The sequence below is a fragment of the Haliaeetus leucocephalus genome, unplaced genomic scaffold (assembly GCF_000737465.1).
Source record: "Haliaeetus leucocephalus isolate CR32 unplaced genomic scaffold, Haliaeetus_leucocephalus-4.0 Scaffold933, whole genome shotgun sequence".
Taxonomy (NCBI): Eukaryota; Metazoa; Chordata; class Aves; order Accipitriformes; family Accipitridae; genus Haliaeetus; species Haliaeetus leucocephalus.
In genome coordinates this window covers 4477326-4547893 of record NW_010973369.1, presented here as the reverse complement: position 1 = coordinate 4547893, position 70568 = coordinate 4477326, and the positions used below count along the sequence as shown (strand labels likewise).

Below are 70568 nucleotides of genomic sequence, written 5' to 3'. Positions count from 1 at the left end.
GTCTTTGCAGTGAGACATATTTATTGCCATTCATTGTACATGTACCATACCCCTGTGCACCAAGGTCTTCTCAGGTTGCATATTATTATTCATCCCGGAAAAAAATTAGTAATAACTGCTTTCATTTTTCAGCCCTTACTGGAAACGTGGCCCTCCTCACTCCCTCTCCATAAACTACGTTTCACTTTCTTGATACCAGTAACACATCTCACTCAAATTCCGTTTCTTTTGTCAGAAGCTTTCAAAACACTTTCCCAAGGTGAGGATTAGTAGCAGTGTTTGGATTCTGATGGGAAACGAAGTCACAGAAAATACGCAGACCAACACCCAGCCTGCCCTGATAGGAAAGGGGTGTCACTGGGGTAGTCACTAGAGCCCTCTGCGCAGAGGGTCGGGGCTCACAGACCCTCTCCTACACTGCCTCTCCATCCCAGAGTATGAAGGTCTCAGTGCTTCCAAAAATTAGGAGTAGGGTCCTCAAGTGAGGCACCGGCACCCAAGAACTGGCAGCCGAAGGACCTTTGTAAGCCTGGTCACTGCGAGTCGGTGGCAGGGCTAGGACTGAAGCCCTGTTCACCGATTCTGCTGTAACGTGCTGTGTAACCTTCTAGCCAAGGCTCCTTTCCAAACTGAAATGAGAGTGGTAAGACCAAAGACGAACTCCTTAATTACTGAGATTCACTGCTGGCATCCAAGCTCTGTCTGCCGGGGTTGGAAGAGGCAGGAGATGGTATTCAGAGCCAGAAATTCAGGAACCAGTAACTCTCAAGCCTACAGCTGAGTGTAACATGCTGACATCTGGCTGAAGCTCTTGGCAGTTCACTTGGGTGATGCTGAAACGCTCCAGCAGCTCTGCTAGGAAATAAACAGAGCCAGACAGGTATGGACTCTATAAATGGATCTCACCCACAGAGCTCATCAGGCCTCCTGACAGATACACATCTTGCAGGCTGATGCCATTTGTTCTATTGTAGTCTCAGTGATACGTTAATGTCTGAAGATTAAGTAGGCTTTTCAAGCAGGCTTTTAACACTATGAGACAGTCCTTTCTGATAGCACTTCTTGCACATTTTGAATTACTGATTTGTCTATTTTTAATCTGATCCCTTGCTTCAGACTCATTCTCATAGTGCAAACTGTGCTCTCATCCAGAGGGAGTCCTTCCCTGAGATTATTTTGATAAATGTTTGTATTCAGTTTCCTACCAATCTGAGTTCCTCAAGGGAAAATTCTCCTTGGGAAATCTATTGATGTTCAAAGGATTGAGTCTGGAGGATATTCAGCTCCAAATTCCAGCACTTTATCCTTCCAAGTTGGAGAAACCAAGTCTTGTATGATTTTCTAATGGCAAGTCCCACCACACCTGCTGGGTTTAAGTTTTGGGCCCTCTGCTTCTTCCTTAGAAGAAACTGGCAACATGGGCCAAATCTCATCTTTCTCATCTCATTTTTATTTGCTTGCCTTCCACAGCAGTGATTGCATTTTTGCAAAGAACTTAGGAGTGAAAGTTACTGTGTATGTACCAGTAATGCACAATGTAATTAAATGATTCATGATCAGCTTACTTACAATGTATGTCCTGCCACTTGGAATAAGACATTTGAACCAAAATGTGTCCCATACTACCTCTAAGATGGCAAACCTAGGCAAAAATTATAACTTTTAATCTTAGGCAGTTCTGTTCAATTTACCATTAGGGCATTTGTGATGAGTTAGTCACCACCACACCTCTCAAGTAAAAGAAAACCAGAGAGAACAGTTGTGTGGGGCTCTCTCAGGGGTGGTGGAGATTGGAGAAGCTGGGGACCAACAGCCACCGTCTGTGCCATTTTGGAGAAGTGCAGAAAAGCTTTTGACAGCTGAGAATATAGGGCCTTTTTTTGACATTTGATGAGTTACTTCTTACTGTCATTAGTTTCAACCTCACAAGGTGAGCAGGACCATTTCACATGCTGCTCAGCTTATCTGAAGCTATATGTTGTGCACCTGGAATAGACAGGGGTGATTTTTTAAAGCATGGCATGGAGACCGGCGGAGGTAAAGCTAAGAGGAAATCAATACCTAGGAAATTGCTGCAGAATCCTAACACCGTGTCCTTTGTCAGCGAAGGATTGGCACTGAAATAAAACTAGCTGGCATGTGCTTCACCAAAGGACCCTAGGGAGGTTAGGTCTGCATGGATGTGACTCCGAAATCCAGCAGTTCCAGCTGCAGAAGGTACCTGTGGCAGCTTGTACCTGGCTGTAGACACCATTCCTCATGTTTTGGGAGCCAGTGGACACTAACAACACTACGTGCGGTAGGGAGGAGAGGTGGGGAGAAACTGAGAAGGTTCTAGGGACAAAGCAAGAGATATTGTAAAGAGAGAAAGCTGTTCATTTTGCAGAACAAGTTTGTCATCTGCTGTGCCAAATTATTATTGATACTACCCCTAAAATGAAGTTCCCATGAAGAATGCTGTCACGCAACTAGTACATTTAGACTTTGAATGCCACTGATACACACAGAGCAGCTCTCAGGCTGTGAGAAGTGCAGAACTGCAGCCAGAGCCACCCTCCTGCGTGTGCAGGGGGTACCAGCTCTACCTGCGTGACTACCCTACTACAAAAATGCCATGAGAACAAAGGCCATAGTTACCAGCTCAAATATACACTGCAACACAGATGGATGCAAAACTGGCTCCAAACAACACTGGATCCTACCACAGTCTGTACAGCATCTTCATCCAGAGATGTTAGCAGCCAGAGCACCCATAATAGGACTCAAGCCGAGGCTGAACTCAAGCGAAGGCTGAACTGCTGGCAGCAGTGGGGATCACAGCCATTTCTGCTGCAGCAGAAGTAGCCTCACTAGCCAGAGGGAGAGCTGGTGGAAGAGCTCCACAAATGAGCCTTCTGGGTCCTGGAAAGATATGAAGATTTTGACTAAAGCTGGGATGGGAAATCCCAGGGACAGAAAAGCTGCTCTATTTATGCTATTTCAGAACTCCTAAGCTGGATACACCCAACAGAGCCTGGAGGGGTTTTAGAAATTTCTGCTGCCTCCTGCAACTAATCTGAAGTCATAAAAAGAGCTTGTTGTTGTGCGAGACTTGCTGGGTCCAGCTGCGTATGACAGGAACCCAACCCAGGCAGTGCAAGGAAACCCCTAGGATGATGGAGCTTTATATAGCCTTCTTTGAAAGCAGCTCACTTGAGATATGAATGCAGATCACAGCCCTCCTAATCCAAGCTAGGCAGCAGGCAGATACAAACGAGTCAATTACAGACTGATTCTCCTTGATCTGAGAGATATTGCCCGGAATCTTACAGCAGCAGTGTGTAAGGCAATGGGCCTGACGGATAGAGAATTAGCTCAAAACCATGCTATAGGATAATACTTTGAAATAGTGTTGGCTCTCGACTGGTTTAACAACATGGTCTGATTCATCTGTTCAGCCAGTGTAGCACCAAGACAGTGGAAGAAAAATAAGTCATGCTGAAAAATTGGTGCAACTGGCCTCACACATGAGAGAACATGAACAGATTGTTTCAAAAAAGCAAACAAAAATTCCTTTCCAGTTTGCAGAGACAGCACACAGCTGTGTGTGCCAGTACAGGGATTTTGGAAAACCTGCTCAGTGCTACCCAGCAATCCCCTTCTCCAGTGTTCACGAGTAGATGATACAAATGATATGGTTGCCTGATTTGCACAGCAGATCCTCTCCCCATGAACAGGCTGTTGCCATTTCTTTTTACAACTGGAAGAAGGCAGTAGTTCTTGCTTCTCTTCACATTTCTGTGCTGTTTCTGGATTCCACTATAAGGGCCTTGGTAAGCTGCTCAGTTCAGGGTCAGCTCGAGCTCCTGCTTTGGTCTGTTCAATCATTTTTCATGATTTCTCTGCAAAGTGGCCTGGTCCTGATTTGATATCAAAGGGAACATAAGCCATTGGAGTACTCAAAGCAGGGAGAGCCCAAAGGCATCAGTACACATCTGTCTAGGTATAGAGGCAACTGTTATTTGACACCAGAGTCATTTGGCATGCTGAGCTCACTCAAGCCTTTCTGACAGTTGGGTTACTGCTTACTGAGAGCCCACCATTTGGAAGCAGGATATTGCTTCACTAAGAAGTGAGCCATAATCACAGTGCTGATTTCTCACCTTGGCAAGAAGCAAAGGGGCAATGGCAGAGTTAGACCAGCACTGAATGCTTTTGAGCCCCTGCACACACAGGCACCCACATGCACACCAAATGCACCATCCTTTCCTACGATCCATCTCTGCCACCGATAGCTGCAATGAGTGCTCTGGTGCAAGGTAAAGGTATTCAGCAGCAGGCAGAAATGAGTCATCTCACCTGCTGAAACTTCTTCCCAGCATCGAGTCATACAAGCCCCAAGACAGGAAGGTCTGGGTCCCCATCAATTCTGGGCATTATAAAGTCAATACGAAAAATCTGGCAGGTGGAGCTCATGCTGGCACCTCATTTTTAACTCCTCTGAACTGTCCTGGTCTTCCTGGCACCAAGGCTATGTGTTCTTTTTAATGGGGCTTTCATAAACCTTGTTCCAGGAATGAAAACAGCTGCCAGCGCATGCAGCACCCCAGGGAAGACCCTTGCCTTTTTCCAGAGCACATGAACGGAGCAGGGGTCTCCACCTGCTTTGTGTGCTTGATGTGAAGCTGTGATGTTTGCGAGGGACTGAAGCATGAACTGCCCTGCTAACGCTAGCAGGTGTGAGTAACAAAGGAGAAGGAGGAAAAGGCTGATAATCAAAGAAAAAGAGAAGAGCAAAAAGATAAACCCTCCTGAGAAGTCAGTGTGAGAAAGTATTAATGGTTAACTCACTCTCATTGTGGAGTAGAAGGAAAAAATGCAATTGCAAAGGGAAAGAGAAGTTAACCTTGCAAAGCAAATTTGTCATTCACTCTGCCAGATTATTGTTGTTATTATTTGCTCTTCTCTCTTTGAACGATAAAGAGAAAGCATAAAAATGACCCTCGACAATGGGCATAACACTCTCCCTGCAACCTCCCTGCCTGCGTCCTTGCACACACAAAAAAAGAGGATGCTAAACACAGCCTTTGAAATTCAGGAGGATAATTGATTCTCTGACGCGTAGAAGCCCACAGGACTCCTGAGGGAGCACAGGTATAAAAAGAGGAGATGCACCTCCCTGGCAGCCAGAGGACAGCTGGGGGGAGATCCGAGAGTGCCCTCCTTGCTCAGCACGCATCCCGAGTCCTGCCCAGGCACCGTGCGGAGGGGACAGACCCAGCAAGGCTCACAGAAGCAGCTCTAGAGAAGAAGTATTTGCAACAGGGGAAGTAAACATCTGGGCAGGAGCCAATCTAGGAAGCACTTGTTTTCTAAGGGAACGGTAAGTTTAAGTCTCTATATGTGCATTTAACAAGGTAACGTGTATTCAGAAATTGGAGACAATTAAATTACACTGAAATGCAATCAAAGCTGGCATCAGCAATTAGCTTTGCCAGGTACAATATCCTTTGTACCATACAAGATTTTTTTGTACCAAGTTATAGAATGAAACAATAGTTGAACTATAGGATAAATGCAAATCAACAGAATTATAATATAGATGAGCCTTGTAAAAACATGTTAGACATTTACTAGCTGTAGCACAGTTTTCCTCTTTTGCGATACTGATGTGAGTTCCTTTTTTACCCTGGAAAATGAACACTGTTTTACTCACCCATCAATAAAACTGTGTTTGAGCCAAACCAAAGTGCGAGGAGAAACGCAATGGTGTGTTACAGGTAACGTAAAACCAGCTACAATGAGGCAGAGTAAGGCACTTAAAAGGATTTCTGCTTTTCTAATGTAGTATAAAAGTCTGAACTTTATAAAACAGCAGGCATGGTGAAAGCTTCGTTTCATCTACATAGTGGTATTTTTAAGACTGATCAGGTTAAGGTTTCAGAAACAGTAAGACTGTTATCCCATCTCTCCAACATCATTTTCACAATGCTGCTGTTAGCGTTGCACAGGATGGAAAGAAGCTATTATGCTTTATCTGCTGGAATGGTGCTAAAAGCTCTTCATCTTAAGGGGAATTTATTTATTAATCATTTTTTCACATGCTGCCAGAATGGAAAGTAAGGTGTCCCTCACCTCAGGAGAATTTTGAAGGCGACAAGGTTTTGCAGAGCTGTCAAGCTGCCTGTATGCAGGGTGACACTTCAATTCCCCAGCTTCTCCTCTGAAATAACAGACACTTCTGGGAAGGGGCATAGGACTTTCATTTCAGACTCCTTCCCGAGGGAGAAAGGGAGTCAGAAATACCCAAAAAGCTGGGATGAGAAGCAGACTGTAATTAAGGGAGAGAAGACAAAGAAAGACAGGGGAAGAAAGTAAAAGCCAGAAACAAGCAAAAAAAAAACAGTGCAAAGAAACTAATAGTAGAGAAAGAAAAAAAATATCTTAAAGGGACAAAATGTGATTCTGGAGAAAACCCCAGCATTCAAAGAAGAGAAACCAGATACAGAAAGAAAGTGGAAATCAAGGCTGTATCCTAGGAAGAAAAAATGGAAGCAAACAGCATTGGGCTAGGTTTTCATTTACACTGGTACTTCTCAGCTCACATAGCAGATTTCCTGGTACTGATTAAATCGCCTGGCTGGCACTTTCTGTAGATGCTGGTGCCACAGTCTCCTGGTACCCTCCTGACAGATGCTTTAGATCATTTCCTCTATCTAAAAAGATCTGATCTGGGATTTGTCTTGGAGATATTTAAGGGAGAGGCACAAAAGAGGCATGCTTTTTCAAGTTCAAATGAAAAAAGAAAAAAAAAAAGGCAAGCAGGAAATTTGCTCCAATACCAGAAGCGCTGTAAGTCTCTCAAAGTCACTTTTTTTGCTTCTTCTGAGCATTCCTCAGCTCTCTGAGGGGCCAAAGCGATTCCATAAGAGACCAGGTATCAGAGGTAGGGGAAGCCACCCATGAGTTCACAAGAAGCTCTGCTGGAGCCAGGAGCAACAGCACTGCTCCCAGGGGAACAGATGGGGAAGCTGCTGGTCCCCTGGCTGGGAGCAGGAGCAGCTGGAAACAGGGACCGGGCTGAGAATGAGTTTGTGATAGGAAACCCCATTTCTTAGTGCACTACCTTTTCCCATGTCCGTCCATGCACTTCTGGCACTGCCACTAATTCTGTTAACTTCCACGGTATCAAGATTGGACCCACTTGCAAGACCACCGGTCCTTAATTAGCTCTCCCCTCACTTATGTTGATCTACAATCAGGAGAGCGGGCAGCTACATCCGAGCAGTAAAAGAGAGCTCAGTGCTGACGCTTTCCATCAGAAAGGGCCCTATCCTACCACCACCGTCAGTAAAACCCACTGCTGGGAAAGTGCGTTTGGGCAATTAGAAGCCCAGCCAAACCCTTTCCATTTGGAACTGCTCCTTTTGCGAGAAAGTATTGTTATACATTTGGAAGGTTTTTTTTCCTCTTACGGAGATCAAACATCTTTCTGCTCTTTTCTTGTGTAAAATAAGACAGGGAACAGGGAAATTTTAAAGATTTCTATCCACATTCTTAAAGAATCTTTTTTGAGCAAAAGATCAATCACTTTCAATCAAAACTCAGGAAGAGCATTCACTGAAATACCTTTCTACTGTCCCTCGCTTCCAATGACAAAAGCATCGCATTCAGCTCTGGAGGGTGTGCGACCTCAGACAACTCTGTCCTGAGTCATTTGCAGCACTTCAGCCAGCCCCAGGACTCGGACGCAAAGCACCGCAGCTGTCTGTTGGAGGGCAGACACACGTGGCTCAAGCCCATCTCACCTTCCACCAAAGCCGGTGCTCAGAGCTGCGTAGGCGCCTCACTGAGCAGCGTGGGGGGCTCCTCTTGACACAGCAGCAGTTCAGCTCTACCAAAGGGACGTATTTTGGTCCAGCCCCCATTCTCGCCAAGCATGACAACTGAAGGAACAGTGCATTTTGGTTGCCTAACCAAGCTCAGCGCTGTTGCCTTCAATAAATGGGTTTGCCAGGGTTACCTCCAGGCCAGTATTACCCCTCTGCCCAGGAATTTTATTTGGACTTCCCTGTTTCTCCCTGATCTCTGGACAGCCAGCGAGGCAGCCCACTCAGTTGTTATGCACGGACCTGTGCTGTACAGCCATGCGAGCAGACACACATGCCCGGGAAAGCGTAGGGCAGGAGGGGTCCCAGGGGCTGGTCGCAGATGGTCCTGTGCAGGCAGTGAGGTTGCTTTTGGCAGCCCCTGCTAACTACTGCCTTCCAGCATCTAGGTGCTTTTACAGCCCGTGCAGTGGTCCCTGGGGCTCACCCCAGCCTGCGAGCTTTCCTTCAACCACAGTAGCAGGACAGGTCAATAAGGGGGTCCCACAGGGTGAAACCCTGCTGATCAGCCCTGCCTCCCGACCCAAGGGAGACGCCAGCTCCCCGAGGGGTCACACACAGCCACTGCCTCCAGGAATTGCACTCCCCGGGGAAGACTTTGCCACATCCAAGACATTTCTGCATTGGGAAACACCATAACCACAAACACAGAGGCGCGTTTCCAGTCCCTTCATGCCGATAAGTGAGCAGGGGGACTGAGAACACAAAGGTGGCACTTGGCCTCCCCTCCTGGCCCTGAGCATCTCACTGCTGCTGACTCAGACTGCTCTGCATTTCAGGTGACTCCAAAGGGTGGAAGATGCTGGATAAGGCCACCCTGCTCCTGTTCATGCATTTAGTTGCATGCTCCATCTCCTCTCCTCTATACCCAGCTCTCAGGTAAGCTGCTGAATGTTTTATCCACGTTGTCACTCCCTGTCTCATCTCTGACCTTGTGCAAAATAAGCACATGCGAAATTAAGGTTGCCAGCACTTTGGAAAGCCAGATGAACTGTATGTGCGTTGGTAAGCCTATTTCTTTGCTCTGGCTTAATTTTTTGGGGTACACTGCTAGCCTAGGGGTGGTTTCCAAAGAAGGCAGACACCTGACAGAATATTTCAGCCCAAACAGTTGGTTTTAGAATTGAATGCTGGGTTCTATAAATGGAAATCTGGCAATCTCCAGAGCAGGCAGCACCTCCAGCTCCATCACTGAGTAAAACTTGTGCCTGCAGGCCACCTGCATTGAAGTCAGAACTGCAGATATTCTAGTACGTGAACTCAACAGCTGCCTATTAATATTTCAAGTCGACTGTTAGAAGTTCTAATATTACTTCCCACCATTACAAATCGATGGAAGCACAAAATTGAGCACTGGGTTCTACAATGTGAATTTGCAACATCCCATAGAAAATGCTTTAGCCTTGTGCCAAAGCCATGGTATAACGATACCGGAATCGCTGGAATTTTGCTCGAGAATGTTGGAAGCTCAGTGAGGGGGAATTGTGTTTGAGGCAGCTCTATCAACCATCTTTTCACTGCTGAAATAGCTTCAGGGCAGCTTCTAGCTGGGGACAGTGACGGACAACACTTGCGTTACTGATGAGATGGGTATGGCAAAAGGAGAAAAAAAAAAGCAGGAGAACAGGGAGCAGTGGTCAAGAAGACTGATCCCTGACTGGCAATTGAGCACGTCTCGCAGTATGCCTTGGGTTTGTCTTGCAGGTACAATCCAGGGCCAGTTGCTGGGAAGGCCGTGAACTTCCAGCTACAGCACAGCAGACCATTGCAGAGCCATAGTCCCTTAGCAGAGGAACAGAAGGAGGAGGGTTTGTTAACAGACCCCACTGAGAAAAGGTTTGTACCTCACCTCTCAGCCCTGCTGCAGCAAGAGTACGCTGGTTATGATCTTCCCCCAGCCCAGGAGCAGACCAGCAGGTCGCTTAGTCCCACCAGCACCACAAAATCCAGGCTCCAGGGGGAGAACCCAGCTGAGCCCTGCAACCAGACCAGAAGGCTGGGACTGTGCCAGCTCTCACCACTACCCATGTTTACAGCCATGTCCTGCTGTCTCCCAGCAGCAGGGATGTATTGATAGAGGCAGTGTCACAGGCCCAGGGCTCCTGCAGGGAACATAATTTCCCACCAAGCTCTGCGAATCCCTCTGCATGATTGTTAGAGCCTTTCCTTTCCAACCCTGCCAGGAGATGGAGGATGGTTATTTCTGTCTGAAGCACAGAGGACTCATCCTTACAACAGTGGGAGCAGCCAAGTGGCTCGTGCTTCCTTTACCTGTGGATTTTCGGGAGCCTGGGTCTAACCACAAGCTAAAGACCTGGAGGCTCCTGTCACCCTGTCCCAGACACAGCCCTCCCAGGAGGTGACAGTGTTGCTGCAGAGCACAGGAATGTCCCAGCCCCAGCTCTGCCCTCTCCCAGCCTGTGGCTCTCCTCCTCCTTCCCACTGGTTCTCTGACGTCACCTTTGGTTTGCAGGTACTCTTCCTTACTTGTTTTGCTGTGGATACTGATTAATGGACATTTTATTTTGCCTCCTGCCTCCACATCAGGACTGAGCTCCCTCAAATCCTTTTACCCTCCAACACTAATGCAGTCCAATGCCAAAAGGCATTTGCTATAGTTACCTGCCCCTGATACCAGCAGTGTTACATCTGGTGTATTTTGTCATCTGAAACACCCATTTCTCAGCTAGATGGTTCATTGCTACCTCAGAGAGCACACCTTATGCTTGTCTTTCACCCTAGGATGCAGCGCCATGCTGATGCTATATTCACTGACAACTACCGGAAATTCCTGGGGCAGATTTCCGCCCGCAAATTCTTACAGACCATCATTGGCAAGCGGCTTGGGTAAGCTACAGTGTTTTGCTGTCCTAGGGCTGTTTTGCTTATTACACTGGGCAGTTTTTCACGCACATAGCGGATGTAGCTGCTTTCCACTGCAACAGAAGCAATCTCTCCTGCTGTTCCACATCCCAAAGGGCATCCTGCATCCCTATGTCTCGGATCCTCCTAATCAGAACTATCATTAAGCAGCCTAATTAACCCTTTCCTCCAAGGCTACAAGTGTCAGATCAGCTGAGAGCAATACCATAATATCAACAAGCAATAGTATTTGCATATAGTAGTTGCAATGATCATTCACTGGTAGGGAACAGTTTTCCCCATCCTGGTTTGAATACTGAAACAGCCTCTCCACTACCACCCAGGTAGCTTTGGCTAGATAGATCAGTGACTGCCACTAAATAAGACCAACTAGTTGGATGCGAGCTGGCTCCTATCCCTCTTCTAACACAGAAGCAAATACAGCTGACCAATTTTCTTACTGGAATTAAGCAGAATGGCCCTAGGCTCAGACCCAGCAGGTTCCCTTACTGTGCTGCTCAGCCTGAGCCAAACTTTGAGCAAGGGACTAAAAAGCATCTCTGAAACAAAGATGTTTCTCATCTTTGCGTAACAGAAGCAGTGAGAGCAGCCCAGGAGAAGGGGTGCACGAATTTCTGACAAGGCGCCAGTCTGACAGCATTCTGATGGACAGCCGCTACCACCAACAGATGGTACTAAGGGACTTCCTGGGAGCCATTCTGCAGAATCAAAGGTAGGTGGGAATCAGTTCGTTATCTGCTCACTGCAGAAGGACATTGCTGCCTGGCTTCCAGATGTGAAGCTACTGGATTAAGCATCATCTTTCAGGTACACTCGGGGGAAGAATGAAGCTCTTACCTGACCTCATAACCCAGCCCTTCCCTTATGTGGGCAAGTAGGGTGCAGATAAGGAACAGCCTGTCCTGAGGCAGCCCACACCACACACAGTAGTAAAAGAGTAGTGGAAAAAAAAGAATTTCTGTCTCAATCCCAATTATGCCACCACTACCCTATTCTGTTCTTTCACAGGCCTCAGGACATCACCAGCAGTCGGTTAGAAGGCTTTCCCAGCACCTTGGCTAAACTCATGTAAATACTTCTCCCTTTTTCATCTCCCCATGCTCTGGTAAGTACCATTCCCTGCTCAATTCTGTACATAATACACTGCTTCTGCACTGCTCAAGCGGTTTGAAGGCTCTTCTTCAGTGAAGCCAACTCCCACTGCTGTCCATGAAAAAGGGTGCTTGCTGCAATTTAAGGCGAAAAAACTCCCAGTCAATTTTGTCAAGTACCTAAAGTCCTGTTAGTCTGAACACATAGACCATGAGTGTTGTGAAGCTGCATGCAAATGTCTGGGAACAGGCTTGCAGCAGCCAAAAGCAGCCTTGTAAAGCTATCTGAGACGGTGTGCCCAAGTATCTAAGCTAGGCTAAAGGCAGACAAAAGTCTTTCCCCAGGAGCAGATCCTGCCTCTAGATCCCTGGGACATTTCAGGTTTTCCCTGCGCTGAATAGGAGAGAAAGTCCTACTATTTTCCATACACCTCACTCCTGAAATTAGTCACCTGGAACTTGAATTACGCTCTAAATCTTGCCAGCCCTGGGGGACTGAGAGCCAGCAAACAGTCCACCCTTGGGAATACCTTTACTCGTACAAACATCAGTTGTCCTGTTTGAAGCAGCCTTATCTACTCCTCTGTTGCACAGAAATTAGGCCTGTCCAACCCTAGCCAGCACAATATAAAGGGGTGTGGAGAGACCTGTGTACATAGTAAACAAAAAGGGGGCTGGGGGGGGACGGGGGGAAGATCAGAATGTTACATAAATCGTGCCTATGGATTCAGCTGGGAGAGCATGGCATTTCAGCAACTCTCTTGTCATGCTTGACTTGGTTACCTTTCCACAAATAAGGTCATCCAGGAAAAGCCTCGAAAGAATGAAAAAACTTCTGTATGCACTCACAAAGTTTTCTCATAATTCTCTTTTCCTCCCACTTATGTCTAGAATAATTCAGAGTTCACGAATCTAACTGTACAGTAAGCCCTTCACAGCAATGAAGACATTCCTGGATGTGACCAGCTGGAAACTGATGCATACACTCCACAGATCTGTTCAAAGTAACACAGTTCTGATGCACTACTTAATTTACTTCAGTCTTTACAGTTTAACTCCCCTCTCTAAATACTGGTCTGTGTATTGAAGCAGAAAAAAAATACCTCCGTGGTTTAACCTCAGGCTGCTTTACATACAAAGACTAAAACAACCAGTACACTTGTAATCCTGGGGACATACTGCCTACTAATTAAGACTTTCAAATCATGAAGCATAGCAAAATTTCTGCCAAGTCATCATTCTGTTTGAGGGCCTGATTAATAAACATGAGGCCACCAAAAGGCACCTTTAGGCAACTTAGTAAATTGATTACAGCCTCCTCTAAATAGATGCTGATGGCACAACCACACAAGCAGCTCTGATCAGGGTGAGGCAAGACATGAATCCACACATCTACCACCCATAAGAAATGCTGCTGTCGGCTGCTGCTGTCTAGCTCCTTGATACAGAGCCCTGGCAGAAAACTGAACTCCAAAAAGCTCAACTACAGTTACTGCTCAGCCTTGAGGTGTTCAAACCGAAGCTACACCTCTGCAAGAGCTAAAGGAGATCTCTGTGCATCAGATTAGGCTGTCACTATGTTTTAATTTAACATGCCATCATCCAGTGGCTCTGAACTCCACCGTGGCTAGACTTAAAACTGTAAATGTTTTCAAAGAAGTAAGTTATTAACCCAGTGATCTCATACAGCTACTTCCTTCTCTGTCACCCCAATTCTCCTATTGTTTGTGTAATAATTATGTCTTCAGAAATGTAAATAACATCAGGATGGGGTCTGCTTTCCCATCATTAGCAGGAAATAAAAGTTGTTCTAAATAAACCTGTCCAACAGCAGGTCAAGATGGCTTTTTGTCTGTTGAGAAGTTAGTTTCTTGATTCTGGGCCCAGAATGGAAGATGTCACTCAAAGACAGCAGTCAAGTGCACGGAGGATGATTCAGAGCTGTGCTAACGAAGGCACGAGGTCCAGTACCAATAACTCAATACCAGGCTGGAAATACAGTGGCATACAAACACCTATTAAAGCCTCTGAAATCATCCCTCCTTGCACCCAAACAATTCCTTGATAGTCTGCAGTAGATACCATCTCATTTTTCCTCAGGTGACCATGTTTAGGACAGTAGGCTTCAGTATGCATGGAAATTAGTTCATACTTGCCCTGAATCCCTACAGCCTGTTCAGGTTTTACAATTCCAGCACTATGAAAATATTATGAACTGCCCAGCAGGATGGGAAGCAATGAGGGGATGTTGAGGGAGATCAGTGAACCTGTGACAGCAGCAAGCACACTAATGGGTATCTGTTACCCTTCTGCAGGCAGGCAGCTGTCACAGTGAGACATAAGGCATCCTTCTGCTTCACAGTACAGCTGGACGGAGAACCCGCAAAAGAAAAAAATAACCTGAGCAGGCCTGGTTCAAAATCTGTTTGTAAACCTGTTCTATAACAACAAACACACTTGAAGCTGTTAGGAATTACACGCTCCAAGGAAAAGGAATTACAAAAAATGAAGCAGCTTCCTAAAGTAGTAAGTAAACATGGTAGCAAAAAAAAATTACAAATCTGTTAGGTGGCATAAAAGCTATATGCAAGCACCAGATTGGATACTCCCAATAAAATCAAAAGACCTATCAAAAACACTTCGGAAAGACATAAGTCTGCATGATTAAACAGCTGGGCAAGTAGAGCTATTTGGAATAAAAGGGACTCCTTTGAATGTTCAGTTTACATCAACATGGGAAAACAAATGCTCAAACTCTGGGAGATTAACTATAAAACCAAATAAATCAAACCAGAAAACATCTGAGGAATAAAAGGCCAAAAGAATAAAAACAATCTTTCCTAACGCATAGCTAAGGAGGTAGAAAATCAATAGCAACATGCACAGCTTAGATAAGATACATCACAGTAGCACTCCATGGTTTTCTTTTTGCATCTGTGCTCTCGTTGGATAACATGCCAGAGCTCTAGAGGCACAGGGAAAGTACTATCCTAACATGAAGTATCAGTAGAAAAAAATTAGTTATAAAACAAAGCTGATAAGCAAGTAGTAACAAAATGTCAGGCTCAAAAAGAACTCAATAGGGTGAAAAGGACTTCCAGGGTAAACTACTACAAATAGTAGCTTAACTATTTCTTGCTTAAAACTCCTGTAGTCTCAGGGGACTTGAATGCAGCATGAGATCAGGTTTTTGAAGGAGTGCAGAGGAGGTCAAAGGAATAGTTCATTAAACCTCTATGGTGTCCAGTATAATGTCCACAATGAACAAATGGGTAGGAACTATTACAAAGAACAGAAACAGTGAGCTAAGTGTGAACAACTGCAGTGGGCAAGAGGCAAGATGGCTTTTATAAGGTGGAGTCATGTCTCACACATGTGAAGTTCTTTGGAGGATTTGGCTCCACAACCTTTATCCACATACTTGCTGGTTGATATAATTTTCTTGGATCTCCAAAAGAGATTTGATAAAGTTCCTTTGCCAAAAGGCCTTTAAAGAAACTAGTCTGACATCGGACAAACAGGAGCCAACACATAGGTGCAGGGGAGGGAGCAACTGTTAAGTCTCCCACGTGAAAGTTGCTCATCAGGAGATTTTGGCCTTTGGTTATTACTATCAACATGTCTGCTGCCTCAACATTGCTTAGTGGTCTTGAAGGTAGTAATTAATTGAGAAGTTAGAGCTCAAGTAACTCAAACATGGCCACACAGCAACCAGCAGATTCCTGGCATTCAGTTTCATAGAAGAACAGAGGCAATAACCTCAAACTTGTATTTGGAGTGAAAAGGTTACTTCCAGAGGCTGGAAAGAAAGTGAACCCACTCCAGGGACCCAGCAAACCTGTCAGGGTCAGACACAGCCAGGCACACCAGCACCACAGCTGGCTCCTTGCAAGGGGGCCAGGCTCCGAGGACTCCTCCTGCCTGAGCCCTGAGGGCACACAGCAACTCAGCACAGCCCAGCCTAGCACCATCCTGGAGTCCCAGAGAACAGCCATTAGCAGAGAAATGCAGACGACAGTGTCACACAAGGGACAGGCAGGAACAGGAAGCTCCCCCCAATAAACATGTCCCTCTGGGAAAGGACATGAAAGAACAGGAACCTTCACACAGCAATGACTCATACACAAAATTACCCACCAGAAAAAGCTCTTTTCATTCTCATGTGAGCCCAACTTCCAATCACAGTCTCCAAGACAGCCAAAAAACAAAATTCAGGACCATTCTTTCCTCTTTATTCACAAATCATTTAGGATGAGGGAAAAGGCAGATTTTTCTTCCTTTTTTTCTAAAGGAAATTCAAATGTCCTGGGAGAAAAAGGGGGGAGGATCCAGGGAAAAAAGGGTTTTCCAGGTTCATATGAAAAGCACTCAAGTAGCATGAACACAACGATGAAAATCAAACTTTTAAAAAAGTATAACTGGCACCCTTTTGACTTAATATATATAAAAAAAATCTGCTTCTGCCTTCCTTCTTCTGGTCTTTCAGTTATTTATTCACTTCTGTTCTGAAGGCATTTGCTTTGTTTTTCCCCATTTCTTCCATTCTTCTGGTACTAGTGTGTCCTGGAAAGAAAAATCAAAAAAATTAACTCTTCCAGGCAACAAAGCACTTCCTTGCACAGTAAAAGTGTCCCAAGACCCCTCATTCTCTCTCAAAGGAAGCTTATCAGAGTCATAAAACCAGTACTGCAATGGAACGGAGGACTGAATTCGAGGAGGATGGAAACGGTCAGACAAAATGAAGGTTAGTTTCTGGTGCAAAAGGGATGAATGAGCCTTGTAAATTACAGAACTGAACAAAAAAGCAGGGCTGAATACAAAGTCTGCAGGTACCTTAACCGCTCTTCTACTTTAGAAAGGGCCAATCCACCCGTTTGGAATCAGCTGGCCCATGTAAACACAAAGAAAAGATCTTCATGTCCCCAAGAAGATGAAGTGGTCTAATGTGGGCACAGCAGACCCATCTTTTTGGGGTCCTTTTCCTTTTGAAGATGCCAGGCACAGGCATAACGATGAATGCTGAGCACCTGACAGTCCAGCCCTAGAAGCTGGTAACAATACAGTCTTAACTGATGTATCTGGGGCATTAGAAAACCCAGCAGTAAGGACAAATGCTTGTGACTGCACATGGCAGCAAAACCTAACTTATGGTTTGTGGATAATAAGTTATTTGCAGGATCTTCCAGGATTACTCACAGCCCATGGGGAATTAAGCAGTTAAAATACCAGGCTGAGAAACAGAAAACATGCAAGCTATTGAGAACACACTCGTGAGGCATTTGGTAACAGGCCACTAAAAACATGAAAACCACTGGCCCAAAGCTATGGTAAAAAGAAGTGTCCAGGGACCAGAACAGCACCAGCAAACACAGCCAGGATGCAGCCAGCATTCATCTACTAGAACAAGTGACAGCCATCTCCCATTCCTCTCCAGTTACTTGTCATGGCTTGTTCTGTGCTCAAATACCTCAAAACACTCCAGGGAGAGAAGAGATAGTAACAGGGTGTTTTTCTATGGGACATGATGCCAAATTCTCCATAGGTAATTTTCATGAAACCATCCACCATACTATCTGATCTGCAGACAGAGGCTTATACCACAGCGCACATTGTTTCTGTGACACAGCCACCCACGCTGGTTTTGTATTGCACCACACTGAGCTCCGTTCAACGCATTGTCTGTGTGTGTGCCTGGAGCACTGACTATGAACATGAGAGAAAGCAGACTCAAGAGATGTACTAGTACAGCATGTTGTACAGCGATTTCTCTCATCACAGAACTTGTCCCAGATGCTCTCTCCCTTCCCCAAAACAAAACAGTGCACTCAATGAGAAATGAAGCCACACACACATTCAGAGTTGGGCAGCATGCAGAACGACAGGCAGTCCTGCCTCCTCTGCCACTGTGGATATAGCAAACTGGGACCTTACCTGCTCAGAATGAAAGGAAACAAAGGGCTTTGCACTAGTAAATTATAATGGAGACCTATCAGATGACTGTATTGAATGGAGGGGGCTGGCTACTGCTGCTGCCTGAGCCATCATAACCAGTTCAGTCTAACAGGAGGGTGAACCCTGGATTGGGTCATGTTACCAGCTGAAGGAGGTGGTGCTGACCTGGCTCTGGGGCACACAGAGCTCTCGCCACCCCAAGTGAGGACATAGTTCAGCAGTCAGAGTGCCTGGCAGCTGAATAACCAGAATACTGCAGATGGGGATAGGGAGTACCAACAGCAGGATGGGAACAGCCCAGATATCAGCCATTTTCATCATGTTCTCTTCCAGCCGACATAACTAATAATTTATTTACAGGAACAATACTGCTTAAACTAGGTTTATTTTGTCACCTGATAGCTGCTTGGTGTCCCAGACAGCATATTCACATGTGCACATATTACCATACAGACTTCAGATGATTAAGGAAATCACACAAAGGCAATTTAGTCTCAGAGGACATGTACTGCTAATATGCAAACCCAGCTGTAGCCAAGTACACACAAGGACTGATTTAAAGCCCAGTAAGTGATGTCGGAAGGAAGCAGCTTCAGCTCAGTATCTTTTTGTACAAGGAGTGAGTGATGAAGTGAAATGAAACAGGCAGCATGCCCAGGAAAGGCCAATTCCAAAAAGGCCCTTACTTCTAGAAGAGCTGGTCACTAGCAAAACCCCCTTTTACCGCAGCGTTCTATACTTTGCCAACCTACTGCTCTGCTCTGCAGCGATCCTGCCAAAAGGAGAGAGGAAGAAAGGTTCAGAGAAGATAGTAAGGAGGAAAGCAGCCTTGCTCCAGGAACCAGAGCCAGTGACAGAAATGCAAAAAGCAAAACCAGGCCTTCTGGTAACTTCTGTAAAAAGATGGTTTATACAGTCCCCTTCCCACACCCGCCAGCGGTCTCCATAGTGGAACAGCAGCTCTGCCTCAAAGTGCAATCTAGTTAATTATCACTGCACTTCAACATCTGAGACAAGCTAGCAGCGTGTTAACAAAAAGATGTCTTTTTGAACTTTAAAGTCATGTACAAAGGGTTTAACTTTAGCCTAAGGTAGAAGTTTTACTTTCAAATTTGCCATTGTAGTTGCAGCTTCATATCATTTACAATGAAAAAGCATACAGACACCCCCTGCAGTGTTTTGAAGTAGGAACCAACCACTTGCATTTATGTGCTAACAGAAGCCCTGGTTGAGCAAAGACACTTAGAAGTAAGCTTCATTGTATTCTTTTTCCCCAAATCTGTATCCTAGGCAATCTGTAATTAATAACGATTTTATCATTACTCTTTAAATTAAAAAGGAAATATTATTAAATGACGTAACATAGCCCCATTGGCAACAAAATCCCAGTAGAAACTTATGCTAACAAGATAAAGTGCCACAGTGGAGAGGGCTGGACATCCAAGGGAGCAAGGCTTGAGAAAGCTGGGAGGATGGTATTGAAAGGGTTAATTACAATAATCATCCTTCCTGCTACAGCCATGCAAGTAGAGATGTTTTAAAGACAACGAATCAATGCAAACCCCCTGAAAATTATATTCTTGTGTTTTTTTACAGCTCTTGTCCTAGTTTTAATACAGTGTAATCAAAAAAGCAAGAACCCAGGGATATCTATGCAAATAGGTATGCAAGGATAAACAACTCCTTGTGGCTCAAAAAGGGGAAAGTAAGAAAAGCACAGGTTTCATGGCAAAGCAGGTCAGTAAGATCATCTTCAAAGCCAAACTCTACATCAGTACAAAAGGGCTAAAACTTAAGTCTCACATGTAAACCCCACATGGCAGAAGTGATGGAGAGGGAACAGTTCGACCTCTAATTAATGCACTGTATTGGAAGCTGGGGTCAACAAACTGCCTGCAGGCTGCCTAAGCTATGGCACATTCACAAGACACTGTGTGGCAGAAGGCATGTGTGAAGAATCAGTCCAATCCGAGTACAAAAATGATTGTTGTATCCCTAACATTTATGAGAATTCTCCGTGGGTTTGCCTGCATGTGTTGCCCTTTGTCTGTTGCTGCACACCTCCAATAGGCATCTGCTTCCCTTTTCTCTAGAATCCTCCTTTAGGTAGGGGAAGACAGCAGTAAGATACCCCCGCCTTACCTTCCTCCTCTCAAAACTTCTGTAGCTCTGCTCATGAGATAAGAGTTGGGCCTCTTCTGCATTTACAGTGGCTTTCATTATCTAACAATATTCTAAGAGCTTGATGTATCATGTAGTACAACAAATTTGTCAGTGAATGGGTTTCCCCCTGTCAAAGTGAACATACTTACACCCTTTGCTTTCTCCATGTGCCTGATTGCTTCAGCAAGTGGCCATGTGGACCATTCTCTCTGAAGGATCAGTTAGCTGTATCTCACTAGCAGCACCTCAATGCCTTAGCCAGTTCAAGCCCTTATTCTGAAAACAGGCATGAAACTGGGACTGAGCAGCCCATCCCCACACACAAGATCTAAGAACCAAAAGCAGCGTTCATTACTGTATCAGTTACTGACACACGATAGCATCAATGTGATCCCCTCCCCACCAATTTTAAAAGCATCTCCCACCAACGCATCCATCCCTGACTTACCGTTTTACTGCTTTCTGAGCCAGCATCCTATTGCCTGCCAGGAATGTGATGCCACCCAAAATGGCCAAGTACTTCAGAGTCTGGAACATGTTGAGCTGAGTCCAGTAGACATACATGAGTCCCAACATTGCTGTGAAAAAAAGACAGAACCCATGTCTGAAATTGCATTTCGAAGACCAAGCATTCATCCTCAGAACTATTGTTATGTTGTACTGCCAGGCCTAAGCATTTGGTTTCTATCTCATCTCTAAAGATCTGAAATGGCAGATCTAAAAGACTATACATTGTTGCCAGGGAAAGAAGGCATCTGGGTCTCCATAATGGAGGAAATGTGACACTGATGGCTCACAACCAATCCTCTTGTGGCAGAATTACAGATGTATTATAGACATTAAGGGCTATTAAAAGGAGGAGGATACTCTGGATTTCAACAGAGGATATTAACCTTTGCACATCCGTAGGAGCTTACAGCTTTTTAAAGCTTCCAAGGAAAGTGGCTTGGATTAAGCAACACACTCTCATTTGGGAAACAGCAGATCCAATGTTCTCCCAGCCTGCCATGTTTTTGAAATTCTACCAAGACAGTAAATAACTGTGCAACCAAGGGCACAATAAAATTGATGAAAAAAATTGGTCCAGCCAAAGAACAAGAGCAGCTTTCACAGGAAGAGCTTTAAAGAAAAGATGTAGTCTTTCACTGTAGACAGCAGTCCCACAGGTTTCAATCCTCACAGAAACTCCCTGCTTACAAAGGATAAACATGCAATAAAGAAAGTGTGACCTTTGGAAATAAGTTCTATTAAGTACAGATAAATGGTGTGAGAAAGGAGCCCAGATAATGATGGCTGTTATAAGCTGATGGCCAAAACAGGTTTATCACCATATTAACAATCACGAAAAGCAGGAAGACAGATGAAAACAAGAGAACAAATGTTATGCTATTATGTCATTATAGTTAATAGACTGCAAGCCCATTAACCACCAGGGCTCTCATCTGTAACTCCCAGGTGAGAAGGTCAAACAAAGCAGAAAGCCTCTGACACTTACCAGCATGTCCCATGTGAAAAACAATGGTGCTGGGAGCAAAGCTGAAGTTGGAGATGTTGGCACCTATCTTTATCCACTAAAAGGAAAAGAAATAAAACCTGAGTTACAACAGCCTTGTAAACACAAGCTTTTGTTTTAAACTCCAGTATCTTTCAAGCTTGTTTGCTTTAAGTTCTTCAATGAATACAGTGTATTCTCTACAGAAGCACTTGTTTACCACTACAAGAGGACAGAGTAGTAATTTTGCTAGACAACACTGTTGAGTTCCTTTAGTGAAAATTTCTCCTTCTGCCTCTGACTGCTCAAATGAAGTTCCTCGATTATCTTTCTTAAACTGATGAGATATTTGGATATTGCTCAAAATCTACATTTTCCAGAAAAATAAACATTGCTATTTCTATCCAGCTGAATTCATTTCAATTAAAAAGACAAAAAAAGGTAAGGTTCTAGTTTTGGACTCACCAAAGAACAGCTACAGATACAAGATGTTTTCTCATAAGAACAATTGCAGTTTTTAGAGTAGAAAAGAGAAAGGCATGCAGGATGGGAAACAGGAACAGCAGCAATGAGATTTTTCATTAAAGTGTCATCAGCATGCATATTGTGAACTCCAGAGACCAGTGGACATAACTATCTGAGTGCCAGCTTTCAGTGAGACTAGCTAATGGGAAATTACTGCCAAGCAAATAAGGGATCAGTTTCATCCTCCAAATAAGGAGTAATTTAACTTGACTAGATGAGATTTTGTATTGCATTAAGTTCAAAACACTGATCTGATGATACAGTGAGTAGCAGTAGATTTTTCAACTACAGACACACAAGTATTAATTATGTCCATAAATGGGAACCAATCTGATAGGATTAAGTAACACAGATTTTGTGATGATATATTAAGTGCGAGGCAGAATCACTGTTTTTTTCCCGTGGAAGTCTAATGTTAGTTATAACTTAATCTGCCCACTGCTATCCAACATCCCTAGCAGAAGCACACTGGAAAAACTCACCCCACCTACTTCTACCTGGCAGCAGTGTTTTTCTGTTTTGACTATAAACTAAAAAACAGTTTAGGAAAGAGACAATACCAGACCAACACTCTGCACTGACATTTGCTAGCTATGACTCCAGCACTGCTGTGCTAGTCACAATTAACCAAGAGTTTTAAATACAAAGTTTAGCTGGCCAACCTCATAAGTGACTTTTGACTGGAGGGGAAAAAATTTTCTTCTTCTGTGGCCCAGTTCACTCACCAGAATGAGCAGCAAAAGCAGCGGGGAGAGAATCAATGCTGTGAAAGTGTTAGATACCACAGTGGGAGGCCTCTTCTCAGGTTCCCTGAAGAGGTGCTGCAAACAAACAAAAGCAACTTGTAAGTAGTACTCCAACAGAGCAACTTCTCGGCTCCCCAGAGGACCAGGTGCAGCCCTGGTGCTGTTCCCAGACATTCCTTTGGATGATAAGCATTCCTCTTAAGGCAAAGACTGAGTCTTTAGTGTCTGTTCCAGTCTCTGCACATTTGATCTCCTGCAAAGTTAACTTTTCCTTGCACTCACAGAAGCACTTGCTAGTTTGTCATCAGCACTGATGGCTGGAATGAAGCAAGAGAAATCTTCAGAAGCAAAGAGCTTTCTGGTGGTGCTTACCTAGTCAAATTTTCATATTTGAACCTTCTCAGTGACATCAGTTGCTCTCTCACAGTTAAGACACAGCTTACTTATTCATACTCCAGAGGACTGCAACAAATTTCTTTCCATTAAGCTGTAGCTCTGGTCTTCCTTTAATTACATTACTTACACAGTGTTAATTTTTTTTAATGAGAGATTACTTTTCAAAAATAAATTATGATGAGAACAAATAATACTAGTAGGACTAGCCCCCCATCTCTGCACATAAATTTTGTTTTTGACTGTACCTGGATTTCAGGTTTGGGAACAAAGATGTTCTTGGACTGAACTGTGGATGGTGCATCCTCTTCTGGGAATTTGATCACAACATCAGCCTGAAATGAAATCATGCAGCTTCATTAAGTTTGACCTTAATATATTAAAAGTTTTATAAAACCTATTGCATTACTGTGGCCTATTTCCTTATTTGTCAATCTATGATTGACATGATTTTTAAAGGAAACTAAGGAAAAACCCATCAGATTTTTTAAGAAGCAACTTCTCCCAAACAGAGGCAATAATGCCATTCACCCATCACTAAGAATTGGACTTAATTTCCAGCACAGCAAGCACAGAAAGGCTAAACCTTGAAGTGCTTGCTGTGAAATTAAAATCAAACCCATAAACATTCTGAAGTTTCTGTTCCACCACATGATGAAATGAATGTTCTTTTCTGTCCTGCTTTGATGTTTGCTTAAAAACTTAAAATGAACAGCAAACCTCAGAGCCCATAAATGGCCAAAAGATTGTTTCAAAGAACGAAACATTTGAGCTTTTTTCTTCCACACCTGTACCAAGACCTCCTGTTAGACTGCCAGTAATCTCAAAACCACATCACCACACTTCCAGCTACATACCACATTCCACAGGATTGGATTTTCCAGAGTGGCATCTCCTATTATCAAGTAAAGAGTGTAGGTACCAGAGGCAGAGTCAAATTCAGTCTTTCTTTCAGAAGTATCCAGTTCAAACTTGTATACGTTCTTGCTATCTGGTTCTGCAACAAACACTACCTCCTGGCCAGTCTTTTGGTTGTGAAGTCGGACAAAAGTCTGAAAGGAAAGGTTGTAACACTTCTGGATTATCTCATAGTGCATTTACAAATGCCGGCAAAATGAGAGATTTATCCCCAAATCAAAAAGCATGACATTAACAAAAGTTGGAATATAACCTGGGAGCCTGGGTGTTAGACCCTTGCAAATCAGCAAAGTTCTATGTGTCTGAGTAACCACTTTAACACAGGACCAAGCCCATCCCGTGGCCCGCTTGGGGTACAGGGCAATATACTGAATGTTACTCAACATGGTATATGCAACAGCACACAACAGGGATGTATACATACATGGTTTTTGTTGGGTTTTTTCCCCCCATTTTTTTCTATTTTATACAGAAAACATAGAATTTTAAAGAAAGTCTAAATTCAAGGACTTTTTCAGCAAACAATCTATATTAAAAAAAGCAGAAGTGTGCTTTTACAGTGCAGGCTACCTGCATGCATTTTGTTGAGTTAAATGAGACACAGTACCAGAGCCAGAAGAGGCTTCATTTAACATACAGCCAAAATAAATGAACTGAATCCACTTCCCATCTACCAAGACCAGTGATCTTTCACAGTCCATGTCAGAAACATAAGGCTTCTCAAAACTTATCAAATCTTTTCAAGAGCAACCATCACCTCAGATGCTTCAAGATGGAACATCTCAGTGACACAGCAATGACAAAAATTTGTCCTAACCTGGTGAGGGATGAGTTCAGCTCCACTGTTCACATCTATCAGCTGGAAGGATAAAGCAAAATTCTGATGGCTGTCAGCAGTGAATGAACCCTTGGCTTTGGCTGGGTAAGCTACCCTAGGAGGAAAAAAAATCAAACAGAATGGAGGTGATCTTCCAAGAGAACGCCCAGCATTCAAAGAAACCGAGGCATGCAAGCCTGTCTAGCAGTACTGCAGTCTACTCAGCATAGATTAGCTATTTTATCAAAAAGTCAGATGAACTAATATGTCTTTCTCTTCCACCATAAATTTAATGAAAAGAAATGAATGGAATTTTTTTAGCAGGATTTTTGTGAGCTACGTACCTTGCCCATTTTCAAGTAAAATGGTTGTTTGTTGTAAGGTTCAAAGGAACACCAGAAGGTTTTGCTAATACCACACCCCGCATTCTGTTTAACCAAGGCTATGCTACAACCAAAGGTGTGATGGCAGCAGAACAGAAAAAAACAGACACTCAAACTTCAGCATAGGAAGGCTGTATCAACACACACACAGAGTAGCCTCAGTGAGGCTGTGCAACCTAAGTTAAATTCCATACGTTACATTCTAACTGATGTCAGTTAAAAAACCAATTACATTAAGTTCAAGTACACCTAGCAACGGTACAGCCACACCCCCAAATACAGTGTACATGTTGCTTTAGAGCATCTCTACCGGAGCCCAATAATGCCAGAAACATTAACACAATTCTTTTAACTTGCTTTCGCTATGGAGAGGTGCCAGCAAAGGAACAGAAGACTCAGGTTGCCTGGCTTCTCTTAGTACTTATTTCAGCATTAAGGAAAATCACCTATAAAAATAATCAGTATTCTCCCAATGAACTTACAGGTTTAAGAGAAACAGCATGTGTATAACTCTGTAGTTATTCCAATACAAGATTCCTCTCGTTTAGCTGAACTAGGTAAAGCTCAGAAGACCTCCAGTCTAGAGCCAGAGTTGCCCATTAAAGGATCACACACACTGAATTGTTTTACCTGGTTGTTTTTGGCGCAATGCTCTGATCTTTATCCACGGTAGAAAGATCTACATTAGTAATCCCAACTTCTGTGGAAACTTTTACTTTCAGCTGCAACAAAACACAACTGAAAATTACACAGAGCACTTTATATATACTAATTGTGGTCAAGTTCACTGCAGAAGCTTTAGCTCTTCTGTCCCCTTCCCCAAAGCGGGTCTTACACTAAGCCAAAGACAGAATCTAACCTGAACAGAAGGATCTACCGCAATTTACCTTCTGGCAAAGCTCCTGCATCAGTCATTAACCCTAACCCATCCCCTTTCTCCCTGCACAATTAGCCAGCTCTGAAGACACCAGCTTCTCAGTCATGCTGGAGTTAGCTGCCCTTTGGAAAATTGTTTTTAATGAAACAGTCCAACTATCCAGATCTGAACTAGCAGAAACTAGCTATTAAAGATTACATCACATACAATACAACTTAAAACTGCACGTGCACTTGCACTTCTGCTTACTGGATAGCAATTTGAGATGAGAGAGATCTCCGGACAGCAACCAATTATGCCTTTGTTGGCTCCTAAAGTCTAACAGGTTTCTGCTGATTTTATTACCAGCAGGCAAAAGCCAAAGCATTCCTCCAGACCTGCACTTTGTTCAGCAAGCTTTCCTTCGGTCACAGCATTTATCACTTAGCACAGGGCAGCCAATAAGGCCCTGTCATTTATCACACTCCCTTGCACTAAAGGCAGTATAAAGCCTAAGCAGAGAAATTACTTCCTGCCCTCTCCCCAGTTCCAAACCACAGACCATCTAGGCAGTGAACCTCAGTGCGTTTGACTGATTTCAGTCCCTCTCTCAAACATAAGCAGTTACTGCAGTCTGTAGTTTTTAATTAGCACATTTGTTCTCACAGCTTACAAATGCTCCCCTGGAGAATTAAAGTTTCATTGCCAAGATATTTTTCATCATATACTACAATTTGTTATTACAGGTTTGCTCATGTGAACCAGCCCCACACCCTCACTCTGAGAAATAATTCACAGGGAACCTGTGGAAAAAATATGTAAAAACATAAACTAAACTATTCAGGTCAGACTTCAAACACACACAATTCTGGCAGTTCCCTTACAACAAAAAGTGTAATTTAAGATAGAGGTTACCCCTGAAAATGGATCCATTAACATGTAGACTATTCAGGCTAACTTTAGTAAGGCCTTAGTTTGTTCCAAGATGGGAGTAAAGGAAGATGGACTAATGAAATATTAATTTTAAAAAAGTTAAATGAAGGCAACTCAGAGCTGCTGCACACAGCCCCTCCAACTGAACAGTACACAAACATCTCTGAAATATTTTAATGCCAGGAAATGTAGTCTCTGCCGGAGTAATAACCCACTGGTTTAGCTCATTACTGTCAAAACGATGGTGCATTAAGGACAATTAATGCTAATAACAGTAAGGAAAAAAAGCAGTTCCCCCAGCAGTCCTCCCCCGTAACAATGTGTCTTATTAGAAGCGGTTCACACAAAGCCACCACAGCGTTAATACATTCCTACTGGTACCTCTGTGTGCCAGCAGTGAGCTTAAGCAGGACCAATCAATCCCCTTTTGACACTCCTAAGTGCCATTACTACTACAATGACAACATCAATTTGATACACAGTGTAAAGGTCAGCAGTTGTAAATAAGTGCCTTCCCCTACTCCAAGCCGACTATGTTGGCAGACTTTAAAAGCTAATCTTTTCCTTAAATATGCGATTGAGGGCAAAAACTAACCCTGGGAATAGACATCATTGAAGAAGAACATTCTCAGCTGTTGACACTGGGGGTGACTACATGAACAGTCACAGAGATCACATTCTTCTCACTGTAACAAATGTGAGGGAAGTAAAACTCTGAGTATTTATATACAACTCTTCTTTAGAAACATGTGGTGTAACAGCTTTTGCCACCAAAAAGGGTGTATGTATGCATGAAATGAAGACTTCATTTGCATTTGCTTTGGTTGCTGTCTCTCCACTACAAAAGCATCACCATATACACAGTTAGGAGATGCCAAAAGACACCTTTGACTTTTTTCTAAAGCTCTAGAGCTTATACAAATGCTCCGCTTCCATACATCAGGCAATCACCAGATAACTGCTTGCCAAGCCTTGAGGTTTAGAGACTCAAATCTTGAATGCTCCGAAGAACTAACATTCTTAGCAATTGTTTTTGCATAGCTGCTTTGGGCTGCTATATAAATACCTCCACTGTTAGCCTTTGTTCATATGCTGTCAGATCAGCATCTAAGTGATAGGTCAGTTTTGAAATTTACATGAATCTCTTTTGATCATATATTAATACGGTTACTGGTCATAATCCTGAGTCAAAATCCAATGCATTACAGAAAAACATGGGATAAAAAAGCCATATGACATCCTTAACAGGTATAAATAAAAAGCTGTTTCAGTGAATAGGCACACAATTAAAATGCCATGAAAAAGCATACCCACCTCAACTTTGTTAGCAATAAATCGCTTATCTCCATCAACACTGATAGAGAAATCATAATATCCACTTGCAGGTTTTGCATTCATGAAGTTCAGCTCAAAGACGTCTCTATAACAGAAAAAGCAAGGTGCTAAGTATCCTCTAGGATACCAACAGCAACCTACAAATAGGTAACATCTTGCTACCAAGAAGTCTCCAAATATGCTAGGTTAAGCAGGAAAACAGACAAATGCAGCACAAAACTAACATTGCTAAGTGCAGCAGGAAAAGAATTCTTCAAAGCTCCCCCGAAGTCAGGAGAACATTGCAATTTCCCACTCCCAATCAAAAGAAAAAGCAACAGAAATTCACCATCACTACCAAACGTGCTCAGTCACCTGTTACCAACAAAATGCAACTACAGCATTTTGAATTTTCAATCACACAAACATTTCTCTGGTGGAAGAACACATAAGGAAAATAAGTCCAACACTGTTTAAGTAACACCTGTTTACCTTACAAACTGTAAAAATAAGATTTCTTACCCTGAGAGAGCAAATTCTCTCTGTTGAAGGACAGTGGCTTTGGTAGATGCAGACTTGGCATAGTCGAGCTTTACAGAAGCTTGAGTCAGCGGCTGGGACATAACATTGGTCACTTGTAGCTACAAGAAAAAAATCAAGAATTTCCATGAAACCATTTCTCCCAGAAGGAATGTGGGAGCACAGACAACTCACTACCCCTCTGTATTATACACACAGAATTCTCCCTGGTCCAGCATCCCAGATTCACCTAATTCTTTCTAACATAATTGGGAAAGCTAAACTTGTAATCAGCAGAGCTGACTTCAAGGTAATGTCTGGTAAGCCCTGGGTAAGCAGAGGTTCTGAAGAATCACTTCATAAAAGCACTAAACCCCCAGATCTACTGGAACCTGAGTCCTGGAGCTAAAAATAAAAGACATCACCTTGCACATTCAGTCATCCCAGACCTACAATACTAAAGACTGAGCCAAGACATGAGTTAAGATTCGGGGCTAAGGACTCACCCTGAGTATGGGCTGATGGTGAGACACAGCTGCAGGCCCATCGGGGACAATAATGACAGGCAAATGGTAGCGGTTCTGGGATAAAGAACCTGCAGCACAAGCAACACTGAAGGCCTCTGAAAGTGTCTCAAAGTTTTTCTTGCTAAAAATTGCATTCATCAACTGGATAATTTGATCCTGAAAGAGGAAAAGCAAATCACATACAAACACCAGCAGCTTACCACAACATTGCAGACTGGCTCCGTATAATGTTATTAATAAAAACATCGTTCATAAAGGCTGTTTAATTTCCCACTTGCTTTAAAAGTAACTCAAGTTATGAGGTAACCCAAAATTAACTACTTTTTGAAATGTCACATTAGCATTCTTATTCTTGGCTGGGAGGTTCCAACCACAATTGCTGTAATTGTGCTGAAAACTTCCAAAAACGGAATTTGGATCTACCTCTTCAAACTACATGTTTCAGAACGGAAGATGCCGTCAGCTCGACTATCCAGACTGTGTGCAGCTGCAAAAAGATAATTTGGCTCCAGGAGCCATACAATTGTCTTCATACAGTGGAGAAGGACTAGGCTACATGTCCTGGCTACCTGCCAGGCTGGGAAGGCCACAGAGCAGTGATGCAAAGCATCCTAATGGCTCTGGAAGGAGCCAGTCTAGGCCCATGCAGGCTTATCCCCTTAGGCTCAACAGTGTCCTCAAGCTAAGAGGATTAGCTTTAAAGCAGTACCACCAGGAGCACAGAGCCAGCTCTGGCTCTGGGATGTGCCAAAGCTAATCTGTCCTCTCCAAAGTAGGAGTGGGACCACATCCCCCAGCTGGTTTTGCAGTCTGACTTTGTAGGGTTAGTACATCTGTGCCACACTTCGCAGGGTATGCCATATTATTCAGATTCTTCCATCACTCCCTGCTAGTCTGGAAAACAGAGGGATTGGTTACCTGTACTTTAATTCAAGAAAAGAATTGTGGGCTAAATTCTGATCAGAAATTAGAATAATCGAAGACAATCCCAAATAAAGCAACAGGCATACAATTTAGTAACCTACAAAGCACTTTTAAACGAAGCCCACTGCATATCAAATTTTCACCCTCCTACTTGTATTAATGAACACCAATGTACATCAGAACTAGAGAAAGCATCAAGACAGACACCACAAAACTCCTGCATAGTGCAAATCCTGCAGTGTTTTTCTTTTATATGGAAGGCATGGCATAGCTCCAGACCCTAATCAGCAACTGACACTCTCATTTAAATTGTGGGGAAAAACAAGGGAGCTATTTTTTCAAATACTACATGTTAATTTTAAAAGAAAGTTTTGTAGCATTCTGGAGGCACTCTCACCATTCACAAGAGATAAAGCTTTAAGCCCCAACAATAGCACTTCTGACAGCACAATTCTGAAACAACACTAAACAATTTTCCTTAATTGGTCTTTTTTTTAAACATCATTTGGATGCTGACAGTTTGAATTGTGTGTAGCAGAATCACCACCTCAAAAATGACATCAAAATTACTTTGCATTAGTCAGTTTGGCAGCAGCATGGAAGAGAGCCAGGAATGAACTCAGATGTCTTACACTGGCTTCTGTCTCAACCCTGCCACTTTGGCAGCTCCCTAAAGCACAAGCCATTCTCAATCAAAAGTACATCTAACTCAGTTAACTTGTGGAAAAAAATTACTAAGTGGATAGCTTGCAGTAATGATTTCTAGCTTAATCAAGCTCAAAAGGAATTTCCAACAGTCTTTCATTTTAGACAACAAGTTTTTGTATCTGGATTCCTGCAGGCATATGGTACTAATATTGTCTCCCTTTTGGGCACCCCAGACTAGTGTGCCTGCATTTCCTCACAGGTAAATAACATTTGCAAAACACTTTGAAATGCTGGAAAGTGCTAGACAAGTGCCAAATGCCAGAACAAACTCTGAAACAAGAGGGTTTTTCAACAGCTAGTCTCAATAAACAAAGAAAACGAGACCTCACTTGCAATTTCCTTCTGTACATTTGAAAAAGAAAAAAACAAACCAAATTCAGCCTGTGATCTTGAAGGTGGAATTTCCTCCTAGATTCTGTTACTTCACATTCTCTCCAAGATGTGCCTTTTCACTGAGTGTGCTCATTTTTCACAGTAAAAACTTCTACCCAGTTATACCGGCATCTTGCACTGCACAACAGGCACTAGGCAGATCCCTTTTGTGAGCTACAGTGTGGAAGGGAGGAAAAGGCAGATACAGACCTCCTTCATTGCTGGCTCTGTACCCACATGGTCCGACAGCTTATAGGCAGCAGCAACAAACAGTGCAGTAGTCTCAATTCCTTCTTCGAACTGCAGATAAACTCCACCCAAGTCATCCAGGCGAGCAACAAGATCCTGACAGAAAGAGTTATTAAAATTTAAATTGCATTCTAGTAGATCCACAGAAGTTAACCCTATTGTTAAACTTGTACTCAAAGACTATCTGTCTGGGATCACTGACATATTTTGCAATAGTCATTTAGAAACAGGAAGAAAAGGAAACCTTCAGCCTTTAGTGGATTTAATTATATTTAAAAGTCATGACTTTCTGTATTTCAGTCCACTGTGAAACAGTTAAAAGTCCAGAAGAAATACCTGCTTAAAAGGAAGAGCCAAGCCAACCCACACCATGCAGGCAAGGAATTAGCCAGGTTGGTTTTTCATTTTGTGTTTCACATTAATACATCTTTCAGTACTACAGAGGTCTAACAAATTCCTGAATAATTAGAGAGCATAGCATGTGTTCCTACCTCTATCTCCTCAACAATGCCACTTAGATCTGCCTGCTGGGACAAGTAAGATGCCGTCTCCAAAGCCTGGATGGTTCTTAAACAAGAACAAACAAAACCAAGCAATTGTATGATTTTTCCTTCCTTAAAAGCCAAACATAATTCAAATCAAAGCAACTACAGTTCCTATTCCAAATGAAGTGCAAAACGGGTGTTACTGCATTCAGTTGACTCAAGACAAGACAATGAATCTGAAGTGATTCAGTGGAAACTTAGAATTCATTATGGGACGCCACTTTAGCTTCATCAGCTCTGCAATAAACTCATAGATTCAAAGGCAGTGAAGAAACCAAACTTTGATCCCTGCACAGCACAGATCCCCACACTTGCTAGTGAGGCTTCCAGGAAACCATTTTTTTCATTAATAAAGCACATTTAGCACATTTTAAAGTTTCCCTTATTTTCCCCAGCTTTTAAGGAAAGCTCTGTTCTCTCATTTCACAGTCAAATTACTTAATTCTTTGGTGATAAATGCCAAGATTCCTTCCACTTACTGGCACTTTTTTCCACCTCACAGTACAAGCATCCCAATGTACAAAAGACAGGGCTGAGGAAGAGCATCAAGTCTACTGCAACCATAAATGACACAGAACCATGGCTGGGTATGAAGTCAAAAATTTGTTGTGAATCTTTTTAAAAGAGGAGGCTTCTTTGGGATATGTCCTCTTTACTGACCATTATTCTTGAACTAAACTGAATACATAAGCTCCTTTGCAAAATCACACAGAAAATTGCCCCAAACCATATTTTTCATTCCCCCAGAGGGACAATAATGAACTGGACAAATACACCAAATGAAAACACAGCACCTACTCTACTACATCTATATTACAAAAATTAAGTGTTAAAATACCCTTTACTCCAAAATCCAACTGCCTAGAGCATAAACATGCAATAGTGAATCGTTTCCATCTGAAAGACTTACGCCAGCACATTTTCTTCTTTGCTAAGACGAGCAGTAAGAGCACTAAGTGCTTCCTGAGATGCCAAAGGAAGGCCAAAGCCACTCAAGGCCCCAACAGCATGGAAGATCTGGGTGACTGAGGAATCCTCACTGACAGCTGCAAGCAGCAGCTCCCTGGTCTCATTTGAAATGGTAACCTGCAGGGAACATGTTGATTCACACTTGAAAAAACAAGGCCTTCTAGTCACCAATTTCTTCCTGGACCAACACACTCGATCAGTGAACTACTATAAGCTTCTGGGAAAAAGCCCTTTATCATTCATTACCTTTTAGTTTAAACAATTAAATCCCCAAGTTTTGCTGTCAACTATCAATTAGTCAGGATAATCCACAATTCAGATTTATCCTGGTAACCTGCTACTGCTTTTCATCTGGCATCACATCATTGTCCAGCAGCTGGTGGTACTGATGAAAAATGGGGCTTGGATAACCCACCCACAATTCAGCAAGGGTGACCTGCATTTGTATCATTTGTATCATTGCAGCATTTCAATACGCAGTTTACATCCAGTTTATCATTCACCCAAAGAGTTTTTAATTGGCACAGCTGCTGTGAATTCTATTAAAATGTGCTGGTTCCTTTTTTCTTAGCCACCAACGTTTAATCAAGAAATAAACCCTCAGAATTACTCTGACCAAATACTTGCTTTATATCATTACACTTTGCCTTGTATAGAGTACTCCCAGACACTTCACAAGCTATTTACCCAAGACACAACAGAGTACAACCCACTAAAAGTAGAAGTTATGCGTAAAATAAAACCAAGAAAAGATCAAGGTAAATACTTCCTTAGTAACATCTGTCTTCAGAGGTCAGGGTTCCAAACTCACCTCACAGCCAGACAGGACCCGGATGGACTGTGCAGCATAGAAGAGAGAATCAACACTGCTGGAGTCCACATGCGATTTGATGAAATTGCACGCAGCCTGTGAAGAAAGAGAAGTTAACTTACAGTAACAGTCTTGACTTCAGCCACTGAGACGAGATTTAAATTATACTCTAGGACAATTTCATGTACACTGCTGTGCATTTTTGTACTGAAAAAAGGCAAATGAAGCCCCTAGTAATATTTGCAATACTGCAAGAGCCTAGAACCCCCCCCGGTCCTACTTTGCTAAATGCTGCACAGAAACAAAGGCGGTTCCTGCTAAGAGAGATAAATGATTTTCACATAAACTCTACCGCAACCAGAATTCATATTTAAATTGAGTATAATTATAAAACCTATCAAAATAAAAGTCCCATAGGTATATTTAGTAGGGAAAATCTCCCAGGACAGAGAACAGATGAACAGAAATTCTGTGGGCTGGCTTCCTTCCCAGCTGTGTATCACACATAATCATTAATGGATGCAGAATATAGAATTTCAAAGCATACAGAAAGAAAAGTTGGGTAAGCAGTTACAGTATGAAGGCAAACAATACGACTGCTCATTAATCTGTAACCAGCTTATTATTAACTGACAACTAGATAGATGGATCACTAAGATTTCATTTTAATCAGAAAATAACCAAGAATTTAACTGCTCATACATACTTTTGAGTATGTAGAACATAAAGGCCTTTACAAGTAGGACAGGATTTTCAGGCTACAGTTAACCTAGGAATACTGATATATGTTCAAGTGTTACACCTAGCTATGATTTTTACTACCTCTACCTTTTAAATAGACTCACCCCACAAAGAAGTTCCCTGTCCAGAAAAAAGTCTCATGACAAACCTCAAGGAACAATTAATAATTACTGTTTACCTGCAGAAGCAAAGGCTGCATTATCATTGCCAAAACTAGGAACTATTAAAAAACCCAGCCACACTGACATAAACAAAAGCAGCAATTCTCAGCCTAGCCTGCAGATGACCAGCAAGGAGTGCAGTGTGGTGAACCGCAACATCTTCAGGAGCCTCACACTTATGAGTTTGTGGTGCAAATACACAACACTCAAAGAAAAACGAAGTCCGAATGGGTTAGAACCACTGAACTAGCTGAATTTACGAGGAAAGAACAAACTTTTGTTTACAGCTTAGGTGCACAGGTAAGCATGCACATGCGTGTAAGCAGGCATGCCTACATAAGCAGGTTGTTACAAGGACAACCTGCAACATTTAAACTAGAAACGCTTAAAGACATGAAAAGGCAGTAAGCATCCTGTTGATACCACAAGCCTTTGTTTCTAGTCTGCACAGAAGGAAACATATTTTATATACAAAACTAGCAAGAGCATGTGACCTGGCTGAATTTGGTGTTGGAACTGAAATGAAATAATGAGAGCCCTATTTAACGAGATAGCAAAGGAAACATGGCACGGGTGGAAATCTTTTTCAGAAAACAGTGAAACAAATTGATAGCTACAGTAATATCACAACAGACTATGGAGAAGGGAGCCCTGAAACCGCCATTTAGAGGCAGTAAGCGTGAGAAAGCCCAGACAAAGATGCAATTTATTCAACTAGCACACCCGAAGGACTGTCAGTAATTACCAGGGATTTGCTACGATACTCGCTAAGAACATAACACACGTGTGCTTTACATTTTCCTCACGGCCCTGTCAAAGCAGAGCTGGCTAGATAAACTCCTTATGCCTCATCTTTTGCTGCGGGGATGCCTCTACAGCTCCTCAACCCAGCAAAGCACCCTCGTGCGGAGCCGCACGGCACCGGGCGGGCAGGGCAGCCGGCGGAGCGCGGGTTGGGGGCAGGGGGAGCGGCAGCACCGGCGGCCCCTTAACCGCTCACCTTTTCGTCCGCCACCCGCGCCCCCAGGCTGGCGAGGCCCACGATGGAGTAGAAGGCGGCCTGCAGGTCGGCGAAGGGCCGCTCCAGCGCCGCCCTCAGTCGGGCCAGGTCGCGGGCGGTGAGGCGGTGGCTGGGGGCCAGGGCCTGGGCACCGGCGAGGAGGAGGAGGAGGCTGAGGGCCGCCGTCAGACGCAGCCGCGGGCCTGCGGAGAGACAAGCGAGTTACCCCGCGGTACCGAGGGTCGCGCCCGCCGCCTCACCCTCCCCACCGCAACCCTCGCCTCACCCGGCGCCGCCATGATGCCCCCCGCCGCCTGGGACACGCCGCCGCTTCCGCCCCGCGCCCCGCCCCACACCATCGCGCCCGCACCACGGGGGAGGCGGGAGGGACGGCGTATTTTGCGAAGGGGCCTCAGCCGCACGAACGCCCGCTACGGGCACTGCGAAACTGTGGAGAAGAGCACACCGCGGGGTGGTGGGGCGGGAGGCGGGATGGGACCGGGCAGCAGCGGGGCTGCCAGAGAAGCGGCAGCGCCGGCTCCCCTGGGCGGCGGGAGTGGTACAGGCCTCCCGGCGGCCCTCGGCGGCGGGCGGGGGCGGCCCCTGGAGAGGATGTGGGTTGCGCTGATTGGCCGAGCCACCCGCGGCGCTCAGCGCGCCAGGGCGCCTTAAAGGGGAAGCGGCGTAAAGGCGCGCCGGGGCTTGGGGTACGGCCGTGCCATGGCATGGCATGGCATGGCATGGCATGGCATGGCATGGCATGCCACGCCACGTAACGTAACGTAATGTAATGTAATGTAATGTAATGTAATGTAATGTAATGTGTTATGCCATGGCATTTTATATCATGCCATGCCATGCCATGCCATTCCATGCTGCGTAATGTAATGTAATGTGTTATGCCATGGCATTTTATATCATGCCATATACTGCTGTGCCAAGCAGTGCCACGCCATGGCATGCTGTGTCACACCATGTCACGGTGTACAACGCAGTGCCACCCCACACCATGGCGTGCCATGCGACGTCCTGCCACGCTGCCTGGTGGTGCACTGTGCCATGCTGCGCCATGCTGTGCCCTACCATGCCGTACCTGCTGTGCCGTACCGTGCCATGGGCCGTGCAGTGCTGTGTCATGCCACGGCAGCCCATGCCTTCGGGAGCTCCCCACGCCGCTGACCCGAGAGCCCCAGCGCACCATTTCCCCATTGTCCCACCAGCTCCACGGGGCTCAGCATCTTCCCTGCAGCCGTGGTGGGAAGGCTCTTACACCCCTGAGGGAAGGGCAGTGGGGCATCAGCAAACCCCCAAACACCTTGGGACTCACCAGTACAGCCACTGAGCAATGCAGGGCTGCCAATAAATCCGAGATGCAGTTACCTCTGCCACCCTCGAGTGACTGGCAGGGGGTATTAGCCTCTCCCGTCACCCCCTGCAGTAACCTCCTGCTCTTAATTACAGCTGACCCCCCCAGCCAGCTTCTGGCAAAGCCACTGGTTCCTCAGCTGCTGCTTGCCAAAAAGCTTTCTCTTCCCAGCAAAGCAGGGGCAGAAAGGGCAGTGCCCTGCTGCATGCTTCCCTGGGGGGGGTGGATGACGTCTGACAGCCTGGAGTGGGTATTTCTCCTGAGCTTCATCGGTGAGACCTCGGGAGCAGTGCCATCGTTCTTGGCGTGGGGCTGGGGGTGAGGGGGGGAGCTCCTCGGGGCAGCAGCGAGGCTTCAGGAAGGGCGTTTGCAAGTGAACAAGCAAATCTGTGCAACACTGCTCGCTCAGAGTCCTTGATGGAGGCGTGCAAGGCTTAGGGGATTGTTTCAGCATTCCCTGCTTTAGGGGGGTCTTATTTTCCATCTTTTAATTTTTGCCCCCATGTTTTTCCCTAAGTACTAAGTAAAAAAGAGGCAAAAAAAGCAAGTGTAAGTTTAAGACCCAGCTTTGCCATGCAAAAACCAAACCTCTCAGTTAACCAAGCTGGATTTGCCTCGGGAATAAATAGCCCCATCAATTTGCCCCGTGTTGATTATTTCAGGTGACTCTTGGGAACGGCCACGGCCACGCTATCGGGGACCCCGCGTTCCTGCAGCGAAGCAACGCACACATCAATGTGCAAAATGGCTTCTTTCCCACAAGCCCCTGGGGACGGGCAGGTGGGCCTCCGGGTCCCTGTCCCACACTCAGCTGTCCCACAGGGGACACAACAAGCTGTGTTTGACAGGCACCCATCCCACTGCTCACTGCCCTTCTGGAAGGCCCCAAAATTTGGGGAAAAGGGCTGTGCTTCCTCCTGCAGAGGGCACTGGGAACTTGTGCTTTTTGCTTTCTGGGGAAGATCCCCTGGAGCTGGTGCAACTCCCACTTCCACACCCGTCCCGCCGCCCCTCCACCTCTGCTCTCCCCGGGTTTTGGGGCATTTAGTGTAACATGGACAGGGCTCTTGGCCTCACTGGGGGAAAGCAAGGAGCCGCAGAGCTGCTTCATGTGGAAAGTCACCGCCAAGAAGGCAGCCTGCTCCCTGCTCTGCCTAGCTGCCCTTGGTTCTCCCTCTGTGCTGGAGCCGTGACATGATGTTGGCTCCTCTTTGGGTGACACCAAGGTGTGGCTGAGATGGCTTTGCTGGTGGTTTATAAAGCCCAGCCAAGACATGCTGCCCATCAGCTCTGTTTCGACAGCGCTGAACCACCAATCTCACCTAAATCCCCCAATTATTTAGCCTGAACATGTTTGACTGCCTCAACACGGGAGATGCTCGTGGCATGGATGGGTACCTGTATGAGGACACAGGCACTCATCCGTCATGGATGGGCATGATGAGATGAGGATACAGGCACCCATCTGTGCCCTTGAGCATTTCCCACGCTGAGGCTGTTCCCTTGCACTGAGTTACTCCTCTCCCATTTTCCCTTGGGAGATGTAACCCCTCTGAAGTGCATTGCAAAATCCTGTCACCATAGCTTTCCTGGGGGAAGGAAAAAAACGTTCTGCATCAGAGCGTCTGATCTTGATAATTCTGTCCCAGAAAGCACTTTTGTTTTGCCAAGTTGGGTTTGCATCACCTTGCATTTTGCCGTAACCAAATGACACATTTCCGCCAGATGTGATGGCATTTCCCATCCCATTGCCCTTCCTGGATAGAAACTGGGCTGAGGGGAAGATTTTTCCCCATGACTGGAGTGAAGCCAAACTAAAATGATCTCAAAAATCGCTTGTGTGATGGCATTTCTCTTCTGTTCAAGCTATCAGATGAGTCTCTGTCCTTGCTCTAGCCCGTATCAGGACATGATCACCCAATCCCCAGGGATGCTGGGGACCCCTCTGAGACGCTGCATGGTGGCTGACCCCACCACTGCCCTGGGGGAAGGCGCTGGAGCCTGGCTGGTCTGGCACCTTCCCCTGGGGCTGAAACACCCCACATGCACCAGCTCAGCCTCGAGAGGAGGCTGGAGACCTGCAGCCAAGCTCTTCTGCTGTGACAGATGGAAATGGGAAGGTTTTTTTTTTATGAGATGAGAGAGAAAAAGCTAAAGGCCACTTGTGCAATTAAGTGCCTTAAATGTGGATTTTATTTCGATGTAATGGGATGGTTATTGCATATAAAAGAAGTGCCAGATGGTTGTTAAAACCACATTTACTAAGTTCTAATAACCATGCATTTGACCTGTAGCCCATCAAGAGCTGCAACCCCTCACTATAAAATAGCTCAGGAGCCCTCGCCCCAGGCAGAGCCTCTGGCTGGTCCTTGCTGGGACCTTTGCATGGCAGCAGCACTCGCTGTTCAGGGCAGCGCTTGGCCTCGTGGCGTGGCTCTCCAGCCACAGGATGCTTTGCCTGTCTCTGACCTTCAGTTGGTTGGTGATGGTGACAAGGTCAGAGAGATAAGGAGGTGTGAAATAAATCTGCCAGCTTGAGGAGAGGGGCCAGGACCCCTCCATGGGGTGCAGGGCAGTAGAAAGTCTCTGCACACCCCAGGGCAGAGCTCTCCTCTGCTGCCTCACCTGGTGCCAAGGGGCTTGAAGGAGGGAGGGTGGAGGGTGGAGGACAGAGGATGGAGAGTGAAGCGTGGATGGTGGAGGGTGGAAGATGGAGGATGAAGGGTGGAGGGATGAAGGGTGGAGAATGGAAGATGGAAGGTGGAGGGTGGAGGATGGAAGATGGAGGGCAGAGGATAAAGGGTGAAAGGTGGAGGATGAAGGAAGGAGGACGACCCTGGGAGGAGCGGGAAGCTGGGTTATGGCTCCTTCTTCTTTGCCCCACGGGAGCTTTGCTTAAACACGTGCAGGTGCAGGCAGGGAAGGAACGGGGTGAACTTATGGAGGGGACTGCAGGTCTCGTCCCCCACTGCCTTCCCACACCTGCTGCATGCATTGCACAGGATCTAGGCAGCTCAGTCCCTGCCGTGGCCCCGAGGAGGGCAGTGCACAGCATCAGCAGCACCTCTGGCCTGGATCTGGCCCCAGTGCATTCAAGGGGTGCCCAGGACAAGCAGGGGAGTGAGCCCCCAAACCTGTGGGCTGTGCCGCGGCATCCCTCTCCTGGCTCTGCCTGCCGGCAGTGCAGCTAGCCTTCCTTCTTTGGTAAAGACTCCAACAATTCCCTTTTTAGGCTTAATACCACCAGTCCCGGGAAAGAACAGGAGACCGTTCCCCAGCCCCCAGCCCTGCCATGGTGGCTCTGAGCAGAGGGACTGCCTGCAGGGCTACAGCCCATGCTCCGGCTGCCTGCAAATGGCTTTTCAAGACAGCCCTTCTTCAGGGCATGCTCTGCCCTGGCAGCTCCTGCCTTGCTGGAGAGGCACCTCTCATCCCCGCTCTGCGGGAGCTCGGCTGCTCAACCTGCTTTCCCAGGACCACACCTTGCCCTGACCAGCACGAAGGTATTACCGTGCTGGCTGGGGTCTGCTTTCTTGTTATTACTCCCCGAAAGCTCTCTCTGATGAATCCCAGCTGGGAGACATTTTTTGGGGGGGGGTCTTACTAAATTGTGGATATGTATTTTTCTGCAGTGCCATTCATCCTCCCGTCCCCATCCCACTCTGTGCCCCCCCCCCCCCCGCCAGCAGGAGGGAATGAAAGGCTGCAAGGCTGCCTGGACCTGAATCCGGCCCTTCCCCCTGGGTGTCACACCTGTGGACTCTCTGGGCACCCCATCCCCAGGAGCGCTGCCTGCTGCAGGGCTCTCCCAGTTAGCCCAGTCCCTACACTGGCAGGCAGCTGGCAGGGACTGGGGCTGGTAATACCTCCAGCATCCCACACCCTCCTGACAGCATCTCCAGGGCACGGCCTCCACATGAGCCCCTGCAGTATCATCTCCGGTTAGCAAAAAGTGATTTACTGACCCTCCCCACTCCGTGCCACCCCAACAATGCAACCCGCATCCCAGCACTGCCCAGCCGTGGGCAGGAGGATGGATGGGGAGCTGGGAGCGGGATGGGAGCTCATTGAAAGGCTCCAACAGATGGGTTGCGTTTGCACCGTTCCCATCATACATATTGAAACTCTCCTGTTTTTGCGGGATGATGTCAGATCTGGGCTCCTCGGCCAGATTCCCTCTGCTGCAGGGCGGGAGATGGAGCAGAGGAGGTGGGAGCGGGAGTGAAGGCCATGAGGAAAGGGAGGGACCTGGCTGGGACACCCAGTGGGGTTGTACACCTCCCTCTCCATCACATGAGGGATGGGATGAGGCAGACAGGTAATATGCCGCTGCTTGACCCACTGCTTTTCTCGGCTCCCCTTGGTTCTGGCATGCTGGCTCTGGTCTTGACCAGGTGTTGTCCTGGTAGCTTCACTCCCCTGCAGACTGCACCGTGGGGTGGTGGGCTCATAAAAACCCAGCCAAAGGAACCGGCAGTAAAACCCATGTAACTGGGGGTCTGGAGTGATCCAAGGGAAAACATGTCCTGAGCCATCCAGAGGCACTGGGTGGGTGGAGGTGGCGGCAGGGGACCCTGCCTGCCTGGGAGATGCGCCCCAGGTTTCCCCCTGCATTTGCCCAACCTAAGCCTGTGCCCAGCCCCGTTGGCAGCACAGCGACCGCTCAGACCGGGGTGTTTTACCCCCTTAAGATCACCTGGGCTTTGAGCTGTGCTGGAGGGGGGTGAGCTGCCTTGGGGAGCTGGCAGAGCCTTCTTTTCACCTCCTGCTCTGTGGTGCTTCAGCCTGTTGCAGCTTTGGGGGGGCTGTGCAAGCCCCAGTTCCTATAAGGAGCAGCTTGGGGACCCCAGCATGGCCAGGCTTTACCTTGGAGGTTGGGGGGCATGGGCTTTGGAGGGGATGGAGGAGTGCACATAGATACAGAAGGCTCCTCAGCATATGCCAGCATGGCATCTCCCTTGGGTTATATTGGACCCCTACGTTTCGGAGGTCCCCAGGGAGTGCTGTAGGCAGGGAGGGGGACCCTAACCATGGGGGGTGCCACGTGAGATGGCACAGGTCCCACCACTGCCTTGGTCCGGGGTGCTGTGTCTGCAAACTGCTCCCGGTTATCCAGGGCTCATCTCTCCGGGTGGCTCTGGAGGCATTCCTGTCCATGGGGCTGGGGGACAGTGTGGCCCTGTCCCACCTGGCCCCCAGGAAGGGGGAACTTTTTTCTCTCACATTGCCTATGTGGGACTGGCCCTGTGCAGAGGTGGCTGCTGAATGCTTGACAGCTTGTTTAGATAGAAAGCAGGGGAAAGGGAACAGCAAGTCCTTGCCTCTGCAAGCTGCTGGGAGCTGCTCGCCCCAAAAGCAGCACCTCCAGCTCAGCCACCCCTGGGCCCCAGGGAAGCCCCCACCACAGGCAGCCCCCAGGGATGTATCCCACACCCCAGGCCTGAATATGTTTCCCATATGTTTGGTGTGATGAACTACACAAAACTCTTGGTATTGCCTCCTTTGGGGATGGTGCAAGCAGCCCAAAGCTGTGCCATCAGTGTGAGGAAGATCTGCCTGTCTTGCCCCCACATCCCCCGGGGCCAGCGGCTGGGCAAGCTCATAGGCACTGTTGGAAACTCATCCTAGCAAACTGGTCCCCAGATGGGCTGGAAATCCTGAGGCTTCAGAGCCAGAAAGCCTACCAAGAGGTAATGCTGGGGTTTGTGCTGGATCCACAGAAACTCTGGGAGCAGCAGCTGCTGCAATACGGCATCCCAGCTAAGCCCAGCACCCAGCCTCTGCCGGGGCTGTGGGTCCCACTGCCGAGTGGCTCCAGGCTTCCCTCCATCCTCCATGCTGCCAGAGTTGAGGAACGTTAATAGATATTCCCTGCTCCTACAGCAATTTTTGGTAATGAAATCCCCAAGGGTGAGACTTTCTGGCGCATCCCTAAGTGACTCCAAAAGCCTTTTGGAAAGCCCTACTTGGCAACCAGGGAAGGTGGACCAGTAGCCTTGGGGGATAGCGATGGTTTAGTGTGGGCTCCATGTCCAAAGGCAACAGTGATGCTATATCACTGGGGGGTGAGGCTTGTCAGCCTTGGGGATAGCAGGGCATTACTGGGATGGGTCTGAAATCATCAGCATGGAGAGGCCTGGAGGACACCACAGCACCAGTAAATATGGGATATTTGAACTTGAGGACTTCTCTCTGTTGTAGAAAAGAATAAAGTCAATGCTGCCCATTGCACTGCCTCCTGCAACGGGTGGGCAGGTCCTTACCGGTGTCTTCCTGATGGCCCCAGAGCAGGGACACAGGCAAATCACTGGCAAAGCTTTGGTGGTCACACAAAGGTAGCAGCTGGGCCAGGGAAAGGACTGGCTGCTGTGCTCCCCAGGGCTGAGCAAATGGAGAAAACCCTTTTCATGGCTTTGGCAGTGTATGAGTGCGGGTGGAGGGTGGTGACGGGCACAGGGGAGGACCTGCCACGAAACTCCTGCATGTGGTAGAAATCCCAGCTTGGCTGATAATATTTCCCTTCTGCTCCAGCTTTCCTCAAGTCCCTAAATAAGAAAAAAGACCACAGGGAGCACTCAGAGAAACTATTAAAAATAATTAAAATAAACCAAAATAAATAAATGCAGAGAGATTGAAGAAATAAACCCCAGCTGCACGAGCCCTGGCCTCCTGCGCTGCCTGTGCCGATGCTGCTGGCGAGGCAGCTGGGGCTGCGGCACAGAGCTCCCAACGTTTCTGAAACACTCAGCCCATTTGGGAACAGTCACCCGGAGGTTTCCTCCTCTTGTGGCTGGATCAGGATGGCAGGGATTTACCTACGCCCCTGGCAGCTCTCCCTGAGCCCCAGCCGTCTGCAGGCAGGGGAGCAACAGCTATTTCTTTGGACCAGACTCATGCAGGGACAACACTGAATTTTCCAAAAAGACCTTAGGAGCAGGATCCTGCTGAAGGAGTTTAATATTTTGGGGCGGGAGCAGCAGCAGGGGCATAAATCAGCGTGGCTGCCGTGCAGCCGCGCCAGGTTACACCAGCCCAGCTTGGCCTGTCTGGGATGGAGCTGGCTGATGGGTTTGTCTGCTGCCTCCCACCCCGCCGTCCCGGGGGGACACGCTGCTCCTGCCCCGCAGCCGGTGGGAAGAAACCAGTTCCTGACTCTTTTAGCAACTGCAAGTATCAGGTTTGGTTTCCTTTGATTCCCAGTGTTTGGTTTGCTCTCCTACTTCATAAATATTCAACCGCCAGATGCTTGAAAAAGCGCCTGCAAATCCCCCCGGCTCCACTGCGTGTCAGTGGGAGCAGCGCCCGCGGCCCCTGGCCCCATCCCGCTGGGATCCAGCCCCTCGGCTAAGGCGCAGAAGAGAGCCCACGGCCAAAGCCAACAGCTCGTAAACAAGCCCTGTGCCGAAATGCACTCCCCTGGTGTGCAGGTACCAGGCACATGATGCAACACAGCTTGAGGGGCTGCAGACCAGGAACCAATGCCCTAAGCCACAGCGTTGGCTCCGGAGGACCATCCCCAGAGAGCGATGGGGATGCAGCTGCTCCCTGGGAATTTGGGTTTTGTGTGCATTTGCTTCCCCAAGCGTGCTAGGGTGTGATGCACTGCCTGCTCCCTCCCAGCCTGCCATCCGAGGGCAAAACCCAAGGGGTTCCCCGTTGCCCAGGGGGTGATGGAGTTAGAGGGAGGCTTTTTGCAGGGGAGCCTGATGTTTCCCTGCTCCCTTTCCCCCACAGATAGAGGCAGAGTTATCGATCCCACGTGCACACTCGACCTGTCACCAGCCGGGGACACACACCTGCACCGCCAGTGTGCGCCAAATCTGCAAAGCTCCAGACTGCTGGACACCCTCTCACTGATGGCTTAGCCAGGGATGGAGGGACCATGGAAACAGAAAAAGGGGAAGAAAAATAAACCCACAAAACCTGCATTACAGAGAGTTCCCTTTTTGGCAGGGCAGTGCCCGGCAAGGTCAGCACCGAGGACGGGCAGCAGCTTCAGGGCAAGGGGTGGGAGTAGGGTGAGGGGCTGGGGAGCACAGCAGCCCTTCAGCCCCCCCAACCACCCCCCCGAGTGCCTGCACAATCCTGCAAACCCTAGCTCCTGCTTAGCCTTGCCGTTTCTTGCCAAAATCACTCCGGAGCATGTCAGCACGCTGTCATGTAAGGAATCTCATTTCGGAGAGGCTTTTTCTCTCTCTCTTTTCCCCTTTAGATACAAACCAGACACAGCTACACTTTATTGGGTGTGAGGGCAGGGCTACCCGCATCCGGCCTTCCTCTGCTCCCTCCCCAAAACGATGCTGGAGTAGATTTGGAGGGTTTGCACTGTTTGTTTAGGATGCTTTTCACTGTGCGTGCAGGGACCATCCACACACGGGTAGTTGTGTGCAGGACCTCCCCCACCATGCTGCAGAAGCCCTGCATGGAAACCACAGGAGAAGGACCCAGATTGCTCTGTGAGGTGGCTTTGGGGCCGATCAGGGGCTGCCCGCTGAGCCTCAGGGCAGGCAAGCCTCAGAAGAAGGGGATGCTGCTGCTTCGCTCCACTGCATTGTTGTTTTGAGGAGTGACACCCCATTCCCAGAGGAGCACTGCTCCCCATAAAGCCCCTGGGAGGCACTCACACCCTCCTCTCAACCCCCATCACCCCAAACCCCCTCAGTGAGGCCGCAGTCCCCACACATTCCTCCCCCTCTTATTCCAGGTGACTGCACAGACCCCAGAGCCCTTTACCTGCCTGACCCTGGGGCTCAGCTCCCATGCTCTGGGGATGGATGGCGAAGGACAAGTCCTGGCCTGGATTGGCCATGCCCCTCTCAGCCCCCCTCATCCCCCTGCACCCCAGCCCCCCAGCAAAACAGGGATTTCCCTTCTCTAAATAACTCCTTGTGTTTCTGAATGCCTGGGGGAGGCAGGGAGCAGTTCCCCGTGGCCCTATGTGCAGAGCAGTGGTGATCAGCATGATAATTAATTGGTTTGGGTGGTATTTATGGGCATGGGGGTAATTTCACTGATGTTTTGCTGATTTTAGCACTGCTTCATGCCTGGGGCTGGCTACCACAAGTGCCATTTGCTGAGGCCAGGTGGGATCAGTGCTTCCAGCTTAGCCCCGCACCTTTGTGCCAAGATGGAAAATCCCTGGGTGGTGCCGGTGGCTCAAACACAGGGGAGGTCAGGCCCTGCGATGCCAGTGGTTCTTCCTGGTGCTTTTTGCATGCTGTCACATCTGTGGTGGGGCAGAGGCTCCCCAGCAGTGCAAGCACCTCTGAAAACACCCATGTTCTCCAGGCATGCTCTGTACACCTCACCCTATCCCATCACCACCTCAGGACCAGCAGTCTCTAGCCCCCCAAAAATGACTGGGCTGAGTGAGACTTGCTGGGATGGAAAGCATTTGGGATGTCCAGTGGATCAGGGAATGGGAAGTCAGAGCATCTCCCCAACCCCTTCCCCACCATTGCCTTCAATGGGCCAGGCAAGGGAATCACCAGAACTGACACATGCAGATATCAGGAAAGGTATTTTTTTAGGAGGTTTTCCTGCTTTGCTGTTATTCTTTCAGTTTTCACCTCCCACTCCTCTCGCTGCCAAGGAGCCACTGTCCATCTGTGCACAGTGAGCCCTGCAGCCAGGCGCAGCCTGCTTTGCACACCTGATGTCATCCTTTCTTTCTGAGATGCTTGGCCTGGGAAGCAAGAATAATCTGCTTAGGTCAGCGAAGGTCACTTGTCTCTTGGTTTTTTGAGCTGTCCACCTGCAGCGCCACAGAGAGGGTATTGGAGCCGTGGACTCCAGCCAGACATGCAGAATTTGCCTAAAAAGGGCTGTGAGAGCCAATGAGCCATGATGCCCCTGCAACAGAGGCACAGTGCTGAGGGGCTCCGGTCCCAGCTGGCCCCGCTGCTCTGTCTGCTTCTGCACAGGGAAAGTCACCCTGCTGCCCAGCCATGAGGGAGCTGGGGCTTCCCCGGAGAGCTCAGCCCCACAGCCAAGCCAAGGGTACTGAAATCAGGGGCTTTGAAAGGCTGCGAGTGCTGATGCTCCCAGGAGGTGTCCCAAATCCCACCCGAGCCCCGTTCCAGTCCTGCTCATAGCCTGTGCTGTGCCAGCTGGAAGACAGGGAGACAGTCCCACTGCCTGGGACCAGAGAAGTGATGGACAGTGAGTCCTCAAAGACCTGGAACATGGTTGGGGTCTCCAATTTTACCTGTGGTAACCTGTGAGTAGCTTTTGCCTCTTCCTCTAGGTTTAAAGCTCATTCTTATGGTATATTGCAGCCTTCATCATGCAAGATAGATGTTCTGGGAAACAGTTTGGATGCAAAGACTGTTGCACTCAGTGAAGTATCCTGCCAGCAATGCCAGGCCTGGACCTGCTCCCTGCCAGGTGTGGTCCTGAGTGACCCCCAGAATAACAGGGAGCTGAGGCAGCACCTCTGCTCCCTCCTGTGCTCCTGCATCAGCCCAGCCATCCTTGACCTCACCTCTCCCTGTCTCCAGCACTGGCCAAGGGTGTCCTGAGCAAGTTCTGCATCCCCAGGGAGGGAACAACCCCCTCTCCAAGGAGCCCTGGCCCATATGGAACACAGCTTTGCAAATGCATGGGAATTTGTTCAAGAGTTCACTGAAGTTTAAAGTGAGAGCTTGTCTCAGACGCACCCTCTGTGATGCTTTTCCATCCTTACTCACATCAAATAATCGCTGGACATTTATTGTTTCTGGGCATGCTCCAGTTCCTCCAGGAGACAGCAATCAGAGGGCCCCTCGCCTCCTTTTTCTCCTGCCATCCCCAGGCTCAGCCCCATCCCCCCTAGTTTCCATCCCTCAAAGCCTCCAAACTCAACGCCTCCAAAACCCCCACCAGGAGCTGGGCTGGATCAAGCCCCAGAAGGATGAGGGCTCTGCACGCACCTGGGGCAGCCAGTCCAGAGCACGGAGCTCACTCCGGATGGTGGTAACAAGAGGGTGAGCAGTATGGGAAGGGCTGGCTGGGAGCAGAGCACTGCAGTCTGGGGAGACAGAGGAGGTGAGGAGATGCTGGAGGATGCCAGGATCCCTGCCGACCAGTGGTTGATGCTCCCTGCTGCAATTTGAAAGCTGCTGCAGCCTCAGGATAAGGTTTCCAGTACAAACACTCTGAGGTTTTCACTCCAAGTTTATGTTCCAAGACTAATTTCTCAATATCCATTTAGGGAGTCTGCCTTTCTATGGGTGTAAATTGGTGTACCTCCACCACCTTGGAGAGGCCTGCACTGATTTATATCAGCTGAGATGCTGACCCCAAATTTGCAGTTTGCACAAGTGTTCCTGCCAATAAAACTGTTATTTAAAGTATTCACAGAAAGTGAACCCAGGAGGCATGTGAACATGGTCCAAACAAATCTAATTAAAGCTTTCATCCAGAAAATTCTTCCTTGCTATAGAACAAGAATCCATACATTAATACTTGTCCTCACTTCACTGGGGCTAAAAAACTCAGTTTGGAGGCCCAGGGTAACTGATATTTGTGCTGGGCTGAGCACTCACAAACCCTGCTGGCTCCAGGACACCTCAGAGCTCCTTTGGTCTCCCCCTGCGTCCCCATCCTTACAGTATCTTTCTGGACGGCTCTTAGCTTTGTAAAGCATCTCACTGCTTAATTCAGAGCAGTCCAGCCAGGCTGCAGTAGAGCAGAGCCACATGCTGCTAGCTGTGCTGGGGAAACAGCTAAAGAAAACATCCTGGCAGGGGCTGACAGGAGCCAGGGAGGACAGAGGTGCCAGCATCAGAGGAACTTGAGTGCCACCAGCTTGCAGAAACATGGTGGAGCTGATCCAGCTGCTGTATCTCAGCTGGCCCAGTGGTTGGGGTGCTGGCTTGGCAATGTGAATTCAAGCCCTTTCTTTAGGCAGATCCTGTCTGATTTTAATCACTGATCACTTGATCCGCACAAGCTATCACAGTAAACCTACCCAGGAAGAGCTAATCCAGCTCTTGCAGCAGCATTTCAGAAGGCTCCGCGTTATCCATGTGCTCCTCAGGAAACTGGCTGCATAAATATAGACACATCACGGCCAGTGTAGATGCAGCATCCATGACAAGCATCAATGTTTTACTGCCTTGATATCTAAACAATTAATGGTGCTGGTACATGAACCCTCTTGCCTTTCAGCACCTGCACAGCTGCCCTCACCTGCCACCCCAGCCCATGCTGCTGAGAGACAAAAATCTACCAGCAGCCTTGCCTCCCCTGGCTTGGAAAACAGATGGGTAGGCTCCCTTCCCCTCTTCCAGTGCTACCATGGAGGGTCTAAAACAAGCTGTGAGCTCAGTAAGGGACAGGACATGGCAGGGCTTGCATTTGCAAACTCAGCAGGACTAGGGCACACAGCAAGGGCAGGGAAAACCTGCTGCAGCTGCTGGGTGTCCCACAGGGTATGGGCATGCATTGGCCCAAGCCCCAGCCTGGGCTGTCTTCTAAGAGCATCACTCCCAGAACTTATTCTCACAAGTGGGAGCCAAGGACCACGTCTGCAGAAGGCATCTCTGGCCCACTGAGGTCCAAAGACTGGAGGGACATAATCCCTTGCTGGTCTAACCTCTTCCCATTTTCTCTGCTCCTGTCTTTTTCTCTCCCTCGTTTTAGCTGACATTAAGTGGGAATCACCCCATCACTCACCTTTTTCTTCCTCACTGCCTCTCCAAGCAGCTAAACAAACAAATCCAAACCCCTTGACTCACCTTCACTTCATCTGCCCTCTCAAAGCCCCATGTTTTTCTGCAGAATTCCAGCAAGATGGCCCTGCAGGCATTTTCCAAGACAGGAGAAACTTCAGACAGCAACAAAAATGTGTAGAATTTGGCCTATTCTGTTCCCTTACCTTTTGGTGACCTTCAGGGAGCTTTAGACAGGCAGCATCTTCCCTCACTCCCTGGCATGCCCGAGGACAGCTCCTGCCAGCCCAACCCAGGCTTGCCTGCTGGTGAACAAGCCACAGAAATGGAAAAAAAAGAAAGAATGAGACAGGTGGGGGAAAAAGATGAGTTGACTGCTAATGTAAGAAATATTTCCATGCACGTTCCTTGTGCAACCAAATGGCTGGAGCAAGATCTTCCCATGGCAGGTATGCTCCTCATCTCTGCTCCCACCCTGCCCGGCCCAGGGCTCTGCAGAGATGCACTAAGGTGGGCACTACTGACAAGTCTGTTGTGGGAGCCAGAAGCTTCACACTCTCCAGGACCACAAGTTGTTACTCTTTGGGGATGCACAGCTGCTGAGGGAGCCTGGCTGCTCAAGGGGACTCCTAAGTTTTAGGTTTGCATTCATCATATTCACCTAGGAGTTTTTGGGCACTGTACAGCTGGAAAAACCCAAGATAAGGTCTGAAACAGAAGGCTTGACCTCAGTGGTACCTCATTATCCCGCCCCTTTCCTCCATCACATTGCCAAGAAATTGCCCAAAGGCACAGACATCATTCACCCCTGTGGGGAACAAGGCCTGGATATCACAGGACAAAAAACTTGTCTCCTGTCACCGAGCTGGAGAGCAGTGCTGCACAGAGGGGACTGCTCCTTCTGCAGCACAAGGGCTGATAGCCAAACCCACTGCTGCAGCTCACCAGGAAAACCCCATATTGGAGCAGAGGATAAAAAAAAAAAAAAAAAAAGGTCAAAGGATATCTTCTGTGTGGCATTGCAGAAGGAGGCTGGGGCAACAGAAACTACCCAGACATGGAGGATGCTCTTTCTCCAACTCTCTAGCCAGGGAAGCAGCTAGCTTTTGCCCAGACACCATGGGGTTTATGATGTGTCTGAGAGGAGCAACAAGCATCCCTCAGGATGGTCCGCTGAGTCATGGCTGGTCTATCTGAGGTTAAGGTCTCCAAGGGGTGCAAAGCCCAGGGCAGTGCCATCTGAGGGTCAGATGCTCCCAGAGCAGATTTCATTGCATTCCCACCCTGGACATGACTTTAACCTAGACCTGGAGAGCTTGTACAGCAGAAGCCAATTTATTCTCTGTGCTCAGCCTGAGGGACAGGGTACACTACAAAAGGGTCACTCAAAGCCACTCAGGGGGCTGTGGGGGGACACCTGCATTGCCTGCACATGCCACAGCTGCCCAGCACCGCCAAGCATCCCACTAGGCTCCCCCAGACGAGCAGGAAGCACAGCAGGACACACACACTGCTATCTCCTCCGTAAGAGTGTTTTACAAGCATGGCAGATGAAATGAAAGAGCAGGAGAGCTGTAAACAAGCTAATTTGAGTGTCTCCCTGGGGCCTTGTCAAGTCAGCTTCAGCTCCAGTCAACACCTCTCACATCAGCCAGAGCCCAGCCAGGCTGCCCTGAGGGACCGGTGTGCTAATGGCTTTCAGGTGCTCCAGCAAGGCATGGAGGAAGAGCACAGGGAAGGGTCTCTCTCCTTCCCACCCTTGTCCCTTATGAAGTCCCCTCAGCTGGCTCCTGGCTCTGCTCTCAAACATACATTTCAATGCATGACGCCGATTTCCAGGCTACCCAGCATGCTTTTCTAAGGAATGGTTCTTACCACAGTGGAAAAATATTCTTTCACCCCAAAATTAAAGTTAGATCAGGGCCAAAACAAACAAAAGAGCATGAAGAGCACCTGTCAAAATCAACTGAGCTTTTAGTAGACTTCCAGAGATCATTTCCTGCCCAGGTCTCTTCTCCCCTGCTCCCCTTGTTTCCCTCCCCTTTCCCCACTTGAGCTGAAGCCCCCCTCTGAGCCAGCATCCCACCTGTTTCTAACCCAAAAGCTCCTGTGCCACATTTCCCAGCAGAAGCAATGAGGAATTCAATGGGAAAAGTAAAAGGTCAGGATGGACCCATGCCAGGACTGCAGAACACAGCTACAGCTGGGAATGGACTTCCAGAAAGTGCCCATCCTTCCCAGTGACAATCCTCAGATGTCCTAGAGATGATACACTGAATACAGCTTGCCAAGGAGGAGTCCTTTCTGCAGCTTGGGAGACCAAGCATCATGGAAGAGGCAAAGGCAACCGGGAAAAGCAAGAACCTGGTTTTCAAGTGCAAAGGAGCAGGAAATTAGGTAGGCAAGCATCCTATCTGTGACAAACTGGGCCACCGACAACACATCAGACAGGCAATGAAACAAAGAGCCAGTGATGAACCCGGCAAGCCACCATACAGCCAGCAGCAGATGTGTTCAATTAGCCCAAGAGCCAATATCCAACCAAACACCAACCTAGCCAGCAAAAAATAGACAATAGACTACTTGTTCCATCAAACAGCTGAGTTAATAGCAAAAACGTGCAGGGAGTGAGTGAGCAGCCAAAAACCCACGCCAGCCACTCAATAAGTCAATTAACCAAAGACCCACATAATCAACCACTTAAGTAGAGCCGAGCAAATAACTCACAATGAGTTATTTATCCATTGAATTTAGCCTCTAGTTTTGCTTGGGCCATCTCTGTGAGCACATGTCAAGTCCCTTCAATTGATTTTCAATTAATCACATTTTAGCTTGTTTACTCTGTGCATGGCTGGCCAAAAGTTAACATTTGAACTGCACTCATTAGCTGTGATTGCCCAGGAAGATTACATGTTGCTCTCTAGTCTCAGATTAGATAAGCACAGTTTTGCCAGTGAATCTCAACCCCCCAAAAGCTCAAACAAGACTGCTGTTAAGCAGCCAGGACACGGTGATCACATTATTCAAAGAGCGAGCTCAACAAGCTGCTATTGAGCACTTATCCAGCCATCCAAGAAGTTCAACTAAATAGTCCCAAAGGAAGAAGGCTGGTGATGCTGCTCAAACAAGATTTGGGATTTGGAGGGTTTGGGTTTAGTGCCCTAAGGTTGGGTCCCATTTCTGGGGACCTTTTCCATCACTGCAGGACAGTTGCTGAGGACACAGCTCCATGAGCAGGCAAGCATGGCCCAACTCTGCAACTACAGCCCCTTGTCTGGGGAGTCCTCAGACCCTGGCTGGGTTATTGCAGTACCTTCTGCAGAGCCTCCCAGCAGACCTCAGCTCCTGATTTACTGTCAGTTTGAGAAATGTCTCGGTGGTGCCAAGCTGGGGGACACAGCCAGACCAGCTCTTTCTGGCAAGGGCTGGGACATGCAAGGCTCTGATTGCATCTGGATGCTCCAGGCATCACCAGAGCATTAAAGAAACATGAAAAACCCAACCACCTGACTGGGAGCTTCTCAGAGGAGATGCTGTGTTCCCCATCCCACAAACCTTTGCAGAAAGGGCTGCATGGTGGCATGGAGTTCAGGGCTGCTGTTGTCCTCCTGGTACAGAAATGCCTCCTTCCTCTGCCCCACACCAGGCTCTTTCACTTGCTGCCAGAAGACCACAGGTCTTCTCATGCAGATGGTCAAACACAAGCCCAAGCAAAGCCCTTGCTCCTGTGGAGCCATGCCACAGCAGGATTTGGCCCATGCCCTGGGTCACACTGCACTTCATGGAGCCAGATACCACCAAGCCATGGACATTTCTACGTCAATGCTATGGACGATGTGGAAGGTACCATTCCTGGCCTCCTTCACCCCAAGCTGGTCATGAAAAGAAACGAGACAGGCAGACTGGACTAGCTCCAAGCATGGCCCCACACAGCTAAGGGAGCTCTATATCCCTTTCCTCCCGGGGCTGCCGCGAGTGCTTTGCATTCAGTGCTGGCCGGGGAGGAGGCATGTGCTGCCGGCTTAGCACTGCCAAACCACATTGTCAACTGCTTCACTGCTGCCTGTGAATCTTAATCCCACAGGCAATATATAACCAGCAGGAACTACACCATCTTTGAAGTGCGAAGTGGAATATCAGAGGAACACTGCTATATCCTGCCTCTCCGAGAGGCAGTCACAGGGACTGTCAGAGATTAGGACTAATAGTACTTAGCTCACTTCAGCAGCCAGCTGAATCAAATGATCCTTACATGCCCTTATGTCCTAATGAATCGCATCTGATTTTTCGCCCAGCTCCTCGAGCATGGAGCAGCGGCACAGCTCAGACCTTGCTGCTTTTATACAGAGGGCTGTGCAAAAAATCACCACCCTCATTACACTTGCAAATCTGGCCTGTGTTTTTAATCTAGACAGCATCTCCTACAGCTCCCACTGCAGATTCAGGTTTGAGCTCGACTTTCAAAGAGAATTGACCTCTCAAAAGCCAAGCTCGGCTGCAAGCGTCGAGCTTCAGCTTCAAGACCAAACAAAACCCACTGATTTCACATTATTTCCATGCAAAGCTATAAATCAGCTCAGGCTTGGCTTGACTCTAGGCCAAGGCTTGACTGAAAGGTTCATGAACCTTAAGGAATCTTTTGACAAGCTCGGTCTGAGATTCAAATTTGTAATGAAACCCCAAAACAGTGTAGCTCTGCTAGTTCCATGTAATTTCAGGTTTTGTTGTGAACATTTCATGCAGCTCTGGGGACATAGTTACACCAGCATAAACCTAGTTACTCCTTAAAAATCAATAGAGCTGGCCTGGATTTATGCCGGTGTAAGAGCAATCAACCCAGCCCAGAAAAAGAGTTATTTTTATTCCTTGCCTTCTGTTTTGCTAGAATCCACCCAATAAAAGTTCCCAGCCTCAGTCCAGACTGTAGAAATGCAAATGCCAGTAGAGCATAAACCCCAGCATGTGTCTGGAGGAATTTGTGTAAATCAACAGGGTTACTCCAGCTGCGCGAGGCTGCTTGTCCCATGTGTGAGTTGATCAAGCTCAATGAAAACCAACAAGAACCCAAGGACCCCCCTCCCCATCCAAATCTGCTGGTGCCCCAAGGGGCTTCTGTGAGAAGAGACATTTAGTGGTCTGTTGCCCTAAGTGGTGACTGTTTCTGAAGGGCAGAAAAATCACCATGCCCCATCAGACTGACCTCAGGACAGAGGTTCCCACAGCCCCAAGAGGGGTGGCTCCTGCTTCCCCAGTGTGGTGCTGGGCTCTCAGCAGGCCTGTCAGGCTTATTGCCACTGATTTTTCACAGAGCCCCAGCTCTAATAAGGCAAACTGAGTTTGTGCTCTGGAAGGAAAATGCTGTGGGGCTCAGGGGATGCTGTCCTCCACCCTCGTTCTTATTTTATAGCATATCTGCAGTGGTGGGTCAACATCGGATTGCTCCAAATGGGAGAATTGATGCGAGGTGCTGGGCCAAAGCCCATTTAGCTCCTTTCTGTCCCAGCATGGGAACCCATCTCCGCAGGTTCAGCTGGATGGCTGCTGGGGTAAGGTACTGCTGCTCCCTGGCCTCCTGCTTGCACAGCAGAGAAATCCTGGGGTCTAAAACCTTGTGCACAAGCAGAGCAGAGCATGGCAGCCAGGTGGTGAGCTCCATTGCCCTGCAGTAATATCAGCCCTTTCAACAGAGCCGCTGCGGACGTATGCTGCAGCAGCATTTGGCCTGGCACCAGTTACTGCTCCTTCTTATGCCAAGCGTTTCCCGCAGTAAGACAGCAAACAGCAGGAATTCCCTCTATTTGCTTGTTTTAAAAAGTTTCTTATTGCAAAGGTTTAAGACCTGGCAGGAAGCGGGAGCTGTTTATTTACCCAGGGGCTCACAGCAGCCCCAGAGATGTAATGCAGGGAAGCACTCTTACTTGCCTGCTCCTCACCTGCACCCCAGCCCTCCCCAAAGGCTGGCAGGCAGCTCTCCTTTCACAGCTCATTTTAGTACCCAGAAAGCCAGTGGCCTTCCTAGACTAATCTCAGCCTGCCAGATCCTCTTGCCCTTGTTTTAATCCCACACCCGCTCCCAAGGGCTGAGGTACTTCGACGCATGCTCCCTTCCATGCCTTTGGAAGGGCAGTCCTATAAGGCAGCCGGGCCATTGCTTTGGCAGTCATTATCATTCTACCAGTACTGCTGAGAAGTTGGCTTGGCCCTCTGCCTTCCCTGCTAGGCTCTTCAAAGGTGTTAAGGAGGAATTCCTCACTCCCTGGCAGCATCTTGCTGACACTTCAGTGCAGATGCACTGAGATTTAGTGTTTGTCCACATAAGAAAATCCATCATTGATTTGCTGCCCCTTGATCTAAATAAGTAATGGTGCCCATCTCAGAGGGCTTTGAGGTGTGATCAGTGGGACTTTGGGTGCTGGTTGTGCCAGGCTAGCTCCCTCCCACATGCCCTGGGCAGGCTTGGAGCAGAGTTTTGGAAGGGCTCCCTGCAGTGACCCTCTGTGCTGGGTGTGGGGCTCATTCCCATAAACACTGGATTGTCCTATGGCCATCTTTCCTAAGATATGGCCTTCATGTTCCTGGGGACGCTGCTGGGGTGAAGGGGCCGACATTGCTGAGGGTCTGGTGTTCCCAGCCATCTTAGCCACGTGCTGAAGCACCACACAGAGTCAGACACCTCCTGAGAGCACAGGACTCAATCTTCTGTGGCCTTGCAGCACCTGCCCAGCAAGTCCAGCATATGCCTTAATGCATGGACTGAGCTTACTCCTCATGTCAGTGGTATCACTCCAACATACAATCCCAACCAGGGTGCTATCTGTATACTGTCCATTTTGGAGCTTCCCTTTGGAAAGCAGGAGAAGGCCTGCTGCACTAACAAAGGTAGGATTCCAAGCCTTGGATGCCAACTTGAGCTTTAAAGGAGCTTGGTTCTATAGTTGAACCCATCTTTAAATAGACAGGAACCTTAATGCTAAGGGGTACCATCTTATTTATCATTAATACTGCTACTAATTTGTACTTACATTATAGTTTTCAGCAAAAAACACGACAGTAAAGAAAATATTAGCCCTTGTCCTACGAGGAGTGAAGTCCAGGAGCAAGATGAGTGATCGGGGAAGAAACCACACCATCGCCAGGGAGTAGCGAGAGCAGGATTGGGGTGAAGGATGAGCCAGGAGCCAAGGGTAATGGCAGCACAGGGGGTACCCACACTGATGGGATGTAACCCTGCAGGCAGCAAACACAGCAGGTAGAACTGAGGGCTGGTAACACGGCACACTGAGAGGCCCAGGGAGCGATGAGCCATGTCCAGGGTCCATGCAGGGAATCCAGTCAGGAGCAAAAACAGCCAGAAAGAGGACTGGGGATGACTTTCAGCACATAGCCAACATCCATCCAGAAGCCAGAGCAAGAGGCATACCATCCAGCCCAGCCCAGGGAGAGAAGGAGTGCCCTGGGGCTGAGCTTAAATAGAGCCCAGGGTCCATGGGCAGGGGTGTGGGTGAGGTCCCAGCTGAGGCTGGTCAGGGCAATTGATGTCCATTAAGGTGCACCTGAAGGTGCTCCAGGGCACCTGGCAGATGTGGGTGCAATACTGCAGTACCGAGAGAAGGCTAGCCCAGTTGTTTAGAGGTGCCAGGTGTTTGAAGGTCCCTCTCCCTGTCAATAGCACAGATGAAAATCAGAGTTTCCAGCATTCGCCCACCTTCTTCTCAGGGCTGTGAACTGCTGTTGGGAAGGTGGTTTCACAGCTCTGCTGTCGGCAGGGAGCAAGGCCAGCCTCTCTCCCTGGCAGCAATGCCGAGAATCCACTGCAGTAGGCCAGGATTCCCCCAGCAGTGATTCTGGCGGGAGCCTGGACCAATGATCCCCAAATACAAGGGAGGGACTGCAGGTTGAATGCCTTGCAGCAGACACCAGGATTTGGCCTCAAGCGCTACGCAGGAGGGGAGAGACCCCATTGGGGAATACAGAGTTATTCAAATTGGATGTGAGCTACATTTTATCTTATTGGAGTGGGTTCGGAGGTGATGTAATCACTCAGTGTGCTTGTACGTTTGGGATTGGGACGAGATGCTGTTTATCATGAGCTGACAAGTCAAGGAAGGATGCGAGAAAATGATCTGGGACTTCCCATGCAGGACTTGCTGGAGCTGCGAACCAGGGGAGACGTGACTGGAAGCCGTAAGGATTAATGGCCCCTCTGCTGCTGTACAAGGCGCGAATGAATGAAATTCTGTTCCCCTTACAAAGGAATGCCATTAATTCAAGGGGAGATAGTCCAGATTTTTCTCCAGTGTGATGAAAGCAGAATTTGGCCCTTGATCTTGCACAGAAAATGCCTGTATAGCAAGTTTTGAGGTGCTTCTTTCCATTTCTCTTTTGATTTGATTGCATTTTCTTCTGTAGAAACATTTTTTTCCAGTAAATGCAGAGAGAAAGGAATAGAGAGAGATAGGCAGGCAGGCGAGTAGAGGGAAGGAAAAATGACTGAGCAGAGGGAAGCTGTGCCTGGGATGTGGGGAGCTGCTGCCCCCAGGCAGTGGGGGAGATGCTGGGGTGCATGAGGTGAAAAGCTCGGGATGTGGGAGGTCTCCGGCACCTTTGTCGCCTCTTTGGCTGGAATTCATAAGTAAATACGGAGTTGACTGAAACTGCTCCTGCTCGCCAGGAGCCCCTCTTTGGCGCTTGGTGGAATTTAGAGCGGGAGGGGGCCAGGTGGGGTCTGTGTTTGCTCACATTCCTCTTTGTGTGCCAGTTTCGGGATGCTGGTGCAAAGCAGGGGAAGGCGGTGGCAGGGCAGTGTGTGTGGCCGGGAGGGGTGACAGGCTCCCTTGGCTTCTGGTGGCTTCATGCCCAGGTTGCTGGTCCGGGAGGGGGAGGCAATGCAGCGTTAGTGATGGAGAATAGAGCGTAGGGGCAGGGTTTTGCAGCGCAGAGGACCAGGCGGGTGAGCTGGGAGGGCTGGGGCTGGCACTGGAAGCCAGGCAGGGATGGGAGCCCCAGCAGATGAGGCTGTGCCATCTTCCAGCAAGGCACCAGGTCTCCACAGAGCACAAGGAGGCAGTGCCCTTGCTGAAATTCTGTGGGCACACTAATGCAACGGGTCCTCCACCCCATGCATGCCCGGTTCCAAGCAGATGAGCATCCAGGAGGGACAACATGGCACATGGCTGCCTGCCAGCTCAGCTGCGCCCAGTCCCTCTCCTCTAGGCTATGGTCCCACCAAATTTCCAGCCATGGGGTGCTCTGGACCCAGCCAGTATACGCTTCATGACCTATTTCTGCTCAAGCTCTCTAACTTGCAGCTTTGCTATCTGTCACAGTAGGGAGCTTCACCTAACTCCCTAAATGAAGCTAGCAGTGCCTTTTCTTACAGAGTAGCTGGGACAGAGCCGCTTTGCTGTGTGTCACCCAGAACAGTGGCAGGCTGAGCTCTCTGCCGAGCTCCACCGCCTACCATGTAGCATCATGTTTGCCACCCACGTCCTGCTTGGAGCTTCTCTCTGCTGGCAGGATGCAGTGGTACGACAATCTACAAGCAGAAGCAGCAGATGTTTGTTTAAAAAAAAAAAAAAAAAAAGGCAACAATCCAGAATTTTGCTGATATAAACACAATACCAGCACTGAATACAACTGAAGGAAGACAAAAACATCCCAAAGACATAAAACATCAGGCCCCTTGGAGAACCTCCAGGCTACATGCACCGAACTCCATCAGCCTCGGAGAAATGAGTGCTTAACCCCTTTTCAATCTCTTTGGCAGTCCAGCCCTCGAAGATTTATAGCGGACTCTGCATGAGGAATCTTCCCTGACATGTCCTGCTCCTTTAATTATGGGTCAGAAAACTAACAGCCGCCCTGCAGACACCCGTCTGACCGTCCCATTCCCCTCCCTGTGGGACACGTGGACCCTTCCTCGTTGTCAGTCCCCACCGCCTCCACAGCCCTGCTGACACCTCGGGGCCCTGCCATGGTGCCAGGGATGCCCGTCTGCCAAACACCTGGTGCTCAGATACCCACTAGTCCCCATGAGCTGTGCTGGCAGCTGGCGCATCCCTGGGATGCTCTTTTAGGAGGCGGGTGCCCCGCTGCCGTGCTCCCCTGCCTGCACAGGTGATGCACTGCCAGGAGCAGGAGTTGGAGCAAGCCGGCAGGCAACACAACCAAGCGGTGTTGCAAATTCCTCTCTGCCGGCGCCGCTCATTCCCAAGCTCTAATTACGGCGGTGCTGCAGGGACCAGCCTGGCGCGGCTGGATCCCGGGGTCAGGCCAGGCTCCAAGGTCCAGACGCACTCCAAAGACAGCGCTGATGTATTTTGACAGGACTTAAGGACACCTGCTACTTTCGGAGATTTTTCTCTTTTGCTAGCGAGCTTTCGAACGAGCGTGTGTGTGTTGACAGGGGCAGATATCACTGGAGAGTGTTGGGGAGGGAGCAGGAGGGAAATCTCCAGAGAATGTGTCAGGAAGGATTTTTCTCGGCTGCTCACACTACAGTGAGCGATGGGCACCGAGGAACTGGCATCCCTTGGACCTAGCTAATGTGTGCTAACTTTGGTTATGCGGCCTTACCATATTCTTTTTAATGGCACTTAAAAGGCAATTAGTAGCTTTAATTTTTGGAGACCACACACATGCCCAACCCTTGTATTTATGCTGGATGGCTTCCATCTTGGAAACTTTCTTGGCTTTCTACCCATCCCCAGGACATTTCCAGGACTCCACCTTCCCCTGTCCAGCCCCATGGCCACAGGGGAGCTGAGAGGATTCATGGCCAAAAGCATCGAGAGGGAAACCAAGCTACCAATCTTTCTCATCCATCAGAAATGTCTCAAGCTGAGCAAAGCACATGCTCCAGGCACAGGATGGGGTCTGCATTAACTCATGAAATAAAGAGCCTGTTCTGCCTTGTGAGTGCAATACAGAGAAGGACAGACTTCTTTCGTGCCCGTGCCAGGCCTCGTGGACTGCAGCTGAGATGCTGCACCCTGATAGATCTAGTGATCTTGATGGATTTGCTCCAAACAGACATCGGAAAGCAAAACCAGTTCTGTATATTTGTTTTACCAGCTCCATTAGAATCATAGAATAGTTTGGGTTGGAAGACACCTTTAAAGGTCGTCTAGTCCACCCCCCTGCAGTGAGCAGGGACATCTTCAACTACAACAGGTTGCTCAGAGCCCCATCCAACCTGACTTTGAATGTTTTCAGGTATGGGGCATCTACCACCTCTCTGGGCAACCTGTGCCAGTGTTTCACCACTCTCATCATAAAAAAATTCTTCCTTGAAAATCACCCCCTGTCCTCTCCCCACCTTCTGTCCCGGTTTCCCTAGTGTCCCCACCTAAGGCACTGCCAGCCCAGTCACTCTCAACTCCAGGCTCGACTCTCCCAGCCATAGTTCTGCTGAGCACATCATTGGGGTGACACTGTGCAGGGTCCCTGCTGCAAAGCAGGCAGGGAGGGCAGGTCTGAGTTTCACCTGCCTGTGCAGGAGCTGGGTATGGGAGATCACCTGCCTGCTTTAGCACAGGCAGGTCTTTGGTGGGAGTGACTGGGAGCCCAGCGAGGGCTGAAAGGTGATTTTCAGCCTGGGAGCCATCATCCTATCCCACATGGTATTACAATGCAGAGCTCCCTCCGTAAAGTGCCTGGCTGAGTGATGTAGAGCCATGTTGGCCAGATCTCCCTGTGAGTTTCCAGACACGTTATATATATACATATAGATATATATATATATATAGCTGCTGTTTTGCAGCCAGTGGGAAATGAAGGCTGTTCTCAGCCTTGTTCCCTTTCTGTGCATTACCCACACTCCCCCTTGCTGGCATTCACTGGACCCATTCTTAGCATGTATCAGAGGAGAAGCCAGGAATTCAATAGGCAGTGAAGGTGCTTGGTGTCTTCTCAAACTGCTCCCTTGCCTCTCCAGAAGTTTTGCGCTGGGTTGGAGTGGTGGGATCATGTGAGGAGGGCTGGAATGAGCATTGCTGCACATCTCCCCCAGTGTCGGAGCCTCTCTGTCTGACTGCTTTCATGTGCAAAAGGCAAACCAGAAATACACCTGACCTCTGAACTTTGGACGGGCCCTTTCACCACCTCAAAGCAGTTGACATTATCTCTGTTTTACCTCCTTCCTCTCTTTGCTCCAAAGCCTAGACACTTACGCCAAGTCTGGTTCTCAGAGCATCTGCTCTTTCAAAGACTTGGGAGGTCCCAAGACCAGTCAGTCCCAGAGTCAGGACTCTGACATCTGGTTCAGCCTTGTCTATGAGTCACTTGGGGAGCTTGGGAAAGTCACGTAACTACTCCTAGCCAGTGCAGCTGACTGCTGGGGTGGTGTGAGTCCCACCCTGGCGGGCCCCAGTTGGCCGCCCTTCTCCAAGGCTTCACCTCTGAGCACATGCCAAGCACCTTGAACTCTTCCGATGGAAAGGGCCTTGCAAATGCCCCATGGTCTGATGTCCCATGATGGGAATATAGGTGTGCTATACCAGTGGTCCTCTGCCAGCCCATTTCCAGAAGAGGAAGGTGCAGAGATGCTCTGTGTAGTCTTGCATCAGCCGTCAAGATGTCAACAGGCACTTTCATGTAATGCCATTTTGTGGGATTTACCTGCTGCTCCCCTCTGCCCTGTGGTCCCTTCCATCCCACTACTTCAGAGAGATTTCAACTATTTTATTGCATTTGCTTCTCAAGACCAAAGCCTGCTCACAGCCTCCCTGGCATTGAGCTGGAGAAACACCGCCAGTCCCAGCTTTACACCAAGGTTAACTGAGCAGAGCCTGGCCCTTGTGCGTTAATTGTTCGCAGACTCATTATTGCCCTTCCCCAGTCTTTGTTGTTTCCTTGGAGGGGCTGGGAGCTGCGGACCTCCTGCGTGCCGGGTCCCAAGCAGAAGAGTGCTGCAGGAATGGGAGCTGGCAGCTCTCAGCCAGGGGTTGTTGCGGGGGATTTTGTTCCACCGCCTCTGCTGGGGCTTTGTTTTTCCATCTCCATCCAATGAAATAAACACTTTCACATGTCTCGAAGTCCTGTGGATGGAGCTTGCACGTCCTTGTGGAGTGGCCTGCCCCCGCTGGCTTCCCCACTAGCCTGACTCGCTCCAGTGCCACCTCCAACCCCTTTAGCTGAGTGGGACCTCGGTGCTCTCCTCCCGGGGACTCTGGTGGCACTTTTCCCCAAGGACATGATTTCCCTGGAGGGACAAAACCTGGTGGCTGTGGGACATGGTGCAGGACCATCCCCGCTGTGTGTGGCTGGGAGCGGAGGTGAGCCTGATGCCTGGCTGGAGTGGTGACGAGGAGCCTGAGCGCAGCAGGAGGAGGGGGCCTTGCAGAGACACCCCTGGGACTCCCTGCTCCTCTCACCGTGGGACCCCAACCGTCCACCCCGGCTCTTCGGCCGAGCTCGAGGCTTTGTGCCCCTGAGATTCATCCAGACCTTTCCCCAAGACCCCCCTCCCCTTTCCTGTGAGTTCAGGGGCCGTGTGGGGAAGGAGGAGAGGGGGGCAAGGGGGAGTGAGCGTATTTAGGCCCCGTTGTTTCTGCTCACAGACGTGGCAGTCCCTGTGCGTGCTGCAGCTCCAGCACTGGCAAGCACAGCCCAGGCTGCTTTTATATTTCCTGCCTCCGCTCCCAGGCAGCTCTGGGACAGCCCAGCACCAAGGCATGGCGTTGGCTGGGACCCCCGCTGAGCTGGCCGCACTGGGGGGGATCTGATCCCCCGGGGAACTGCGAGCCCCTCTGAGCATCATGGATGTGAGCAGTACAGAGGGAGGGCAAGCCAGCCCCAGGAAGGGGAAAATCTGAGGTGTTCTCATGGTGTCCCCTCTCCTGGTGTGGGTCAGGAGATGCTCCCCAGCCAGGGTGATGCATTAATCCCTTCCACAGGGAAAGCCCAGGGGGGGTCTGGGGCTTGCATCGGCCTCCCCAGCCCCTCTGCCACAATGATTTACATCAGCACAGCCCAGATCCACCCTTGATCCCATGGGGAAGGTCCTGACCTTCCTGCCCTCCCCACTTGTGTTTGGGGGAGGCAGGGGTCCCTGGGGAAGGCTGCAGACCCCAGCAGAGATGTGGGAGCTGTGAGAAAGGCTGCGTGGGGCACTGTGCCCATGGGAGCATCCCACTGATCTCCCATGCGATTAGCCATCCTCTGGGGCAGGCCAGGGGTTTGGCTCTCCTGGGACATCCAAATTAGTGTCACCATCTGCAGTGGGTCACAAACCAGCCAGCCCTCTCTGCCATCTGCTTTTGTCACCAGAGAGGTCAAGGTCTAACCTGCACCATAGCAGAGAGGGTCCAATTCTCCTGAAAGTCGGGTCTATTGTGGCCTCGTTCTTTCTGTGTCCTTTGCTGCATCCCAGGAAGAACAGCTGCACTTTTGTTTTGGGGGGATTGCCGCAGAATTAGGGGGTCCCCAGAAACAGGACCTGGGTGTCACAGAGGACACCTGGAGCAGGGAGAAGGCAGCCCCCCAGCAAGGAAAAGGCTGGGCTGGGAAACTGTGGAGGAGGTGGCAAAAGGAATAAGTAGTCCAATGTCCCCAGTCAGAGGGAAGCTGGTCCTTTTTTGGGTGCTCAGCCTTGGAGCTCAGTTTCTTGGAAAACTGCAGTTTTCACAGCGTCCCTGCCAGCCAATGGGGAACCAGGCTTTGGCCCAGGTGGAAGCCTGCCGGCTCCTCTCCTTCCCTCCGCATCCCCGAATCTGGCAAGTGCCACCAGCAAGATACAAAGAACAGACATTTCGTGGCAGAGAGACACTCACGTCCCCACCGCGTTTGCAGCCTGGCTGCTTTTGCTCCCACAAACAGGCAAGCCCGAAGCTTCTCCTCCGCCTCTGCTGTGTTTTGGCTCTGCTTCTCTGATGCCATAAATAAAAGGCAGGACATAAATAAATAATAATAATAAAAAAAATCCCTGCACAAACACATAACAAATCAAAATGACCCTGTCTGTGAATGAAGGGAAAGAAAAGGCAGGTCCCTCCCTGGAAGTCTCAAGAGCTTCCAAAAATAGGCTGCGGCCCCAGCCAAGGCGAGCGCAGCCAGGGTTTGCTCGGTCAGCGCCAGCACCGGAGGGGAGCAGCGGTTTCCCAGCCACTCCTGCCCTGCTCCAGTGCCCATGGATGGATGGACCATGTCCCCCTCCCACGGGCATAGCAGCGAAGAACCCCGTGGTGAATGGCAGTGAATGGCAGCGTGGGTCGGGTGGTGTGAAAACTCTCCAAAAACTCAGGGTGAAGTTTTACTTTGCTGCTTACAGCTGAGCAACCCATGGGCCACAAAACACCTCACCCTGAAGGTGGGCATGGTTGGTGCTGTAGCCAGGATGGCAAAAAGGGTCCCACGAGCATGCATGCCCCAAATTTCAGCACCCAGCTGCCTCCCAGCCCTCATATCGGCTGCTACACAGACCTAAAGGATTTTCCCCATTTTCCTAGGAATCTCCATGCTGCGCTGGGAACATGCAATTGGATGCTTTCTGTCTTCGGACACTCCTGAGAGTGGCGGCTGCTGGGGGTGTGGGGGTGCCGGGGTGGCCGGGGATGGCAGAGGGACTGTGCCATGCCTGCAGTGTGGGGTGCTGCTAGCAGCAGCCCCTCTCCCCGCTGTGCATCTCCCCAGGCTTTGAGCTTCTTCAAAGCCTTGCTGCAGGAACACTTCTCACACTGGCTGCTGCCTCCCACATTTGGGAACCGTGAGTGGAGCAATGGGGCTGGGGATGGAAATTTGGGCTTGGCCCTGCTGGCTCACCTGTCTCAGCCCTGCACCCAGCCCAGGGGCTGCACAAAACCCCCAGCAGACCTTGGCACCCTTCTCCTTGTTGGAGGCACCCCAGGCTTCCTATATCTGGGCAGGATCTACCACCCGGCTGGGTGCGGGTAGAAGAGGCAGGAGGGGGAGCGATGGAGCTCGAGCTCCTGCTGAGCCGGCGGCTGCCTGTGCACGGGCAGCACAGCCTCCCTGCTCCTCTGGCTGGAGTCACATTCCTCCCTTAACCCGGCGTGCCGCAGTTCAGCGAGTGTGTGCACGAGCGCACACGTCCTCCAAGAGCCCCAGCCGGTGGCCAAGAGACTCCAGATGCTGGAGGAGCTGTGCACAGCTGCCGGCCAGCAGCGGCTGAGGGGGAAATAAAGAAATAAAGAATTGACACCCTTTCTCTTCCTGCCCTTTCCTTTCCCTTTTTCTTTCCCTTTCCCCTTTCCAACCCAGGACGGAAAGGAAAAGCAGTGCCCAAGTCCAGGCTCCCCTTGCTGGCACCATCCCTCTCTCCCAGCTCTCAGTTCAGCAGTGGTGCTGCCTGACCCCAGCACAGCAGCAGGACATTTCCATGTCCCCTCCATCCTCTTTGGTCCATCCTCCTAGCTCCCAAGGCTGGGCCGTGCCTGCAAGGTCACCCTGAGCAGAGCTGCCTGCCTGGCTCAGCAAGGGGAACCAGCAGAGACAGTGGCATTACTGGAAAGAGAAAATCTCCCTGAATAATGGAACAGGAGCCTGGTGAGCTTGCTGTGCGGAGCCTGCCTGAGAAATGAGAGCATGGAGCAGGAATGTCAGGTATTTCCTTCTGCTCCCCAGTGCTAGAGCAGCCCCAGGTAACCTGCAAGGGCAGAGTAAGGGACCAGTGCTGCTTCCCTGCATCCCTTTGCTGCTGGGGAGCTCTGGGGTAACCTCCAAATCACAACCAAAGCTGCAGAGATGGAAGCGAGACTGTGTCTTGCCAGTGAGATACAGATCTGATGCTGTCAGCTCAAATGGGAAAGGAAACGGAGAAAAAGCCTGCAAGAATTGCAAGAGGTTTTATTTGAAGATTAGATTGATTGAAACATTTCTGCAGTGTGGGAGCTGGGAAGGAAGCTGCCTCAGAGGGGGCCAAGCTGTATTTAAAATGAAAGTGTTTCCTGGGCCATCCGCCCAGCGTGCCTGCAGGAGTGGGATGGGGAGGGTTTTACAGAGACACCAAAAAAGTGGAGGTCCACGAACCCTCCTGTCCTACCCCTTGGGCTTGGCTGAACATCCCTGTGGGTTGTTCAGCAGGGATGGAGAGGAATCAGCCCTTAAAAGCAAAGGGGGATGCAGGACTGGAGAGACACCAGCCCCCCAAAGTTGAATTCAGGTCGCAGTCCCACTGCCCCTTGGTTTTGTTTCTTCATTTGCGTGGCTTGTGGTTGAAACTCTAAACCGGCTCATCTGGCCGGCTGGCTGATTGGGAGTGGGGCTGCAAAGCTGGATCTTGGCGCAAGCCTCGCATCGGCTCTGCATAACCCCCAGCCATTTGTGCATGATGGAAAAGCACAGTAAAGCTTTTGCTTCCTAGTTTGCATAAGCATTGCTGCCATTTCCAGAGAGGATGGGAAGGATAACAGGCAGCCCACGGCTTTGAAGGCTGGGGCGGGAAGGAGAGGGGCTGGTGTGGAGGGGCAAGAGGGATAATGGCAGCTACAGCGAGGGGCTGCACACGCAGCGGGGTTTTCATCCTGCTGAGAGCGAGGACCAGCATGTTTTGCACACGAGCACTGTCAACATGGAACTCAGTGGAGACAGTTTGAGCACCAGCAAAGACATGAGTGTCCTTGTGCCTGCGTAGGGTTCCCTGCTGCAGAACATGGCCAGTGTGCAAATGTCCCCCAGTCCCCCCCAGGTTTCCTGGCCTGGTGTTTCCAAGCATTAGGTGTGCAAACACAGCCCTTCCCTGCAGCTGCACAGCAGATGAGCGGTTTGCTCACTTGTCTGGCAATGCTCTGCTCTGCCGGCTGACACTCCCCAATTACACGTGGTCTTCTGAAATGCAACCAAGCAGCAAAAGAAACGAGCAGCTCTGTCCTTCCCTTTACTAAACTCAGAGGCTGAAACATCAACACCTCTATGCTTCTATCCAGGGATGGGGGCAGGTCCCAGCTTCACCAGCTCCCAGGAGAAGATTATGAAATGGAAATCAAAGGGCATAGAGCAAAACAAGAAGATGACCCCGAACTTAAAATCTGCTATTTTGCTTTTACCATCTTCTTCCTCCTTATGTTTGTTTCTGAGCATCAGTAGAAGGACTGGCCATGCCAGCTATCCTACATGTGAGGTTTGGCTTAAATCAACAGAAATCCAGCTGCTTTCCCTGAAGAATATTAAGTTTTTCTTAAAAAATTGCAGCTGAAGCTTTTGAGTTTGGGACAATCTTGAAATCTCTCCTGGTGGCTCTGCAGGCTAGGCCACCCTCATCTCTCCCTGGGAAGGTCTCGTTGCATGAGTGAGTCCTGCCCTGCCATTTCCTCTTGGGCTGCTTGGAAAGGGGGGCCCCAGAGAAGTGGCCTCGTTGAGGTCATTGAGGAGCTGTGACACCTGCAGGTGCTCTGAATGCTGCAAAGCCCTGCAGCGACAGTGCCGGAGCTGTTTGCCTTTACTGCTCTGCCCAGGACACAGCTCCTGGCTTCAGCTCTCTCTAACCTCATGCTATACAACTCAACAATTCCCATTTTTTACCCTTTCCCAGACCTACTCCTCCCTGGGTGTTGATCCCGCCCGTTGCAGGATGCACCCATGTCCTCTGTGCTTTTCTCAAGCTCCTCACCACAAGGCAGATGCTGACGGAGCTGGTCCAACCTCAGACCTGGGGTCCCACTGCCTCCCCCTTCCTGGCCCCTCCTGCTTGGCTGATGTTCGATATTGTTGTCTCCGCTCCAGGCTCCTCAAAGGCTGTTTTCCGCCATTTGTCTGTTCTAATTTGGGTCTTCGGTGGGACAAGTCTGTCTCCTCTCTGGATGCAGATCCAGCCCATGCTCGTGGCCATGGCTTAGACACGTCTGCATGTGGCTGGGCTGCCTGGCAGCGGCCCTGGCTGGGGATGCTCTCGGTCCTTCCCAGGGAGAGCTTTAAACCCTGCGGCAAGCACAGTGGTAGCAATTCAGCACCCTTTGGCTGGGTCTGAGCAGGGGCACGGGTCCTTGGGGGAGAGAGGGAGCCCCTAGTGTGCCCACTGTGCCCTGACCCCTTGACCCATGCTCCGGCATGCATAGGGCTGTCAGGGTGTCCATGTTGCCTACCTGCCTTTTTGGCATCAAGACCCTTCCCTCCTTGCAGCTGAGGCACGGGGCTGAGCAAAGACCATCCCTTGTGAGCCAGCATCAGCTCTCCTTGTGAGCAGGACATCTCAGCAGGGACAGGATCTGGCCCCTCTCCCCCTAGCCTCTGCAATTGAGCACTGTGGGGATGCCTCGTAATTATACAGCCCACTGAGGTGTTGTTATTAGGGTATCAAATCATTTGGCAGCAGGAAAATGAGGACACAAAGCAGAGGAGGAGGTGCTGGTGCTGCAGGTAGACATGTAGGTCCAGGGGTGGGGGGAGCCATGGGACCGGTTCCCCATGGCTCTCACCTTTGGGGGTCTTGGTGTCCCCCTGTGGGGTTGTGAGGTTTCTTGTCAGTGGGAGCATATGTTTTGTTCTCTCTTTACCTGGCTGAAGGCATGCAGGAGTTTTGTCCTCCTGAGAGCTCTGTCCTGCTCCCAAGTTGCGCGGGGACTGGGTGTTGTGATGCTGACATCTTGGCTGCTCCCATTGGATAGACAGAATGAGATAAAATTAATTATCATCTGGAATGATCTCATTAAAGAGTGAGGGGTAGGGAAAAGAAAGGCAGTGGCTCTGGCTGGGAGCCCCCTCTCTACCCACCAGGTCCTGCTGCCTCCCTCAAGAAACAAGAAGCACTCACCTTCCCTCCTACAGACCCCAGCTCTCACCCAGCCTTTGGCTCCTTGGAGGAGCCGTGCGGTGCCAACATCAATGCCGCTGGGGCAGGGAGGCATCCCAGGATGAACATGGGGAGGACCGGGACCGCTGCTGCATTTCTGGGGGGAAGGGATGGTAGCTTTTTTTTTAAAAAAAAAAACAACCAGAAATCGGGTACCTGCCAGGAAAAAAAAAAAAAAATCAAACATATTTTCCGACGTATCTTGGCTGTGGAAGTGGGGATGTGACAGCCATGGAAAATGGGAGGGATTAGGTAATATGCCGGGATGTAAATAAATAAATAAATGAGGGAGTGGAGCTGGGGGGAAAATCCCAGAGCAAGTCCCCCACCCTGTCCCTGCCACCCTCTTCCAGACCCAGCAGCCCCCCCCGCTGCCCCGAAGCCCCTGTGATGCCGTAGGGAAGAGGCTGCTCTGGGAGGCGTGCTGTCCTGCTGTGTGCTGGCACGAGGAGCATGTTTCGAACCGCGGTGAGAGATTCTGGGAGCAATAAAAAATAGCTTCGCTCCCCCCCCCTCCACTCCCCCCTCTTTTTTTTTCATGTGCTGCATTTCCTACAATCTGATTTTCTTCTCTCTGGCAAATACAGGTTTCAGGTTCCCAAGCATGGGGCTGCGGTTTGAGAGGAGCAATGGAAATTCCCTTGCGGTGGGAAGGGGCCAAAGGCACAGGGGTGCAGGAGGGGAAGGAAAACGGGGCTGCTCTCACTGGGGTGTGGAGGCTCATAGGGGCAAGGAACTAAAACCCCTGCACTCTGCTCTGCACCAGGCACATTTTTCATTCAGTCCATCCTGTCTGAGGCTGAGGGTGATGATGCATCTGGAGCTGGTGCCATCTCCCATGCTGGAAGAGGAGACCTCGGAGGGTCCCATCACCCCAAGGCCACCCCAGGCCCCACGGGTGACCCACAGGAGGGTCAGAGCTGGGTTTGCTGGTGAGCCCTACCC

At 48.8% G+C, this 70568-nt stretch overlaps 2 protein-coding genes across 3 annotated transcripts; one reads left to right on the top strand and one right to left on the bottom strand.

Moving 5' to 3' along the window:
* Positions 1 to 8667: 8667 nt before the first annotated feature.
* Positions 8668 to 11823, top strand: GHRH (growth hormone releasing hormone). The gene is made up of 5 exons (XM_010584106.1): positions 8668 to 8747; positions 9573 to 9704; positions 10611 to 10715; positions 11326 to 11463; positions 11760 to 11823. Exons 1-5 carry the CDS (start codon positions 8668 to 8670, stop codon positions 11821 to 11823), a joined length of 519 nt encoding a protein of 172 aa, XP_010582408.1.
* Positions 11824 to 16067: 4244 nt separating this feature from the next.
* On the bottom strand, positions 16068 to 36183 carry RPN2 (ribophorin II). Of its 2 annotated transcripts, XM_010584081.1 has the most exons (18): positions 36147 to 36183; positions 35861 to 36063; positions 33959 to 34054; positions 33089 to 33264; positions 32125 to 32200; positions 31595 to 31729; positions 29360 to 29536; positions 28857 to 28975; positions 28335 to 28440; positions 25862 to 25953; positions 24849 to 24963; positions 23971 to 24165; positions 23362 to 23448; positions 22700 to 22795; positions 21453 to 21528; positions 20406 to 20535; positions 18481 to 18566; positions 16366 to 16405 (listed from the first exon to the last, which is right to left on the bottom strand). In XM_010584081.1, exons 1-17 carry the CDS (start codon positions 36157 to 36159, stop codon positions 18515 to 18517), a joined length of 1944 nt encoding a protein of 647 aa, XP_010582383.1. In that variant the 5' UTR covers positions 36160 to 36183; the 3' UTR covers positions 16366 to 16405; positions 18481 to 18514. The 2 variants fall into 2 exon arrangements, with proteins under 2 accessions (XP_010582385.1, XP_010582383.1); XM_010584083.1 differs by lacking the exon at positions 18481 to 18566 and having other exon boundaries at positions 16068 to 16405.
* Between the last annotated feature and the right edge of the window lie 34385 nt (positions 36184 to 70568).

Coding starts and splice junctions, on each gene's coding strand:
- GHRH (XM_010584106.1), top strand. CDS start 8,668: ATGCTGGATAAGGCCACCCTGCTCCTGTTCATGCATTTAGTTGCATGC. Junction 8,748..9,572: donor CCTCTATACCCAGCTCTCAG/GTAAGCTGCTGA, acceptor TTTGTCTTGCAG/GTACAATCCAGGGCCAGTTG. Junction 10,716..11,325: donor ATCATTGGCAAGCGGCTTGG/GTAAGCTACAGT, acceptor TTTGCGTAACAG/AAGCAGTGAGAGCAGCCCAG.
- RPN2 (XM_010584081.1), bottom strand. Junction 34,055..35,860: donor CGCGGGTGGCGGACGAAAAG/GTGAGCGGTTAA, acceptor CTTTCTTCACAG/GCTGCGTGCAATTTCATCAA. Junction 33,265..33,958: donor GGGTCCTGTCTGGCTGTGAG/GTGAGTTTGGAA, acceptor TGTTCCCTGCAG/GTTACCATTTCAAATGAGAC.